This window comes from Mizuhopecten yessoensis, unplaced genomic scaffold (assembly GCF_002113885.1).
Source record: "Mizuhopecten yessoensis strain PY_sf001 unplaced genomic scaffold, ASM211388v2 scaffold7743, whole genome shotgun sequence".
NCBI classification, from domain to species: Eukaryota; Metazoa; Mollusca; class Bivalvia; order Pectinida; family Pectinidae; genus Mizuhopecten; species Mizuhopecten yessoensis.
In genome coordinates this window covers 78,713-134,346 of record NW_018407200.1, presented here as the reverse complement: position 1 = coordinate 134,346, position 55,634 = coordinate 78,713, and the positions used below count along the sequence as shown (strand labels likewise).

General features: G+C 38.7%; 1 protein-coding gene across 2 annotated transcripts; it reads right to left on the bottom strand.

The window, feature by feature from the left end:
- Positions 1-13,826: 13,826 nt before the first annotated feature.
- LOC110454266 (lysine-specific histone demethylase 1A-like) lies at positions 13,827-44,305 on the bottom strand. 2 transcript variants are annotated; one of them, XM_021503693.1, is made up of 18 exons: positions 44,089-44,305; positions 42,464-42,632; positions 41,826-41,959; positions 36,994-37,072; positions 36,548-36,640; positions 36,195-36,301; positions 35,869-35,950; positions 34,690-34,784; positions 30,977-31,119; positions 30,221-30,311; positions 27,310-27,444; positions 26,981-27,054; positions 26,431-26,579; positions 22,853-22,948; positions 19,157-19,359; positions 18,412-18,654; positions 16,376-16,457; positions 13,827-15,447 (listed from the first exon to the last, which is right to left on the bottom strand). In XM_021503693.1, exons 1-18 carry the CDS (start codon positions 44,188-44,190, stop codon positions 15,233-15,235), a joined length of 2,292 nt encoding a protein of 763 aa, XP_021359368.1. In that variant the 5' UTR covers positions 44,191-44,305; the 3' UTR covers positions 13,827-15,232. The 2 variants fall into 2 exon arrangements, with proteins under 2 accessions (XP_021359368.1, XP_021359369.1); XM_021503694.1 differs by having other exon boundaries at positions 44,095-44,305.
- Between the last annotated feature and the right edge of the window lie 11,329 nt (positions 44,306-55,634).

Here is a 55,634-nt window from a genome sequence, read left to right as displayed (position 1 = left end):
CCCCCTATAACACGGTCAACACGACAGAAACTTAAATAATCACTGTCAACATTCATCACCCCCTATAACACGGTCAACACGACAGAAACCTAAATAATCACTGTCAACATTCACCTCTCCCTATAACACGGTCAACACGACAGAAACTTAAATAATCACTGTCAACATTCACCACCCCCTATAACACGGTCAACACGACAAAAACTTAAATAATCACTGTCAACATTCATCACCCCCTATAACACGGTCAACACGACAGAAACTTAAATAATCAATATCACCTCTATATCAATGTCAACATTCATCACCTCCTATAACACGGTCAACATGACAAAAACTTAAATAACCAATGTCAACATCACTGTATATCACCTCTAAACCAGCGTCAAAATCACTGTAAATAACCTCTATATAAATGTCAACATCATTGAATATCACTTCTAAACCAGTGTCAACATCACTGTATATCACCTCTAAACCAGTGTTTACATCACTGTATATCACCTCTATATCAATGTCAACATTCATCACCCCCTATAACACGGTCAACACGACAGAAACTTAAATAATCAATATCACCATCACTGTATATCACCTCTATATCAATGTTAACATTCATCACCCCCTATAACACGGTCAACACGACAGAAACTTAAAAAATCAATGTCAACATTCATCACCCCCTATAACACGGTCAACACGACAGAAACTTAAATCATCAATGTCAACATCACTGTATATCACCTCTAAACCAGTGTCAACATCACTGTATATCACCTCTATACCAGTGTCAACGTCCCTGTATATCCCCTCTGAACCAGTGTCAACATCACTGTATATTACCTCTATATCAATGTCAATATCACTATAAATCACGTCTAAACAAGTGTCAACATTACTGTATATCACCTCTGAACAAGTGTCAACATTACTGTATATCACGTCTGAACCAGTGTCAACATCACTGTATATCACCTATATATCAGTGTCAACGTCACTGTATATCACCTCTGAGCCAGTGTCAACATCACTGTATATCACCTCTATACCAATGTCAATATCACTATAAATCACCTCTAAACAAGTGTCAACATTACTGTATATCACCTCTAAACAAGTGTCAACATTACTGTATATCACCTCTGAACAAGTGTCAACATTACTGTATATCACCTCTGAACCAGTGTCAACATCACTGTATATCACCTCTATATCAATGTCAATATCACTATAAATCACCTCTAAACCAGTGTCAACATCACTGTATATCACCTCTATATCAATGTCAATATCACAGTAAATCACCTCTAAACAAGTGTCAACATCACTGTATATCACCTCTATATCAGTGTCAACGTCACTGTATATCACCTCTAAACAAGTGTCAGCATCACTGTATATCACCTCTAAATCAGTGTCAACATCACTGTATATCGCCTCTGAACCAGTGTCAACATCACTGTATACCACCTCTATATCAATGTCAATATCACTATAAATCACCTCTAAACCAGGGTCAACATCACTGTATATCACCTCTATATCAATGTCAATATCACGGTAAATCAGCTCTAAACAAGTGTCAACATCACTGTATATCACCTCTAAACCAGTGTCAACATCACAGTAAATCACCTCTAAACAAGTGTCAACATCACTGTATATCACCTCTATAACAGTGTCAACATCACAGTATATCATCTCTGATTCAGTGTCAACATCACTGTATATCACCTCTATATCAGTGTCAACATCACAGTAAATCACCTCTGAACCAATGTCAACATCACAATAAATCACCTCTAAACAAGTGTCAACACCACTGTATATCACCTCTATATCAGTGTCAACATCACTATATATCACCTCTATATCAGTGTCAACATCACAGTAAATCACCTCTGAACCAATGTCAACATCACAATAAATCACCTCGAAACAAGTGTCAACACCCCTGTATATCACCTCTATATCAGTGTCAACATCACTGTAAATCACCTATATATCAATATCAACATCACTGTATATCACCTCTAAACCAGTTTCAACATCACTGTATATCACCTCTAAACCAGTGTCAACATCTCTGTATATCACCTCTATACCAGAGTCAACATCACAGTAAATCACCTCTAAACCAGTGTCAACATCACAATATATCCCCTCTAAACCAGTGTCAACATCACTGTATATCACCTCTATACCAGTGTCAACATCACTGTATATCACCTCTATATCAGTGTCAACATCACTGTAAATCACCTCTATATCAATATCAACATCACTGTATATCACCTCTATATCAATATCAACATCACTGTATATCACCTCTAAACCAGTTTCAACATCACTGTATATCACCTCTAAACCAGTGTCAACATCTCTGTATATCACCTCTATACCAGAGTCAACATCACAGTAAATCACCTCTAAACCAGTGTCAACATCACAGTATGTCACTCTTAATCTGTCTCGGCTTGCATCTCCGTTTTTATATCAGTGTCAACATCAAAGTTGTTATCAAAACATTATTAGTAATTTCTAATGAAGCACGAATATAGCGTTTCACTAGTTAGGTATGCTGGGTTTCTGAATGATCAATACCTGCTTCATACATGTATGTTTCAGTTTGTAGGGTCCACATATGATTGTGATTACACCGACTTACGTATAGCCCACCGACCTAGATCTATTAATAAAATACTTCACACAAAAAAACTAAACCCAAACACCATTAATGCCATGTTCGTTTGAAGTCTCTCATCAATGTTTACAAACAAAATCTATTATGTCCAACATCAACGTCACATTAACTGCCGATACCTCGTTAATTACTTTATCTGAAAACGATGGGTAAAACGCAGAACTTAAAGGATTTTGAATGTTATATCTTGGATTCCTTGACAGCGCATCAATCTAATTTTCTCAGAAATAAGCCTGGACATCGCAGTTAAGTTGTGTGATCTCGGACTGGCCAATAACTTGGTGTCAACTAGGAGCGACGTGATATTTGTGATATGTTCCACCTAGCTACAGTCCAGATATCATATATATAACCTGATGGTTCTATGTTCCTGCTAGCTACAGGCCAAATGTCATAGACCTACGCTGAATGGGTCTATGTTCCATCTAGCTACAGGCCAGATATCATATATCTAACCTGATGGTTCTATGTTCCACCTAGCTACAGGTCAGATATCATGGACATTCACTGAATGGGTCTATGTTCCACCTAGCTACAGGCCAGATATCATATGTCTAACCTGATGGTTCTATGTTCAACCTAGCTACGGGCCAGATATCATAGACCTAAACTGATGGTTCTATGTTCCACCTAGCTACAGGCCAGATAGCATAGACCTAAACTGATGGTTCTATGTTCCACCTAGCTACAGGCCAGATATTCATAGACCTACACTGATGGTTCTATGTTCCACCTAGTTACAGGCCAGATATCATATACCTAAACTGATGGTTCTATGTTCCATATAGCTACATGCCAGATATCATAGACCTTCACTGAATGGTTCTATTTTTCACCTAGCTACAGGCCAGATAGCATAGACCTAAACTGATAGTTCTATGTTTCCTCTAGCTACAGGCCAGATACCATAGACCTAAACTGCATGGTTCCATGTTCCACCTAGCTACAGGTCAGATAGCATAGATCTAAACTGATGGTTCTATGTTCCACCTAGCTATAGGCCAGATATCATAGACCTAAATTGATGATTCTATGTTCCAGATAGCTACAGGCCAGATATCAAATACTTACACTGAATGGGTCTATGTTCCACCTAGCTACAGGCCAGATATCATAGATCTACACTGAATGGATCTATGTTCCTGCTAGCTACAGGCCAGATATCATAGACCTACACTGATGGTTCTATGTTCCACCTAGCTACAGGCCAGATATCATATACCTTAATTGATGGTTCTATGTTCCACCTTACTACAGGCCCGATATCATGGACCTTAACTGATGGTTCTATGTTCCAGCTAGCTACAGGTCAGATATCATAGACCTAAACTGATAGTTTTATGTACCACCTAGCTATAGGTCAGATATCATAGACCTAAATTGATGATTCTATGTTCCAGCCAGCTGATGGTTCTATGTTCCACCTAGCTAAAGGCCAGATATCATATACCTAAACTGATGTTTCTATGTTCCATCTAGCTATAGGTCAGATATCATAGACCAACACTGAAAAGATCTATGTTCCACCTAGCTACAGGCCAGATATCATAGACCTGAACTGATGGTTCTGTGTTTCACCTAGCTACGAGCCAGATATCATATACCTTAACTGATGGGTTTATGTTCCACCTAGCTACAGACCAGATATCAAAGACCTAAACTGATGGTTCTATGTTTCACCTAACTACAGGCCAGATATCATAGACCTAAACTGAATGGTTCAATGTTCCACCTAGCTACAGGCCAGATATCATAGACCTGAACTGATGGTTCTATGTTCCACCTAGCTACAGGACAGATATCATAGACCTGAACCAATGGTTCTATGTTTCACCTAGCTACAGGCAAGATATCATAGACCTGAACTGATGGTTCTATGTTTTACCTAGCTACAGGTCAGATACCATAGACCTAAATTGATGGTTCTATGTTCCAACTAGCTACAGGCCAGATATCATAGACCTACACTTATGGTTCTATGTTCCACCTAGCTACAGCTAGATATCATAGACCTAAACTGATGGTTCTATGTTCCACCTAGCTACAGGCCAGATACCATAGAACTAAACTGAATGGATCTATGTTCCTGCTAGCTACAGTTCAGATATCATAGACCTACACTGAATGGTTCTATGTTTAACCTAGCTACAGGTCAGATACCATAGACCTAAACTGATGGTTCTATGTTCCACCTAGCTACAGGCCAGATATCATAGACCTACACTGATGGTTATATGTTCCACCTAGCTACAGGCCAGATATCATAGACCTAAACTGATGGTTCTATGTTCCACCTAGCTACAGGCCAGATACCATAGAACTAAACTGAATGGATCTATGTTCCTGCTAGCAACAGGTCAGATAGCATACACCTAAACTGATGGTTCTATGTTCCACCTAGCTCAGGCCAAATATCATAGACCTAAACTGATGGTACTATGTTCCACCTAGCTACAGGCCAGATATCATACACCTGAACTGATGGTTACATGTTCCACCTAGCTACAGACCAGATATCATAGACCTAAGCTGAATGGTTCTATGTTCCACCTAGCTACAGGCCAGATATCATAGACCTAAACTGAATGGGTCTTTGTTCCACCTAGCTACAGGCCAGATATCATATACCTTAATTGATGGTTCTATGTTCCACCTTACTACAGGCCCGATATCATGGACCTTAACTGATGGTTCTATGTTCCAGCTAGCTACAGGTCAGATATCATAGACCTAAACTGATAGTTGTATGTTCCACCTAGCTATAGGTCAGATATCATAGACCTAAATTGATGATTCTATGTTCCAGCCAGCTGATGGTTCTATGTTCCACCTAGCTAAAGGCCAGATATCATATACCTAAACTGATGTTTCTATGTTCCATCTAGCTACAGGTCAGATATCATAGACCAACACTGAAAAGATCTATGTTCCACCTAGCTACAGGCCAGATATCATAGACCTGAACTGATGGTTCTGTGTTTCACCTAGCTACGAGCCAGATATCATATACCTTAACTGATGGGTTTATGTTCCACCTAGCTACAGACCAGATATCAAAGACCTAAACTGATGGTTCTATGTTTCACCTAACTACAGGCCAGATATCATAGACCTAAACTGAATGGTTCAATGTTCCACCTAGCTACAGGCCAGATATCATAGACCTGAACTGATGGTTCTATGTTCCACCTAGCTACAGGACAGATATCATAGACCTGAACCAATGGTTCTATGTTTCACCTAGCTACAGGCAAGATATCATAGACCTGAACTGATGGTTCTATGTTTTACCTAGCTACAGGTCAGATACCATAGACCTAAATTGATGGTTCTATGTTCCAACTAGCTACAGGCCAGATATCATAGACCTACACTTATGGTTCTATGTTCCACCTAGCTACAGCTAGATATCATAGACCTAAACTGATGGTTCTATGTTCCACCTAGCTACAGGCCAGATACCATAGAACTAAACTGAATGGATCTATGTTCCTGCTAGCTACAGTTCAGATATCATAGACCTACACTGAATGGTTCTATGTTTAACCTAGCTACAGGTCAGATACCATAGACCTAAACTGATGGTTCTATGTTCCACCTAGCTACAGGCCAGATATCATAGACCTACACTGATGGTTATATGTTCCACCTAGCTACAGGCCAGATATCATAGACCTAAACTGATGGTTCTATGTTCCACCTAGCTACAGGCCAGATACCATAGAACTAAACTGAATGGATCTATGTTCCTGCTAGCAACAGGTCAGATAGCATACACCTAAACTGATGGTTCTATGTTCCACCTAGCTCAGGCCAAATATCATAGACCTAAACTGATGGTACTATGTTCCACCTAGCTACAGGCCAGATATCATACACCTGAACTGATGGTTACATGTTCCACCTAGCTACAGACCAGATATCATAGACCTAAGCTGAATGGTTCTATGTTCCACCTAGCTACAGGCCAGATATCATAGACCTAAACTGAATGGGTCTTTGTTCCACCTAGCTACAGGCCAGATATCATATACCTTAATTGATGGTTCTATGTTCCACCTTACTACAGGCCCGATATCATGGACCTTAACTGATGGTTCTATGTTCCAGCTAGCTACAGGTCAGATATCATAGACCTAAACTGATAGTTGTATGTTCCACCTAGCTATAGGTCAGATATCATAGACCTAAATTGATGATTCTATGTTCCAGCCAGCTGATGGTTCTATGTTCCACCTAGCTAAAGGCCAGATATCATATACCTAAACTGATGTTTCTATGTTCCATCTAGCTACAGGTCAGATATCATAGACCAACACTGAAAAGATCTATGTTCCACCTAGCTACAGGCCAGATATCATAGACCTGAACTGATGGTTCTGTGTTTCACCTAGCTACGAGCCAGATATCATATACCTTAACTGATGGGTTTATGTTCCACCTAGCTACAGACCAGATATCAAAGACCTAAACTGATGGTTCTATGTTTCACCTAACTACAGGCCAGATATCATAGACCTGAACTGATGGTTCTATGTTCCACCTAGCTACAGGACAGATATCATAGACCTGAACCAATGTTTCTATGTTTCACCTAGCTACAGGCAAGATATCATAGACCTGAACTGATGGTTCTATGTTTCACCTAGCTACAGGCCAGATATCATAGACCTGAACTGATGGTTCTATGTTCCACCTAGCTACAGGACAGATATCATAGACCTGAACCAATGGTTTTATGTTTCACCTAGCTACAAGCCAGATGTCATAGACCTACACTGAATGGTTCGATGTTCCACCTAGCTACAGGCCAGATATCATATACCTTAACTGATGGTTCTATGTTCCAGCTAGCTACAGGTCAGATATCATAGACCTAAACTGATGGTTTTATGTTCCACCTAGCTATAGGCCAGATATCATAGACCTAAATTGATGATTCTATGTTCCTGCTAGCTGATGGTTCTATGTTCCACCTAGCTAAAGGCCAGATATCATATACCTAAACTGATGTTTCTATGTTCCATCTAGCTACATACCAGATATCATAGACCTAAACTGATGGTTCTATGTTTCACCTAGCTACAGGCCAGATACCATAGAACTAAACTGAAAAAGTCTATGTTCCACCTAGCTACAGGCCAGATATCATAGACCTGAACTGATGGTTCTATGTTTCAACTAGCTACGGGCCAGATATCATATACCTAAACTGATGGTTGTATGTTCCACCTAGCTACAGATCAGATATCAAATGCCTACACTGATGGTTCTATGTTTCACCTAACTACAGGCCAGATATCATAGACCTAAACTGATAGTTCTATGTTCCACCTAGCTACAGGCCGGATATCATATACCTACACTGATGTTTCTATCTTCCACCTATCTACAGGCCAGATATCATAGACCTACACTTATGGTTTTATGTTCCACCTAGCTTCAGCCAGATATCACAGACCTAAACTGATGGTTCTATGTTCCAACTAGCTACAGGCCAGATATCATAGACCTACACTTATGGTTTTATGTTCCACCTAGCTACAGCCAGATATCATAGACCTAAACTGATGGTTCTATGTTCCACTTAGCTACAGGCCAGATACCATAGAACTAAACTGAATGGATCTATGTTCCTGCTAGCTACAGGTCAGATATCATAGACCTACACTTATGGTTTTATGTTTTACCTAGCTACAGGTCAGATACCATAGACCTAAACTGATGGTTCTATGTTCCACCTAACTACAGGCCAGATATCATAGACCTAAATTGATGGTTCTATTTTTTACCTAACTACAGGCCAGATATCATAGACCTAAACTGAATGGGTCTTTGTTCCACCTACCTACAGGCCAAATATCATAGACCAACACTGAATGGTTCTATGTTCCACCTAGCTACAGGCCAGATATCATATACCTACACTGATGTTTCTATGTTCCACCTATCTACAGGCCAGATATCATAGACCTAAATTGATGGTTCTTTTTTTCAACTTACTACAGGCCAGATATCAAAGACCTGAACTGATAGTTCTATGTTTCACCTAACTACAGGCCAGATATCATAGACCTGAACTTATGGTTCTATGTTCCACCTAGCTACAGGCCAGATATCATAGAACTGAACTGATGGTTCTATGTTTCACCTAACTACAGGCCCGATATCATAGACCTGAACTGATGGTTCTATGTTCCACCTAGCTACAGGTCAAATATCATGGACATTCACTGAATGGTTCTATGTTCCAGATAGCTACAGGCCATATATCATAGACCTACACTGATGTTTTTATGTTCCACCTATCTACAGGCCAGATATCATAGACCTGAACTGATGGTTCTATGTTCCACCTAGCTACAGGCCAGATATCATAGACCTAAACTGGTGGTTCTATGTTTCACCTAGCTACAGGCAAGATATCATAGACCTGAACGGATGGTTCTATGTTCCACCTAGCTACAGGACAGATATCATAGACCTAAATTGATGGTTCTTTTTTTCAACTTACTACAGGCCAGATATCAAAGACCTGAACTGATGGTTCTATGTTTCACATAGCTACAGGCCAGATATCATAGACCTGAACTGATGGTTCTATGTTCCACCTAGCTACAGGCCAGATATCATAGACCTAAACTGATGGTTCTATGTTTCACCTAGCTACAGGTCAGATATCATATACCTTAATTGATGGTTCTTTTTTTCAACTTACTACAGGCCAGATAACATAGACCTAAACTGATGGTTCTATGTTTCACCTAGCTACGGGCCAGATATCATATACCTAAACTGATGGTTTTATGTTCCACCTAGCTACAGACCAGATATCAAAGACCTAAACTGATGGTTGTATGTTTCACCTAACTAGAGGCCAGATATCATAGACCTGAACTGATGGTTGTATGTTCCACCTAGCTACAGGCCAGATATCAAGGACCTAAACTGATGGTTCTATGTTCAAGCTAGCTACAGGCCAGATATCATAGACCTAAACTGATGGTTCTATGTTCCACCTAGATACAGGCCAGATAGGGTAGACCTCAACTGATGGTTCTATGTTCCACCTAGATACAGGCCAGATAGGGAAGACCTAAACTGATGGTTCTATGTTCCACCTAGCTACAGGCCAGATATCAAGGACCTAAACTGATGGTTCTATGTTCAAGCTAGCTACAGGCCAGATATCAAGGACCTAAACTGAATGGGTCTATTTTCCACCTAGCTACAGGTCAGATATCATGGACCTTCACTGAATGGTTCTATGTTCCAGATAACTACAGGCCAGATTTCATAGACCTAAACTGAATGGATCTATGTTCAACCTACCTACAGGCCAAATATCATAGACCTACACTGAATGGTTCTATGTTCCACCTAGCTACAGGCCGGATATCATATACCTACACTGATGTTTCTATGTTCCACCTATCTACAGGCCAGATATCATAGACCTAAACTGATGGTTCTATGTTTTACCTAACTACAGGCCAGATATCATAGACCTGAACTGATAGTTCTATGTTTCACATAGCTACAGGGCAGATATCATAGACCTGAACTGATGGTACTATGTTCCACCTAGCTACAGGCCAGATATCATAGACCTACACTTATGGTTCTATGTTCCACCTAGCTACAGCCAGATATCATAGACCTAAACTGATAGTTCTATGTTCCACCTAGCTACAGGCCAGATACCATAGAACTAAACTGAATGGATCTATGTTCCTGCTAGCTACAGGTCTGATATCATATACCTGAACTGATGGTTCTATGTTTTACCTAGCTACAAGTCAGATACCATAGGCCTAAACTGATGGTTCTATGTTCCACCTAGCTACTGACCAGATATCATAGACCTAAACTGTATGGTTCAATGTTCCACCTAGCTACAGGCCATATATCATATACCTGAACTGGTGGTTCTATGTTCCACCTAGCTACAGGCCAGATATCATAAACCTAAACTGATGGTTTTATGTTCCACCTAGCTACAGGCCAGATATCATAGAACTAAACTGAATGGATCTATGTTCCTGCTAGCTACAGGGCAAATATCATAGACCTAAACTGATGGTTCTATGTTCCACCTAGCTACAGGCCAGATATCATAGACCTACACTGAATGGATCTATGTTCCACCCAGCTATAGGCTAGATATCATAGATCTAAACTGAATGGTTCTATGTTCCACTTAGCTACAGGCCAGATATCATATACCTGAACTGATGGTTCTATGTTCCACCTAGCTACAGGCCAGATATCATAGGCCTACACTGATGGTTCTATGTTCCACCTAGCTACGGGCCAGATATCATAGACCTAAACTGATGGTTTTATGTTCCACCTAGCTACAGACCAGATATCATAGACCTAAACAGATGGTTCTATGTTTCACCTAGCTACAGGCCAGATATCATACACCTGAACTGATGGTTCTATGTTCCACCTAGCTACCGGACAGATATCATAGACCTGAACTGATGGTTCTATGTTCCACCTAGCTACAGGCCAGATATCATAGATCTACACTAAATGAGTTTATATTCCACATAGCTAGAGGTCAGATATCTCAGACCTACATTGATGGTTCTTTAAAAGTGGAAAATGTCAACTGCTAACGGAGGACAGTTTCAAGGAAATGTGAGCTATTCTAGATATACAGAGAGACGGCACAGTACTGTTAGCTAATGATGTAATATTAACTAATACAAGCTATAGAAAGATACCATGTCAAATGGAACATAAAATGTACAGGGATATGTCGGCTAGTACCAGCTATAGAGACGCAAGGTCAAAGGGTTATGCGAGTTAATTCTTGCTAAATGTACAGGGATATGTCGGCTAGTACCAGCTACAGAGACGCAAGGTCAAAGGGTTATGTGAGTTAATTCTTGCTAAATGTACAGGGATATGTCGGCTAGTACCAGCTATAGAGACGCAAGGTCAAAGGGTTATGCGAGTTAATTCTTGCTAAATGTACAGGGATATGTCGGCTAGTACCAGCTATAGAGACGCAAGGTCAAAGGGTTATGCGAGTTAATTCTTGCTAAATGTACAGGGATATGTCGGCTAGTACCAGCTATAGAGACGCAAGGTCAAAGGGTTATGCGAGTTAATTCTTGCTAAATGTACAGGGATATGTCGGCTAGTACCAGCTATAGAGACGCAAGGTCAAAGGGTTATGCGAGTTAATTCTTGCTAAATGTACAGGGATATGTCGGCTAGTACCAGCTATAGAGACGCAAGGTCAAAGGGTTATGCGAGTTAATTCTTGCTAAATGTACAGGGATATGTCGGCTAGTACCAGCTATAGAGACGCAAGGTCAAAGGGTTATGCGAGTTAATTCTTGCTAAATGTACAGGGATATGTCGGCTAGTACCAGCTATAGAGACGCAAGGTCAAAGGGTTATGCGAGTTAATTCTTGCTAAATGTACAGGGATATGTCGGCTAGTACCAGCTATAGAGACGCAAGGTCAAAGGGTTATGCGAGTTAATTCTTGCTAAATGTACAGGGATATGTCGGCTAGTACCAGCTATAGAGACGCAAGGTCAAAGGGTTATGCGAGTTAATTCTTGCTAAATGTACAGGGATATGTCGGCTAGTACCAGCTATAGAGACGCAAGGTCAAAGGGTTATGCGAGTTAATTCTTGCTAAATGTACAGGGATATGTCGGCTAGTACCAGCTATAGAGACGCAAGGTCAAAGGGTTATGCGAGTTAATTCTTGCTAAATGTACAGGGATATGTCGGCTAGTACCAGCTATAGAGACGCAAGGTCAAAGGGTTATGCGAGTTAATTCTTGCTAAATGTACAGGGATATGTCGGCTAGTACCAGCTATAGAGACGCAAGGTCAAGGGGTTATGGGAGTTAATTCTTGCTAAATGTACAGGGATATGTCGGCTAGTACCTGCTATAGAGACGCAAGGTCAAGGGGTTATGGGAGTTAATTCTTACTAAATGTACAGGGATATGTCGGCTAGTACCAGCTACAGGGACGCAAGGTCAAAGGGTTATGGGAGTTAATTCTTGCTCAATATACAGGGATATGTCGGCTAGTACCAGCTATAGAGACGCAAGGTCAAAGTGTTATGTGAGTTGATTCTTGCTAAATGTACAGGGATATGTCAGCTAGGACCAGCTATAGAGACGCAAGGTCAAAGTGTTATGGGAGTTAATTCTTGCTAAATGTACAGGGATATGTCAGCTAGTACCAGCTATACAGACGCAAGGTCAAAGTGTTATGCGAGTTAATTTTTGCTAAATGTACAGGGATATGTCAGCTAGGACCAGCTATAGAGACGCAAGGTCAAAGTGTTATGGGAGTTAATTCTTGCTAAATGTACAGGGATATGTCAGCTAGTACCAGCTATAGAGGCGCAAGGTCAAAGTGTTATGCGAGTTAATTTTTGCTAAATGTACAGGGATATGTCAGCTAGTACCAGCTATAGAGACGCAAGGTCAAAGGGTTACGCGAGTTAATTCTTGCTAAATGTACAGGGATATGACGGCTAGTACCAGCTATAGAGACGCAAGGTCTAAGGGTTATGTGAGTTAATTCTTGCTAAATGTACAGGGATATGTCAGCTAGTACCAGCTATAGAGACGCAAGGTCAAAGTGTTATGCGAGTTAATTTTTACTAAATGTACAGGGATATGTCAGCTAGTACCAGCTATAGAGGCGCAAGGTCAAAGTGGTATGTGAGTTAATTCTTACTAAATGTACAGGGATATGTCGGCTAGTAACAGCTACAGAGGCGCAAGGTCAAAGTGGTATGCGAGTTAATTCTTACTAAATGTACAGGGATATGTCAGCTAGTACCAGCTATAGAGGCGCAAGATCAAAGGGTTATGTGAGTAATTCTTACTAAATGTACAGGGATATGTCGGCTAGTACCAGCTATAGAGGCGCAAGGTCAAAGTGTTATGTGAGTTAATTCTTGCTAAAAGGACAGGGTTATGTGAGTTAATTCTTGCTAAAAGGACACAATTTCACAGGGATCTGGAGGCTATTACTAGCTATGGAGGCACTCACAAGGCCATAAGGCTTTTTGATTTAACAGTTACCTTAGGAACACACAGTATCAAACATAATCAACAATAGCATTTGCCACAAAAATATTTATTTTTATGTAAGACAAACACTACAAGTCACAATACATGTATGTGTTACTACTTGTGCTGGTATCTTAAAAGTCAACAATTACTGTAAGTGGTCAAAAGATGAATGTAAATGGCTTCATTAAAGTAAATGTGTACTGTAAGCACACTCATTTTAGCACACTTCAATTTCAGCACATCATCAAATGTTTAACAGAAGCACATTGATGAATTAGTGCACTTACACTATATCTGATAAGAAATGATGTAAAGAAGCTTAGTCTCAATCAGTGCTATCACAATTTAACTCAATATAAAGTGAAAAATGGGCTGAGATAAGATCATTGCTAAATTATGTACATTTACGGTTAATATTGATGAATGACAGGTGACAAGTGCCCAGTATTTTAATTTGAGGAATGATAACCAGGTGTCCAATACTCCAGCGTTTTACAATCATACTTCTCTGTATTGTGATAAATGATGGGGATATTTAAGGTCTCGTGCAGCTTTTCTTCATCCAGTTGACTAGCTTTCAAAGGATAGATTTTCTTTTGCTATTTAACTGTCTAAGTACCCCAGCTATTTCGTAAAGAAGTCACTTTAAATTTGAACGAATCTGCATTAAAGAGACTTCTCTGTAAACACTTGGTATGTAATTGGTCTATATACTTTTATTAGGGCATGGTGAGATCCATGTTTCCATTGCAATTTTACATTGAGTAAATACCAAGACGGATAAATCTAAACTGAAAACTTCAGAAAAATGATGGAAAAAAGGTTATTTGATAAAACACTTGCAATAAATAAGATAACAGCTCTAAGTAGGGAAGTTGTAAGGGTCTGACACAACACTGTTATATAACAACCCAGGTGCCTGTATCAGCTGTAGCTCCGCCAATCTAGCACTCTTTGGTCCACTCTAGATATCAGCTGTAGCTCTGCCAATCTAGCACTCTTTGGTCCACTCTAGATATCAGCTGTGCTATGATACTAGTAAAACCATTGTAGTATTGATACGTGGTAAGAATGACTTGGATCAGGACAGTATAACCCATCTATGTCAGATAAAGTTCCATCAACCACAGTACACTGAAGTAACCTTGAATGTTGGAATTACTGACACAAACCACAAACACAAAGTACTGATGCCATCCTTTGTCACTTCCATCATGTGAGCACTACCTGTCCATGTTACAGTACTGATGACATCCTTTGTCACTTCCATCATGTGAGCACTATCTGTCCATGTTACAGTACTGATGACATCCTTTGCCACTTCCATCATGTGAGCACTATCTGTCCATGTTACAGCGAGCACCAGTCACTATCATTGTACAATCAATTCTCATATGATTCAGGTAAAAAGTCTGCCAGCTTGTGTGAGTGGTCCTTAACACCACCTTTATAATGATGGTCATGTCTTGGGCTCTGATTTGGAATGAGTAGGAAGGGCATAGGGAGCTCCAAGGAACTGGTCAGCAATGCGCTCTGCCTCCCTCAGGCCACTCAGCAGTGCACCATGGACAGTGGCAGGATAGTTACGGATTGTGTGTTCACCAGCAAAGAACATGCGTGGCTGGGTCCCGGGCTGTAGGGATACAGGCGTGGCCATCAGGTCATAGTCATTTCCTGTTCATAAAACACACAGTATATAAAAAGTAGTAATTTCTTCAATAACATTCATCAGTTTGGAAATATGTGATATCAAAGTTTTACTTTCTACACAAACAATGTACGCATTAAATGTGTCGCAACCTTTGAAGACCCACTGGTCAAGCTATGAGTGACTGAGTGAATTGCTCACTCAGTCATAGACCAGACAGTCTTGAAACGTTGCGACACATTAAATACGAACATTGTTTGTGTAGAAAGTAAAACTTTAATATCATTATAAAGTAGTATTTAACTACAGGATGAGGGACAACTACCATATTTTCACAAAACACCAGGACATAGTATTATTCTGTACACAAAACACATGGTACAGACCTTATGTGTGTACTGTAAAAGGGGAGACAACCACATGTCCTCTATGTTAAAAACATGGGGCGTTTTAATGTAAACTAGTAATAAAGAATTAATATTGTAAAAATGACAGACTCTAATACAAATAATGTGAATTAAGGACCTACCATAAATCAGGTTATTTACACTGGCTTAGAGTTTTACAACCCTAACCCTAAGTTATGTAATTAAACTTACAAGAATTTTAAAATCGCAATCTAGACAAGAGAAGGAACTTAATTTTTGTGAATGTCTTCAGTTGACTTTCGTATAAAAATCCAAATATTTACTTATACTCCCTAACTTCTGTTCAACTAGACAATAATTCCAGTCTATTTTAAAATAATTCTTATCTTTTATATGAATCACTTTCTCTCTATTATGGTTATGAAGTTTATTTTCGTGCCTGTTTTAAACTCGTCCTATTATTCTGCAGATCACATTTTCGCAATGATAATAATAACCTGCGTAATTGTGAAAAATATCACTCCCACAAAACTATCCTGCTATATGGTATCTATACATAGGGGGACTGCATGTAACCTATAATTACCTGATGAGCCAGCTGCAACATAGGAGTAGGATCCGCGTGCCCAAGGATCAGCCCTCCATCGTGTAACGAGCGTCTCCTTAGGCTGTCAACATAGAGAATTGTGTTGAGTCTAAATTGTACAGGTTTATCCAAGTGTTAAATTGTCACAAGGGTGTCTTTAGGCTGTACAGACATAAATGATTCTAAACACGGTTTACATTTCATGTGTGTTTCTCCTGCTGTTGTATTGGAAAGCTATAAACTCGTTAGGCACAGCAGCTGTTGCATTGGAAAGATATAAACTCGTTAGGCACAGCTGCTGTTGTATTAGAAAGATATAAACTCGTTAGTCACAGCTGCTGTTGTATTGGAAAGCTATCTATAAACTACTCGTTAGGCACAGCTGCTGTTGCATTGGAAAGCTATAAACTTGTTAGGCACAGCTGCTGTTGTATTGGAAAGCTATCTATAAACTCGTTAGGCATAGCTGCTGTTGTATTGGGAAGCTATCTATAAACTCGTTAGGCACAGCTGCTGTTGTATTGGGAAGCTATCTATAAACTCGTTAGTCACAGCTGCTGTTGTATTGGAAAGCTATCTATAAACTCGTTAGGCACAGCTGCTGTTGTATTGGGAAGCTATAAACTTGTTATGCACAGCTGCTGTTGTATTGGGAAGCTATCTATAAACTTGTTAGTCACAGCTGCTGTTGTATTGGAAAGCTATCTACAAACTCGTTAGTCACAGCTGCTGTTGTATTGGGAAGCTATAAACTCGTTAGGCACAGCTGGTGTTGTATTGGAAAGCTATCTATAAACTTGTTAGGCACAGCTGGTGTTGTATTGGAAAGCTATCTATAAACTTGTTAGTCACAGCTGCTGTTGTATTGGGAAGCTATAAACTCGTTAGGCACACCTAGTGTTGTATTGGAAAGCTATCTATAAACTTGTTAGGCACAGCTGGTGTTGTATTGGGAAGCTATAAACTCGTTAGGCACAGCTGCTGTTGTATTGGGAAGCTATCTACAAACTCGTTAGGCACAGCTGCTGTTGTATTGGGAAGCTATAAACTCGTTAGGCACAGCTGCTGTTGTATTGGGAAGCTATAAACTTGTTAGTCACAGCTGCTGTTGTATTGGGAAGCTATCTATAAACTTGTTAGGCACAGCTGCTGTTGTATTGGGAAGCTATCTACAAACTCGTTAGGCACAGCTGCTGTTGTATTGGAAAGCTATAAACTTGTTAGTCACAGCTGCTGTTGTATTGGAAAGCTATCTACAAACTCGTTAGTCACAGCTGCTGCTGTATTGGGAAGCTATAAACTCATTAGGCACAGCTGCTGTTGTATTGGGAAGCTATAAACTTGTTAGTCACAGCTGGTGTTCTATTGGGAAGCTATCTATAAACTTGTTAGGCACAGCTGCTGTTGTATTGGGAAGCTATAAACTCGTTAGTCACAGCTGCTGTTGCATTGGAAAGCTATAAACTCGTTAGGCACAGCTGCTGACAGCTACTTTAGTATAAGTCAACATTCTCTTTTACTTGGAGACTTTCCATTGAGACAAAGAAAACATGAAGCCAACTTATCAAGGACAAGTCGCGAGCATGAAACTACGCAATGATGGACAAGGGAACTCTTACACACACACACTTAAGAGTATGGGAATACGAAGCGTAGTAACTTGAACCAAATATAGTTCGGAACTTTCACCGATTAAAAACGCCAATGTTGAAGATCTTTACATATTTTCTTTGATTTTTTTGTCTTATACAGATATATTGTACCAAATTATTCGGTCCAAAAAGCGCAGTAATCTGAGATTGATATAGTTCATGATGCTCACTGAAAAAACTTTGGCCTTTTTGTAAAATTTTACCTTTTTTTTTTTGATTTATTGATCGTTTTCATATGTGTTTTATCATTTTGTAGCATTAATCATACCATGAAATAATCAACACAGTATTTTAAAGATATTCCGCAGAAGAAGAAATTATGTTGTTTGGTTTTGATTTGCCCAGGCAGTGCATAGAAAGTATAACAATATTTCTGCCTCTCACCTGTGGCACAGCATTGTTTCCAAAGATCCCTTTAAGGACAGCAATGGAGCGCCCAACAATGACATCATCACTGACATTCTCCATGATAGCAGCAGCTTCTCCTGCCACTAGAGCCAGGAGGACAGGAGCCTTGTACAGGTTCCAGAACAAGAACAGTTCTCCCCGGCTGGCTGTAGTACTGCCCACATGGCCAAACAGGTTTGCATTTGGATCCCAGAATACACGGTCAAAGCAAAGTACGACCTTGGGAAAATGTGGGAAAATCCATTACAACAATTATCAAAATATATCTTAACAGCATTTCAGATATCATTTCAATAATGCCAGACCTAAACATCTGAAATCTGTTACTCCGTTGCTATAAAAGTAACACGTTATGAGCATCAACTAAAATCACCTTCCCTAATCTAAAAGGCAGAGATCATTCTGGTTAAGGAATATAATGCTCACACTTAGGCTGAATTCCAGCAGATTGACATTTTAGCAGGCTTTCAATGACAAATCATATGACCAATCAATACAAAAAATGATGGGTCATTTAGAAATTTGATGGACAAATTATCCCCGGGCCCCTTCCAATATGACCACTGGACATGTTATTATAACAATTCATATAGCTTATAAACTTGTTCAACAAATGACCTTGTGTAAATATAAAAAGAACACCACCCTAAATTTCCAATGTTAAGTTCTCTCTGTTATAAACTGGTTCCTGTGTTGGAATTCATTGGTAAAATAGACCTACCTTATTCAGATTGCCAAAGCCCATCCTCTGTATGGCTGCCGACTTCCAGTCTGGGAGGGGTGGCACAAACTGGACACTGTTAAGGCCATTGCCACGGATACACTCCTTCATAACGCCAAGGGGCAGTGTGCACAACACTGCATCCCCCTTCAGTGTCTGGGGCCCTGTGTTGTTTTTGGCATTACTCACCACGACCTCCACACCTTAAAGTCAATAACACCATAACATTTTATTTAGGTTTATGAAAGTCTTCTTCAACCAAAGATGCATTACACTACCGTAACAAGCAAACTATGATCAACACAATGCTTTCTTTATGATAAATCCCATGTGAGAGACTCAATGGTGCAGTACTCGCTCACCCGTGAGAGACTCGTTGGTGCAGTACTCGCCCACCCGTGAGAGACTTGTTGGTGCAGTACTCGCCCACCCGTGAGAGACTTGTTGGTGCAGTACTCGCCCACCCGTGAGAGACTCGTTGGTGCAGTACTCGCCCACCCGTGAGAGACTCGTTGGTGCAGTACTCGCCCACCCGTGAGAGACTCGTTGGTGCAGTACTCGCCCACCCGTGAGAGACTCGTTGGTGCAGTACTCGCCCACCCGTGAGAGACTCGTTGGTGCAGTACTCGCCCACCCGTGAGAGACTCGTTGGTGCAGTACTCGCCCACCCGTGAGAGACTCGTTGGTGCAGTACTCGCCCACCCGTGAGAGACTCGTTGGTGCAGTACTCGCCCACCCGTGAGAGACTCGTTGGTGCAGTACTCGCCCACCCGTGAGAGACTCGTTGGTGCAGTACTCGCCCACCCGTGAGAGACTCGTTGGTGCAGTACTCGCCCACCCGTGAGAGACTCGTTGGTGCAGTACTCGCCCACCCGTGAGAGACTCGTTGGTGCAGTACTCGCCCACCCGTGAGAGACTCGTTGGTGCAGTACTCGCCCACCCGTGAGAGACTCGTTGGTGCAGTACTCGCCCACCCGTGAGAGACTCGTTGGTGCAGTACTCGCCCACCCGTGAGAGACTCGTTGGTGCAGTACTCGCCCACCCGTGAGAGACTCGTTGGTGCAGTACTCGCCCACCCGTGAGAGACTCGTTGGTGCAGTACTCGCCCACCCGTGAGAGACTCGTTGGTGCAGTACTCGCCCACCCGTGAGAGACTCGTTGGTGCAGTACTCGCCCACCCGTGAGAGACTCGTTGGTGCAGTACTCGCCCACCCGTGAGAGACTCGTTGGTGCAGTACTCGCCCACCCGTGAGAGACTCGTTGGTGCAGTACTCGCCCACCCGTGAGAGACTCGTTGGTGCAGTACTCGCCCACCCGTGAGAGACTCGTTGGTGCAGTACTCGCCCACCCGTGAGAGACTCGTTGGTGCAGTACTCGCCCACCCGTGAGAGACTCGTTGGTGCAGTACTCGCCCACCCGTGAGAGACTCGTTGGTGCAGTACTCGCCCACCCGTGAGAGACTCGTTGGTGCAGTACTCGCCCACCCGTGAGAGACTCGTTGGTGCAGTACTCGCCCACCCGTGAGAGACTCGTTGGTGCAGTACTCGCCCACCCGTGAGAGACTCGTTGGTGCAGTACTCGCCCACCCGTGAGAGACTCGTTGGTGCAGTACTCGCCCACCCGTGAGAGACTCGTTGGTGCAGTACTCGCCCACCCGTGAGAGACTCGTTGGTGCAGTACTCGCCCACCCGTGAGAGACTCGTTGGTGCAGTACTCGCCCACCCGTGAGAGACTCGTTGGTGCAGTACTCGCCCACCCGTGAGAGACTCGTTGGTGCAGTACTCGCCCACCCGTGAGAGACTCGTTGGTGCAGTACTCGCCCACCCGTGAGAGACTCGTTGGTGCAGTACTCGCCCACCCGTGAGAGACTCGTTGGTGCAGTACTCGCCCACCCGTGAGAGACTCGTTGGTGCAGTACTCGCCCACCCGTGAGAGACTCGTTGGTGCAGTACTCGCCCACCCGTGAGAGACTCGTTGGTGCAGTACTCGCCCACCCGTGAGAGACTCGTTGGTGCAGTACTCGCCCACCCGTGAGAGACTCGTTGGTGCAGTACTCGCCCACCCGTGAGAGACTCGTTGGTGCAGTACTCGCCCACCCGTGAGAGACTCGTTGGTGCAGTACTCGCCCACCCGTGAGAGACTCGTTGGTGCAGTACTCGCCCACCCGTGAGAGACTCGTTGGTGCAGTACTCGCCCACCCGTGAGAGACTCGTTGGTGCAGTACTCGCCCACCCGTGAGAGACTCGTTGGTGCAGTACTCGCCCACCCGTGAGAGACTCGTTGGTGCAGTACTCGCCCACCCGTGAGAGACTCGTTGGTGCAGTACTCGCCCACCCGTGAGAGACTCGTTGGTGCAGTACTCGCCCACCCGTGAGAGACTCGTTGGTGCAGTACTCGCCCACCCGTGAGAGACTCATTGGTGCAGTACTCGCCCACCCGTGAGAGACTCGTTGGTGCAGTACTCGCCCACACCTGCATGTCAGGGATCGAGAAAAAAAGGCGGCAAATGTGGGAACCCCCTGTAGAAGTAATTCTCTCTACTTCTAACTATCTTCTGTTTCCGAGTGGCTTGCTTGGCTTTATGCTGAACCCAGGTAATTTATAAGGAAGGCAATGGCTTCTGTCCTGATGCTGCGGCATACCAAAGTCCTTAACAAGCCATTTGGATTGATATGTCTAGCCTGTGCCCCACTTTAACCATCAATGCACTTATCAGAGAAACTAACTTAAACGCAAAAACTTAATGTTGATGGAGATGCTAACAAAGTCAATGGACCATGAAAGGTAGGTTGCCTCTAGCATTTGATACAATGGGCTGAGATGTACTTCCTAAGATGCATCTATGGTCGAAGTTTGGTTGGTCTAGCACTTAACCTTTCAGTGATACTAACTTAAACACAAAAACTTAATGTTGACGCCGCAGCCGGATAGCAACACCTCAGTCAGATAGCAACACCTCAGTCAGATCCCCAAGTCAGATAGCAACACCTCAGTCAGATAGCAACACCTCAGTCAGATCCTCAGTCAGATAGCAACACCTCAGTCAGATAGACCTCAGCCGGATAGCAACACCTCAGTCAGATAGCAACACCTCAGTCAGATCCTCAGTCAGATAGCAACACCTCAGTCAGATAGACCTCAGCCGGATAGCAACACCTCAGTCAGATAGCAACACCTCAGTCAGATCCTCAGTCAGATAGCAACACCTCAGTCAGATAGACCTCAGCCGGATAGCAACACCTCAGTCAGATAGCAACACCTCAGTCAGATCCTCAGTCAGATAGCAACACCTCAGTCAGATAGACCTCAGCCGGATAGCAACACCTCAGTCAGATAGCAACACCTTAGTCTCGCTTTGGCTTCTTTGTGGTGGTGAGACAAAAATAGTAGTTGATATTCCCTGTTTAATGTTCTAAATTATGGAAATAGCAACAACTGGTTCACCTGTTATCAGTATAATGTGACCGGGCTGAATGCTATGCTGGGTGCTCTCGGCTTGGTATTTCAGTGAGATAGCCTACAAAGTCAGCATCAGATCTATTCTCTGCCAAGGAGGCAATTACACCAACATACCCTGCCTCCAGCACACATACACACATGCATGCATACATTACACACATGGAGGCACACCCTTAAATGACCTTAGCTGTTGATAGGCATTTAACACTTTTTAACAAAAAGAACAAAAGCACTCACCATTTGGGTTACAAGTGACCTTGCGTACAGCAGTATTAAGTTTGATGTCCACCCCTTCAGACAAAGCCACAGGAACACAGGAGTATCCATTTCTCACTAGTAACAACACAAACGGTTGGTAGCATATTCTTTTTTAAATTAAATGTTAACATTATTAGCTGAAAATTGTACAGAAAAGTGCCTCACATAATTCCAGTTACTCTATCATTGCAAAGGGACATGTATCTGAATCCAGTTACTCTATCATTACAAAGGGACTTGTATCTGAATCGAGTTACTCTATCATTACAAAGGGACATGTATCTGAATCCAGTTACTCTATCATTACAAAGGGACATGTATCTGAATCAAGTTACTCAATCATTACAAAGGGATGTCTCTGAATCTAGTTACTCTATCATTACAAAGGGATGTCTCTGAATCCAGTTACTCTATCATTACAAAGGGATGTATTTGAATCCAGTTACTCAATCATTACAAAGGGACATGTATCTGAATCCAGTTACTCTATCATTACAAAGGGACATGTATCTGAATCAAGTTACTCAATCATTACAAAGGGATGTATCTAAATCTAGTTACTCTATCATTACAAAGGGATGTATCTGAATCCAGTTACTCAATCATTACAAAGGGAGGTATCTGAATCTAGTTACTCTATCATTACAAAGGGAGGTATCTGAATCGTCATCAGAAGGAGAATACAGTCACTACTTTAATTAGTGATGTTAAAATACAATTATTAACATGGAGCCCTTCTTTCATGTATTCTAATTAAAATAGTCTGACTTAATAAGCAAAGCTTGACATGTATAGTTTTTGAGTTTTGTGAGAAATAAACAACAATAAATCAACATTTATTTGAGCTTCTTCCAACCATGTATTAAACTTTAAAACATATGATAATACTCGATCTTTACTGAAGGATATAACCAAATCATTACCATGGATAGGTATTTACTTCATTCTTAACAACAAGCTAAAAGAACAAGACGAAGCAAATGTTGCTCTGCTGGATATCCATAGAGATCAAGATTGTTCCATGAGAAAGAGTGACAAGTTACCAGCTGCCCTCGTTTAGTACCGAGACGACAGGTGACTTAACTTAGGCAGAGACGACAGGTGACTTTATTTAGGCAGAGACGACAGGTGACTTTACTTAGGCAGAGACGACAGGTGACTTTACTTAGGCGAAGCCGAAAGGTGACTTGCAAAGACGACAGGTGACTCTACTTAGGCAGAGACGACAGGTGACTTTACTGAAGCAGGGACGACAGGTGACTTTACTAAGGCAGAGACGACAGGTGACTTTACTTAGGCAAAGCCGAAAGATGACTTTACTTAGGCAGAGACGACAGGTGACTTTACTTAGGCAGAGACGACAGGTGACTTAACTTAGGCAAAGCCGAAAGGTGACTTTACTTAGGTAGAGACGACAGGTGACTTTACTTAGGCAGAGATGACAGGTGACTTTACTTAGGCAAAGCCGAAAGGTGACTTTACTTAGGCAGAGACGACAGGTGACTTTACTTAGGCAGAGACGACAGGTGACTTTACTTAGGCAGAGACGACAGGTGACTTTACTTAGGCAGAGACGACAGGTGACTTTACTTAGGCAGAGACGACAGGTGACTTTACTTAGGCAGAGACGACAGGTGACTTTACTTAGGCAGAGACGACAGGTGACTTTACTTAGGCAGAGACGACAGGTGACTTTACTTAGGCAGAGACGACAGGTGACTTTACTTAGGCAAAGCCGAAAGGTGACTTTACTTAGGCAGAGACGACAGGTGACTTTACTTAGGCAGAGACGACAGGTGACTTTACTTAGGCAGAGACGACAGGTGACTTTACTTAGGCAGAGACGACAGGTGACTTTACTTAGGCAGAGACGACAGGTGACTTTACTTAGGCAGAGACGACAGGTGACTTTACTTAGGCAGAGACGACAGGTGACTTTACTTAGGCAGAGACGACAGGTGACTTTACTTAGGCAGAGACGACAGGTGACTTTACTTAGGCAGAGACGACAGGTGACTTTACTTAGGCAGAGACGACAGGTGACTTTACTTAGGCAGAGACGACAGGTGACTTTACTTAGGCAGAGACGACAGGTGACTTTACTTAGGCAGAGACGACAGGTGACTTTACTTAGGCAGAGACGACAGGTGACTTTACTTAGGCAGAGACGACAGGTGACTTTACTTAGGCAGAGACGACAGGTGACTTTACTTAGGCAGAGACGACAGGTGACTTTACTTAGGCAGAGACGACAGGTGACTTTACTTAGGCAGAGACGACAGGTGACTTTACTTAGGCAGAGACGACAGGTGACTTTACTTAGGCAGAGACGACAGGTGACTTTACTTAGGCAGAGACGACAGGTGACTTTACTTAGGCAGAGACGACAGGTGACTTTACTTAGGCAGAGACGACAGGTGACTTTACTTAGGCAGAGACGACAGGTGACTTTACTTAGGCAGAGACGACAGGTGACTTTACTTAGGCAGAGACGACAGGTGACTTTACTTAGGCAGAGACGACAGGTGACTTTACTTAGGCAGAGACGACAGGTGACTTTACTAAGGCAGACACAACAGGTGACTTTACTTAGGCAAAGCTGAAAGGTGACTTTACTTAGGCAGAGACGACAGGTGACTTTACTTAGGCAGAGACGACAGGTGACTTTACTTAGGCAGAGACGACAGGTGACTTTACTTAGGCAGAGACGACAGGTGACTTTACTTAGGCAGAGACGACAGGTGACTTTACTAAGGCAGAGACGACAGGTGACTTTACTTAGGCAGAGATGACAGGTGACTTTACTTAGGCAAAGCCGAAAGATGACTTTACTTAGGCAGAGACGATAGGTGACTTTACTTAGGCAGAGACGACAGGTGACTTTGCTTAGGCAGAGACGACAGGTGACTTTACTTAGGCAGAGACGACAGGTGACTTTACTTAGGCAGAGACAACAGGTGACTTTACTTAGGCAGAGAGGACAGGTGACTTTACTTAGGCAGAGATGAGAGGTGACTTTACTTAGGCAAAGCCGAAAGGAGACTTTACTTAGGCAGAGACAACAGGTGAGTTTACTTAGGCAGAGACGACAGGTGCCTTTACTTAGGCAAAGCCAAAAGGTGACTTTTCCTAGGCACAGATGACAGGTGACTTTACTTAGGCAAAGCCAAAAGGTGACTTTTCCTAGGCAGAGACGACAGGTGACTTTACTCAGGCAGAGACGACAGGTGACTTTACTTAGGCGGAGACGACAGGTGACTTTACTTAGGAAGAGACGACAGGTGACTTTACTTAGGCAAAGCCAAAAGGTGACTTTTCCTAGGCAGAGATGACAGGTGACTTTACTTAGGCAGAGACGACAGGTGACTTTACTTAGGCAGAGACGACAGGTGACTTTACTTAGGCAGAGTTGACAGGTGACTCTTCTTAGGCAGAGACGACAGGTGACTCTACTTAGGCAGAGACAACAGGTGACTTTACTTAGGCAGAGACACGGGTGACTTTATTTAGGCATGCACAGGCAGGTATTAAGACATTTAAAACAGGTGCTGCTTTACCTGTGATGTGACTTCCTGAGAACTCAAAGTCATCATCTTGATCCCAGTGTTTGAGTGAAAGCAGAGAAAGGGGTGTGGCATTGGCAAACTCAAGATTGGCAAAATGCCAATCAAGGATTTGCCTGTCCCGGGATGAGAGGTATACGTCACTAAGAAAAAAAAGGAAAAACAACAATTACGATTTCATCCTTAAAATTCTAATACCATCCACAGCCTTAACATTCTTAATACCATCCACAGCCTTAACATTCTTAATACCATCCACAGCCTAAACATTCTTAATACCATTCACAGCCTTAACATTCTAAATACCATCCACAGCCTTAACATTCTTAATGCCATCCACAGCCTTAACATTCTTAATACCATCCACAGCCTTAACATTCTAAATACTGATTCATAGAAGTTAAGTAACATCAAATCAAGTACATCTCAATCCAGAGCTTCTGATGTTAATACAATTATGACTTTAATCTTGGATTTGTTTTTATAATACAAGAATGGTTGGGTATCATAACCATGGAATGAAATCTTGTATAAAATACATTACCTAGGAGGAGTACTCTCTATTTCTTGTAGCTTTTCTTCCATCTCTTTCTGCTGTGCTTGCAATTGTTCATATTCCTATAAAAAGCAAATTACGTGTAATACTTATTATCATGTAACAAGATCATAATATAGGAACACACTCAAACTTGGCCTGACATCTAGAAGTTGTACTATCAAAACAATAGGTACTTGAAAATGTGGTATAAATAGGTTTTTAACCCTGTATGACTTTGGTTTTCTATTCAAAATTTTGTCTTTTTGACAGGCAAATTTTACACCCCTTATCTGTTATTTAAGTGTGAATATAACTGTGTTAGGTAATAAACTTACTTTACAAGCAGAATTAAGGTCCCGTAGTTTACTTTTGACTAGAAACTCTGCAGTGATGTCTCGCGGTGGTTTGACTTCCGATGCCTCCTTCCACTGTCTATGTAACTCTTCAACCCTGTCCTTCACAGACAACATCTGCAAACAAAAAAGGTCTGGGTTCAGTGTCCTATTAACAGAGGTTTGGTTATATTGGGTTCAGTGTTCTATTAACCGAGGTTTGGTTATATTGGGTTCAGTGTCCTATTAACAGAGGTTTGGTTATATTAGGTGCAGTGTCCTATTAACAGAGGTTTGGGTTTGGTTATATTGGGTTCAGTGTCCTATTAACAGAGGTTTGGTTATATTGGGTTCAGTGTCCTATTAACAGCGGTTTGGTTATATTGGGTTCAGTGTCCTATTAACAAAGGTTTGGTTATATTAGGTTCAGTGTCCTATTAACACAGGTTTGGTTATATTAGGTTCAGTGTCCTATTAACAAAGGTTTGGTTATATTGGGTTCAGTGTCCTATTAACAGAGGTTTGGTTATATTAGGTTCAGTGTCCTATTAACAAAGGTTTGGTTATATTGGGTTCAGTGTCCTATTAACAGCTGTTTGGGTTAGTACTGTAACCCTAACCCTAACTTACAGTACTGTAACCCTAACCTACAGTACTGTATGTAACCCTAACCTACAGTACTGTAACCCTAACCCTAACCTACAGTACTGTAACCCTAACCCTAGCCTACAATACTGTAACCCTAACCCAAACCTACAGTACTGTAACCCTAACCTACAGTACTGTAACCCTAACCCTAGCCTACAATACTGTAACCCTAACCCAAACCTACAGTACTGTAACCCTAACCTACAGCACTGTAACCCTAACCTACAGTACTGTAACCCTACCCTACAGTACTGTAACACTAACCCTAACCTACAGTAATGTAACCCTAACCCTAACCTACAGTACTGTAACCCTAACCCTAACCTACAGTACTGTAACCCTAACCCTAACCTATAGTACTGTAACACTTACCCTTACCTACAGTAATGTAACCCTAACCCTAACCTACAGTACTGTAACCCTAACCCTAACCTACAGTACTATAACCCTAACCTACACTACTGTAACCCTAACCTACAGTACTGTAACCCTAACCCTAACCTACAGTACTGTTACCCTAACCCTAACCTACAGTACTGTAACACTAACCCTAACCTACAGTAATGTAACCCTAACCTACAGCACTGTAACCCTAACCTACAGCACTGTAACCCTAACCTACAATACTGTAACCCTTACCCTAACCTACAGTACTGTAACCCTAACCTACAGCACTGTAACCCTAACCCTAACCTACAGTACTGTAACCCTAACCCTAACCTACAGTACTGTTACACTAACCCTAACCTACAGTAATGTAGCCCTAACCCTAACCTACAGTACTGTAACCCTAACCCTAACCTACAGTACTGCAACCCTAACCCTAACCCTAACCTACAGTACTGTAACCCTAACCCTAACCTACAGAACTGTAACCCTAACCTCCAGTAGTGTAACCCTAACCCTAACCTACAGTACTATCACCCTAACCCTAACCTACAGTACTGTAACCCTAACCCTAACCTAAAGTACTGTAACCCTAACCTCCAGTAGTGTAACCCTAATCCTAACCTACAGTACTGTAACCCTAACCCTAACCTACAGTACTGTAACCCTTACCCTAACCTACAGTACTGTAACCCTAACTCCACCTGGTCATACTGGTAATTGTCCTGACAACAGCTCAACAAATTGTTGAGATTATCCTAAATGCTGAATGTACAACTATGATTTTTAAGGACTTCAGTATGTCTGGGCCTGAGGAGAGAACCCATAGCCTTCCCCACCTTGGCAAACATTCAACACTAAGGCCAAAAGAGCAACTGCCTAATGAAGGCCCAAGGAAACAGAAAGTGAGAAAATATAAGATCCCAATTATAGCAATCAGTACAGCAGATTAATTGTTGTTGCTTGTAGGATGTATAACTTACTGTGGTTTGATTTTTCTTCAGTTTCTCCTGTAGACTAATAATGGTCCTCTGATGTATAACTTACTGTGGTTTGATTTTTCTTCAGTTTCTCCTGTAGACTAATAATGGCCCTCTGATGTATAACTTACTGTGGTTTGATTTTTCTACAGTTTCTCCTGTAGACTAATAATGGTCCTCTGTTGTATAACTTACTATGGTTTGATTTTTCTTCAGTTTCTCCTGAAGACTAATAATGGTCCTCTGTTGTATAACTTACTGTGGTTTGATTTTTCTTCAGTTTCTCCTGTAGACTAATAATGGCCCTCTGATGTATAACTTACTGCGGTTTGATTTTTCTACAGTTTCTCCTGTAGACTGATAATGATCCTCTGTTGTATAACTTACTGTGGTTTGATTTTTCTTCAGTTTCTCCTGTAGACTAATAATGGTCCTCTGTTGTATAACTTACTATGGTTTGATTTTTCTTCAGTTTCTCCTGTAGACTAATAATGGCCCTCTGATGTATAACTTACTGCGGTTTGATTTTTCTACAGTTTCTCCTGTAGACTGATAATGATCCTCTGTTGTATAACTTACTGTGGTTTGATTTTTCTTCAGTTTCTCCTGTAGACTAATAATGGTCCTCTGTTGTATAACTTACTATGGTTTGATTTTTCTTCAGTTTCTCCTGTAGACTAATAATGGCCCTCTGATGTATAACTTACTGCGGTTTGATTTTTCTACAGTTTCTCCTGTAGACTGATAATGATCCTCTGTTGTATAACTTACTGTGGTTTGATTTTTCTTCAGTTTCTCCTGTAGACTAATAATGGTCCTCTGTTGTATAACTTACTATGGTTTGATTTTTCTTCAGTTTCTCCTGTAGACTAATTATGGCCCTCTGATGTATAACTTACTATGGTTTGATTTTTCTTCAGTTTCTCCTGTAGACTGATAATGGTCCTCTGTTGTTCACACTGCTTCTCCTTCACATGTTTCTCCTGCATTCTGAAAAAGGACAAACAATTCAACAAGCAGTTTTTAAGATTAAAACATCAATTACCACTTTTGTGCTCCAACCTTTCGACTTATTTACATTAAGTTTAATTTCTAACCTTTTCAACAGCCAGCATGGCCCCTCAACTGAGAGCTTCTACTACAGATCATCTTGTCATTGATAAATAATGAGGAGGCCATTATAAATGTTTTATGTCCCGTTTCTTCACTTAAATTGTTTTCTGACCCACCTGGGGGCTGAGGGATGGAGTCCAAAGGGGTTGAATGGGTTGATTGATTTTAAATTACATAAGTCTACAACAATATAGGTTGATACCAGCAGTTTAAGTGTCTTAAGTCATACCATGTACGCTTCCTTTGTATTTTAACTAGGTCAATGGTCACTAAAATTGAATGGTTTTAATATTTTTGCTCACAATCTGTGATCAAAAAAGGTTTATGTACATCTGTAAACACTTTTCCACCTGACACCTTGGTCCAAATATGAAGCCTCATTATCACTTAAGAAAGCTGGATATTTTAACTTAAGCCATGATTTAATAGTTAAGTGGCCTAAGCCTTACTACTGAGAAGAAACCCCTCTTGCACCCAACAACATTACAATAGCCTAACTTGAATAGGACTGACTGCTTTAATGCAGTAAGCTATGGACTTACTTGATGACCGCCTCCAGAGCCTGACCCAAGGATGCAGGTTTGCCATTGACAGAATTGAAGTCTAGCTGATGAGAGAGATAAGAAGTGGATTCCAACAACCTGTTAAACTCACGCTCCACCATTTCATCCTTGTCTTTGGGCACCTGTAAAATAGAGGAGTCAAAAATAGTAAACATTTGTATGGCAAACTTCAGTAAAATCATAATGTGGTTGATGAGGGTCACAAAAAAATGTCCTTACTTAATGCTTACCCCAATATCTGTTTCATAAATAACCCTTACGGTTCCTCCGATGATCTTATACATTATATAGTGGGTAAGTATTGTAACATATCAAAAATCAAATTGCATATTTACAAAAATTTAATTAACCTAATAAGCAGGACCAAGCTTTCAGAGTTTTATGTTATGAAATGGAAATATGAAATAAACTTTAATTGAATAGTTTTTTTTCAGAAATAGTTTAATAATACATAGACAACATTATACAAAGCTATTCTATGTCTATATAACACAATGCTGACTAGATATAAACTATGGAGATCAAAGGCATGACATGTGACTAGCAATGATGATTTGAAGAAAACCTCAAAGGTTCACATACTAGTATGTGGATGTTGTCAACAAATAACTGTTGAATGTGGAATGTTACAACATTATCTTGGAACTCCCCTCTCAGGAACCAATCCTTGTAAAGTTGCTAGTTAACCATTTCAGCACCATGACAAAGTCTCTTTTAGGGACGGAAATGTGTGGTATTTTCTTCATCACACAGCATTTACATTTCTTTGTAAATATATCCTTTGGGGAATTTCCATTTTCCTATTTACAACCTGCTATAAGGTAGCCTGGGCTACCTCTGGAGCGCACAACAGACATGTCTGATGAAAATAATGTTTTCACTCTGGTGTGGCAGCCAACTTACTGACAGTATAGTGTTCACTGTCATAATAGCTGGATTGCTGTAATCTAAAGTCATGGGAATCACATATTGTGTTCGTCTTTATTAATCGATGGCTAGATTCGAAACTATACAGTTACAAATATGTGTTTGTTAATTCACTGTTATTACAACAGGGGCAGCTAAATGATCCACATCAAATACAATGACACATTAGTACAAGGTAAGCTTCTATTACAAGCATTCTCACCAACGACAAATATTTTCATTGAATCAAATTTCTGCATAAAATATGTTTACTACAAATGTGCAGTGAAAATTAGAATCAGCAACAAGTAGAAAGTTTACAGTAGGAAGAGACACTGACTGATCAGCCACAAGTAGAAAGTTTACAGTAGGAAGAGACACTGACAGATCAGCAACAAGTAGAAAGTTTACAGTAGAAAGAGACACTGACCGATCAGCAACAAATAGAAAGTTTACAGTAGTAAGAGACACTGACTGATCAGCAACAAGTACAAAGTTTACAGTAGGAAGAGACACTGACTTATCAGCAGCAAGTAGAAAGTTTACAGTAGGAAGTGACACTGACCGATCAGCAACAAATAGAAAGTTTACAGTAGTAAGAGACACTGACTGATCAGCAACAAGGAGAAAGATTACAGTAGGAAGAGACACTGACTGATCATCAACAAGTAGAAAGTTTACAGTAGGAAGTGACACTGACCGATCAGCAACAAATAGAAAGTTTACAGTAGTAAGAGACACTGACTGATCAGCAACAAGTACAAAGTTTACAGTAGGAAGAGACACTGACTTATCAGCAGCAAGTAGAAAGTTTACAGTAGGAAGAAACACTGACTGATCAGCAACAAGTACAAAGTTTACAGTAGGAAGAGACACTGACTTATCAGCAGCAAGTAGAAAGTTTACAGTAGGAAGAAACACTGACTGATCAGCAACAAGTACAAAGTTTACAGTAGGAAGAGACACTGACTTATCAGCAGCAAGTAGAAAGTTTACAGTAGGAAGAGTTCATTGAATCAAATTTCTGCATAAAATATGTTTACTACAAATGTGCAGGGAAAATTAGAATCAGCAACAAGTAGAAAGTTTACATTAGGAAGAGACACTGACTGATCAGCAACAAGGAGAAAGATTACAGTAGGAAGAGACACTGACTGATCATCAACAAGTAGAAAGTTTACAGTAGGAAGAGAACCTGACTGATCAGCAACAAGTAGAAAGTTTGCAGTAGGAAGAGACACTGACTGATCAGCCACAAGTAGAAAGTTTACAGTAGGAAGAGAGACTGACTGATCAGCAACAAGTAGAAAGGTTACAGTAGGAAGAGACACAGACCGATCAGGAACAAGTAAAAAGTTTACAGTAGGAAGAGACACTGACTGATATTACAAGCATTCTCACCAACGACAAATATTTTCATTGAATCAAATTTCTGCATAAAATATGTTTACTACAAATGTGCAGGGAAAATTAGAATCAGCAACAAGTAGAAAGTTTACAGTAGTAAGTGACACTGACCGATCAGCAACAAGTAGAAAGCTTACAGTAGGAAGAGACACTGACTGATCAGCCACAAGTAGAAAGTTTACAGTAGGAAGCGTCACTGACCGATCAGCAACAAGTAGAAAGATTACAGTAGGATGAGACACTGACCGATCAGCAACAAGAAGAAAGTTTACAGTAGGAAGAGAAACTGACTGATCAGCAACAAGTAGAAAGTTTACATTAGGAAGAGACACTGACTGATCAGCAACAAGTAAAAAGTTTACAGTAGGAAGAGACACTCACTGATCAGCAACAAGTAGAAAGTTTACAGTACGAAGAGACACTGACTGATCAGCAACAAGTAAAAAGTTTACAGTAGGAAGAGACACTGACTTATCAGCAGCAAGTAGAAAGTTTACAGTAGGAAGTGACACTGACCGATCAGCAACAAATAGAAAGTTTACAGTAGTAAGAGACACTGACTGATCAGCAACAAGTACAAAGTTTACAGTAGGAAGAGACACTGACTTATCAGCAGCAAGTAGAAAGTTTACAGTAGGAAGAGTTCATTGAATCAAATTTCTGCATAAAATATGTTTACTACAAATGTGCAGTGAAAATTATAATCAGCAACAAGTAGAAAGTTTACAGTAGGAAGAGAAACTGACTGATCAGCAACAAGTAGAAAGGTTACAGTAGGAAGAGACACAGACCGATCAGGAACAAGTAAAAAGTTTACAGTAGGAAGAGACACTGACAGATCAGCAACAAGTAGAAAGTTTACATTAGGAAGAGACACTGACTGATCAGCCACAAGTAGAAAGTTTACAGTAGGAAGAGAACCTGACTGATCAGCAACAAGTAGAAAGTTTACATTAGGAAGAGACACTGACTGATCAGCCACAAGTAGAAAGTTTACAGTAGGAAGTGACACTGACCGATCAGCAACAAATAGAAAGTTTTCAGTAGGAAGAGACCCTGACTGATCAGCAACAAGTAGAAAGATTACAGTAGGAAGAGACACTGACTGATATTACAAGCATTCTCACCAACGACAAATATTTTCATTGAATCAAATTTCTGCATAAAATATGTTTACTACAAATGTGCAGTGAAAATTATAATCAGCAACAAGTAGAAAGTTTACATTAGGAAGAGACACTGACTGATCAGCCACAAGTAGAAAGTTTACAGTAGGAAGAGAACCTGACTGATCAGCAACAAGTAGAAAGGTTACAGTAGGAAGAGACACAGACCGATCAGCAACAAGTAGAAAGTTTACAGTAGGAAGAGACACTGACCGTTCCTCCATTGGTTTCATACAGAGGACATTTCTGTTTAATCTTGTGAAGTTCCATGTTGATTTGTCGGCTCATTACAGTGATGGGGTTCCCACCTGAAAAATCAATAAGCATTCTAAAACAAGACGTTGCGAGGACAGACAAACCTCTATATAATATCCTATTAAAAAGAGGGTACACCTTTTGATATACTGATTTTGATGTTCAAGTAGTGGGTGAATTCCTGGCAAGGGGATACATGAACCTGGTTGTCTTTATGGGTTGAAGACTTATAAAAGAAAGGAGAAATGAAGTGGAACTGAACTGGGTTGATCGCCAGAGACCAGATAGCTCAATTGGTAGAGCATCTGTCTAGAGTTCAAAAGGTCCCGAATGACATTGTCTTGACCCTCAACCGCTGAGGGGCGGAATTGGCAAACATATTACCCATCCCTCTGACTGCCTGCAGCATAAGAGTGCTATTTAGATGAGCTGTCTTGATATTTACTGACAAAGGAAGCAGATGTTTTCAAAAGCTCTCAGGGAAAGTTTTCAATTATTTTTTGTGTTCAAAACAATTAAACTAAGCATTTAAAGCAATCACAGAACAGGGTTTAGCACAAACAAAATACTATTGGCTTTGTCAATGATGGGATCCCATATAGCCCTGACATTTTCTTGTTGTTATATACATTTCAAGTGCAAGATAAATATCTATTCAAGGAAGCTGCCATGTCTTCATTGAACAACACGATTAACAGAATAGTCTTGGTCACTTAATGAATACTACCAGGTACTCAGTTTTCCTTTTAAAAATCCTTCAGTGTTATGAACACTTTTTGATATTTTTTCACAAGTGCATAGGGTTAGGGCTAGAGTAACGAGTAAAAATATCAAAACAGTCATCCTATTCATGAACTATATTAAATGAGTCTCATCAAGCAACCAAGAATGCTTGACACCACAGCCAGAGCAATGAACAATAGACTTAATCAAGATCAAAGATGTTCCGGTCTAAGGTCAAGCTTTTACAAATGATGTTGGCATGCACTACTGATAGCGATACATAAGCATGTGAAGTTTTATGATCCTACCTGTTGTACTTTGTCCATAATGAACTGTTCATAATGGCAGGGCATACAAATAATTTAGTCAGTACTATCAATTCATTATAAACATAAATAAATACTTAATACTTACCGAGGCCAGTGACAACCATGGCCCCAAGATCTGCCACATAGTTGCCCTTACGGAAGGTGGCCACCCTCCCTCCTACCCGGTCCTGTACAGAAAATATATACAGGTCAAGTGTCGGTTCCTTGTACACATCAGTCATCAATGTAAACAAAGCATATGGACATTATCTCATTTTGTTTTGTTTCTCGGCTTTTGTTTTATAAGGTTCCATTTTTTTTATCCCACAAGCACGATGTATGTATTGACTGTAAAGATCCATTAGTTTCTGAGCATTGTTTTGCTTTTGCAGACTTTAAAAGCATTATCTAGATCTGTTGACTTAAAATTACCCGGGCCTCCAGCACAATGACCTCCATCCCAAAGGACATGAGCTGGCGAGCAGCTGTGAGCCCAGCAATACCAGCCCCGATGATTATAACTCTTCCATGCTTCTTTACTATAGAAAAGTTGGGATATAAAAAGTCTGAATTACAAGCTGAAAGACCTGAGGACATTTGCAAAAATACATCTAAATATATTCAGGATGAATCACAAGTTAATTACCATGGAAAGTAAATGGTTAAACTTATGGTTGAGGTCAAAAGTTTGCAAGATATGTGAATGACTTTGTTAAGAATACATTGAAAAACATTTTCCCAAGGAGAAAGCCATATGATATTTTGGAAGTGTCGGAGATACATACCTGGTAATGGTTTCAGACGCTTGTACACCCCAAAGTTAATGTAACCAAACCGTTCAAGGTAGGCATGTACTCTCATCACCAAGGGCCCATCACCTACACAGCAAATTCAAACACAAAAACAATTGGCGGCAAATAAACTCTACACCATCTCAGAAGATTTCATTTCATGTACAGATTCGAAAAAAGCTTTCACTGATTAGGAAGTTTGAAATGCACTTTGTGAATCGAACTACATGCCTTTTCCCATTTTTTAAATCTATTTTAACGAACTGCTTCTTTTAAATCCGTACTGAATTTCTCAAGTGGTATGCCTTATTAGCATTTCAATTGTGTACATGCATATGGTCCATGCACTTCCTAAGATCTGATCTGTGTAAGGCATTTGGATTTTTTTTTTAATTAAAATGTGTATATGATACAGACATATCTTTTAGTCATGTACATACTGTTGTAAGGAGCCTCAATCTGAGGTAAGGCATTCTCAAATGTCAGCTGCTGTTTGGGATTCTCCAACCAAAGCTGAATCTGTGGGACAAACAGGTGAAAATTATATAACTTCTTCTCACATAATATATATCTAGTCTGTGTGGCCTGTATCTAATCTGTGTGACATATATCTAATCTGTGTGGCCTGTATCTAATATGTGTGACATATATCTAATCTGTGTGACATATATCTAGTCTCTATGATATATATCTAGTCTCTATGATATATCTAGTCTATGTGACCTATATATCTAGTCTGTGTGACATATATCTAGTCTCTATGATATATATATAGTCTGTGTGGAATATATTTAGTCTGTGTGATACATATATATCTAGTCTGTGTGGCCTGTATCTAATCTGTGTGACATATATCTAGTCTGTGTGGCCTGTATCTAATCTGTGTGACATATATCTAGTCTGTGTGGCCTGTATCTAATCTGTGTGACATATATCTAGTCTCTATAATATATATCTAGTCTCTATGATATATCTAGTCTATGTGACCTATATATCTAGTCTGTGGGACATATAGCTAGTCTGTGTGATACACATATATCTAGTCTGTGTGACATATATCTAGTCTGTGTGATACATATATATCTAGTCTGTGTGGCCTGTATCTAATATGTGTGACATATATCTAGTCTGTGTGGCCTGTATCTAATCTGTGTGACATACATCTAGTCTGTGTGGCCTGTATCTAATCTGTGTGACATATATCTAGTCTGTGTGGCCTGTATCTAGTCTCTATGATATATCTAGTCTGTGTGACATATATCTAGTCTCTATGATATATATATAGTCTGTGTGGAATATATTTAGTCTGTGTGATACATATATATCTAGTCTGTGTGACATATATCTAATCTCTATGATATATATATATTCTGTGTGGAATATATCTAGTATCTATGATATATCTAGTCTGTGTGAAATATATCTAGTCTCTATGATATATATATAGTATGTGTGGAATATATCTAGTCTGTGTGACATATATCTAGTCTCTATGATATATCTAGTCTGTGTGACATATATCTAGTATCTATGATATATCTAGTCTGTGTGACATATATCTAGTCTCTATGATATATATATAGTCTGTGTGGAATATATCTAGTCTGTGTGATACATATATATCTAGTCTGTGTGACATATATCTAATCTCTATGATATATATATAGTCTGTGTGGAATATATCACTCGTCTGTGTGGAATATATCACTCGTCTGTGTGATACATAAATCTAGTCTGAGATATATATCTTGTTTGTGTGACACACATCTTGTCTACTGTGTGCCACACATAGGCACATTGAATCGTAAATATGACATATAATCATCTTTGTCACCCTTCTGATTTGTAACACTATTTCTGATTGGATATCTTGCCGGGGTCTATATTTCTATAGACCCCGCTCTGCTGGGGTCTATAAAAGAATGTGCGAGGGGAGATAACTCAAAATTGAATCTTTCTTCATAGCAACAATGATGGCGTCCGACACACACAAGCGTTCGAGGTTTACAAATCATTCACAGGATGAAATAGCCTATACTACAGGCAATCTAAAACGACAGCATATTCAACTAAACAGACACTGATGGGGCCTCTAGGGTGCTTATTGCAAAGTTGGTTCTCTTTTGCTGAAAAGATGTCCGGTAGGGGCTACTTTATATTTGGTAGCAGTCAAGTAATTATATATAAGGTGACAGTACCAGAATCAGTTTTTAAGTTCAAATAGCACCAGAAAACGTAATTCAAACTCAAATGTCCGTGTTTTGATAACGTTTTTAAAAAAGTGCACATGCGACAACTATGCATTCTGCTTTGGACTATAGGAATATATTCACACAATAGAAACACTTTTTGTCCTATAAATTAATTCAAGCCTTGATCGGATTTGGGTCTTGAGTCTATGTGACACTGTGACCTCACCAGACAGTCCAATGAGATCTAGTCTATCTATCTGACATTGTGACCTCACCAGACATTCCAATGAGATCTAGTTTATCCATGGGACACTGTGATCCTAACTCAACAGTCCAATAAGATCTAGTCTATCTATGTGACACTGTGGTCCTACCTCAACAGTTCTATGAGATCTAGTTTATCCATGGGACACTGTGATCCTGTCTCGACAGCTCAATGAGATCTAGTCTATCTATGTGACACTGTGGCCCTACCTCAATAGTTCAATGAGATCTAGTCTATCTATGTGTCACTGTGATCCTAACTCAACAGTCCAATAAGATCTAGTCTATCTATGTGACACTGTGGTCCTACCTCAACAGTCCAATGATATTTAGTCTATCTATGTGACACTGTGATCCTAACTCAACGGTTCAATGAGATCTAGTCTATCTATGTGCTAGTCTATCTATGTGACACTGTGGTCCTAAGTCAACAGTTCAATGATCTCTAGTCTATATGTGTGACACTGTGGCCCTATCTCAACAGTTCAATGAGATCTTGGCTATCTATGTGACACTGTGGTCCTACCTCAACAGTTCTATGAGATCTAGTTTATCCATGGGACACTGTGATCCTGTCTCGACAGCTCAATGAGATCTAGTCTATCTATGTGACACTGTGGCCCTACATCAACAGTTCAATGAGATCTAGTCTATCTATGTGCTAGTCTATCTATGTGACACTGTGGTCTTACCTCAACAGTCCAATGATATTTAGTCTATCTATGTGACACTGTGATCCTAACTCAACGGTTCAATGAGATCTAGTCTATCTATGTGTCACTGTGGTCCTATCTCAACAGTTCAATGAGATCTAGTCTATCTATGTGCTAGTCTATCTATGTGACACTGTGGTCTTACCTCAACAGTCCAATGATATTTAGTCTATCTATGTGACACTGTGATCCTAACTCAACGGTTCAATGAGATCTAGTCTATCTATGTGTCACTGTGATCCTAACTCAACAGTCCAATAAGATCTAGTCTATCTATGTGACACTGTGGTCCTACCTCAACAGTCCAATGATATTTAGTCTATCTATGTGACACTGTGATCCTACCTCACCAGTCCAATGAGATCTAGTCTATCTATATGACACTGTGATCCTAACTCAACAGGCAAAGGAGATCTAGTCTATCTATGTGACACTGTGGTCCTAAGTCAACAGTTCAATGATCTCTAGTCTATATATGGGGCACTGTGGCCCTATCTCAACAGTTCAATGAGATCTTGGCTATCTATGTGACACTGTGGTCCTAACTCAACAGTTCAATGATCTCTAGTCTATATATGTGACACTGTGGCCCTATCTCAACAGTTCAATGAGATCTAGGCTATCTATGTGACACTGTGGCCCTACCTCAACAGTTCAATTAGATCTAGTCTATCTATGTGACACTGTGGTCCTAACTCAACAGTTCAATGAGATCTAGTCTATGTATGTGACACTGTGGTCCTACCTCAACAGTTCAATGATCTCTAGTCTATATGTGTGACACTGTGGCCCTATCTCAACAGTTCAATGGTCCAATGAGATCTAGTCTATCTATGTGATACTGTGGTCCTAACTCAACAGTTCAATGATCTCTAGTCTATATATGGGACACTGTGGCCCTATCTCAACAGTTCAATGGTCCAATGAGATCTAGTCTATCTATGTGATACTGTGGTCCTAACTCAACAGTTCAATGAGATCTAGTCTATCTATGGGACACTGTGATCCTAACTCAACAGTCCAATGAGATCTAGTCTATGTATGTGACACTGTGGTCCTACCTCAACAGTTCAATGATATTTAGTCTATCTATGTGACACTGTGATCCTAACTCAACAGTTCAATGAGATCTAGTCTATCTATGGGACACTGTGATCCTAACTCAACAGTTCAATGAGATCTCGTCTATCTATGTGACACTGTGGCCCTACCTCAACGGTCCAATGAGATCTAGTCTATCTATGTGACACTGAGGCCCTACCTCAATAGTTCAATGAGATCTAGGCTATCTATGTGACACTGTGGTCCTAACTCAACAGTCCAATGAGATCTAGTCTATCTATGTGACACTGAGGCCCTACCTCAATAGTTCAATGAGATCTAGGCTATCTATGTGACACTGTGGTCCTAACTCAACGGTTCAATGAGATCTAGTCTATCTATGTGACACTGTGATCCTAACTCAACAGTTCAATGAGATCTAGTCTATCTATGTGACGCTGTGGCCCTACCTCAATAGTTCAATGAGATCTAGGCTATCTATGTGACACTGTGGTCCTAACTCAACAGTCCCATAAGATCTAGTCTATCTATGTGACACTGTGGTCCTAACTCAACAGTTCAATGAGATCTCGTCTATCTATGTGACACTGTGGCCCTACCTCAACAGTTCAATGAGATCTAGTCTATATATATGACACTGTGATCCTAACTCAACAGTCCAATGGGATCTAGTCTATGTATGTGACACTGTGGTCCTAACTCAACAGTTCAATGAGATCTAGTGGATCTTTGTGACACTGTGGCTTCACCAGACAGTTCAATGACCTTTATTATATGTTGATATCTATATACACTGTCACATATCAATTACTCCTTGTCTGAAAAGGCCAAAGCAATCAAGATTGTAATCTTACAACTGTTTTGTTCTATTTTTTCAAGCAACTTACTCTTTAGAGAGGTAAAACTTTTCTTATTTTATTGATAAAAAATAGAACGCTATCTCTGTGAGGATACAGAGACATTGACCTGCGTTGTGTTACAATATGGTACAATATATTCTCAGGTTAATTAGAACATTATTGAACTTAGGGGAACAATTACCTGTCTGTTTCTCAGGTATAGGAACACCTTCTGTGACTGAGGGGGACCTTGAATAATATCAGGGAAACATGCTGCTTCTTGGGACGTCATCTTATCAAAAGGCAGACGACTCTGAAAAGCTGCTCCTTCAAGACCTGGAAATTATATATCAATATAAGTGTGTTCAGTTTTAAAATATAAATAAAGTACTCTGATGAGTGATTACTATCAGAAAGTTTTGAACAAATTAAAAAATGTTTTGTTTTGAGTGGCAAGATCAACTTAGCAGGATATAAAACAATTACTGAGCATGTATACACACATTTATGTCACTTATTAATATATTTTTTCTATGGTAGCCTGTCATTGACAGGCATATATTCATGAAGTTAATCACACATAAAGATTTTGCATTACACATCAACTGTTCATTTTGCATATATCTGTTTTTATAAAAGCCTTTTAAAGTATAACCATATACAGTAAGGAATGATTCTTTGGAAATATAATCAAACTGTGTTAGAAGCTGTGAATTGTATAAGGTGAATCATGCTGATGTAAAATGTGCCAAAATTTCCCAAATAACATTTTAAAATGGATTTGTCCTTGTGTGCTATTTAATTAATAAGTATAGCATAGTTTAAAGTTAATCTTGTTACCAGTAGGATCATCATTTTCACTTTCATCAGCAGGTTCTGGTTCTGCCTCTACTTTGGGGGGTGGTGGTGGCGGTGCAGCTTTTTCAGGCTTGTCTTTCTTCTCCTCCTCAGAATAGTACTCGTCCTCCGAAATGTTGGCCAGCTGTTCATCCATCTCCTTGTACTCAACCTGTCCTCAAATAAAACTTACATTAATATATGCGTCTTAATTGTATTCAATGCACACAACGTCACAATGGAAGAAGACGTTGCAAAGTATTGCTACTTGAGGTCATAAATAGAAGATTGAACAATAAAATAATGTCCAGGGATTTACTCACTAGTGACTATAAACCTAAAGATGTTTACAAACTCCTAGCAGGCTTATCCAACGAGTCGGTAGTAGGGAAACCTATTTTGTGTGAAAATGTATTTTCAAACATCTTGTATTACTCTTCTGTATATGAATCATTACAACCACATGTTCGCTATTTCATGACGTCATTACAACCACATGTTCGCTATTTCATGACGTCATTACAGAAATTTATTATCATGGCAGTGGCAAAATTGTACATTTGTTATATTATTCTGGGGATCATATTGGCAGTGATGATCACAAAGTTGACACTACATGTGGAAAAGCCAAAGATCTTTTTTTTTTCAATGAAACTTTCATTTTTACAAACTGTTATGTAAATTTGGATTTTTTAGAACTGAAATTAACATATCATTGGACATCATATTTCCAATATTCACAGTTGACTATAGCTTCAGTATACAAGTTTTACCTCCTTGAAATATATATTATAGATCATTTCTAACTTATTATGGATTTTTAAGATTTCATAATAAGAAAATCATTATTGAAATTGTAGATTGAAAAAAAAAATAGTTTCACCGTTGAGATATAAAAACATGTATATATATATAGATCAGGTTTATGGTCTTGGTGTGGGGCCAGCATTTATATTCTTTTACTAGATTACCAGTATTATATAAGAATATACCAGTAGTGTAATTTCTTTTAATTTTATTATTTATAAAGTTATAATAACATGTACAATTAAAATATGACAATTCTGCTCAAATGCTGAAGAAAATGACGTTACAGAAGATTTTGAAAGTGAACAAAACACTGACAGTTGTGGTAAAATTGACAATTATTTGATTTTCATATAAATTAATTATTAATATATATTCTAAATTGTGTAGTTTACTATTCTGTATTCACAGATATCGCTACACATTAGTGTTTTATTTGCCTACTTTTACTGCCTGATACAGGCTGCTTCACCCTAAAAAAGTGGTTATTTTTTTCTGATAATCAGAAATATTTGACTTATTTCAATAAAAAAAAAAATCCCAATTTCCTTTAGGAACAGGCTTCAAATTAAGGATGAAAGAAAACACCATCAACATGGTTCAATCAATTAAGGACTCTTGCGTAATTATCTCCACTGACTTCAGCTCACCGACTCCTGCACAGGAAGCGCTAACAAGGTGGTGCAAATATCATTGAACTGTTAAGAGGTCTCTTAATATTGAACTCGAAAAAGATCAAAATAAATACAGATATATTCAGTTACGTCAAAAGACAACACCGATACACGACAACAGTCAAGTAAATAAATTCTGTAACGTGCTTTTACCCTGGCCCGTTTCCGTCTGCTTGTTCGCCTAGCTTCGCTGTCTTCGCCTTCATCTTCAACTCCTTGGCGTTTCTTTTCTTTGTCTTTCTCTTCCATTTCTTAATTATCTTAATAGAGGACGAAAAATTGGAAATATTGCAACGTTTTAGTCAGAAGACAATGCTGCTTCTGACGCCGACAACACAAAAGGCACACAAGCGGAAGTACCAAACCGTTGATAATAAGGAAACCGGCTACAGTGCGGACAAATACGGAATACATACTACCAAGTACCACAGGTAACCAGAGACATATAAAGCCAATGTAGTATATACGTCTCTGAGGCAACTAAAAAAACTATTAGAAATAACTTCTTAAAAGATTAATGACACAGTTTCAATTTTAACAGCAATAAATCCGGTTGTGTACCTTCAGTAATTTAACTGATTTTAAATACCTAAAAGGTTTTAAGACTCAATAGTCACTTTCACTTTTTTTGTGTCTTAAAAAACGAATCAGAATGAGAAATAACAAACAAGCGACACAGAAAGACAAACGTGACACTTCTTTTATTAATGTGACAGATTTTAATTGAACTAGCTTCGCGCTATAGGGATTTCCCTTTAGCTCAGCGGTAGAGCACCGACTGGGAAACTAGGATTCGCGGCTTCGATCCCAGGTGGAAGCACAATACGTCTACGTCGTGAGAGTGTGTGCATGGCTAAGAAGGATGTGTAGTCGTGTGTATGAAATACCACGGACTTAGATAACAAATCTAATTCCGTGGAAACACTAATGATTTTGGGGTAGTTCTAGGAAAGAAATGTACGCCAGTCAGCTTTATAGAGAGGAATCTGATAGGAGAGATGATTGGATTGTCTGGATTGTCGTAACTGTGGTGTCACGTGGAGGTCTTTATTGATGGTAATTTTATTGTGCTGATATTTTATACATCATAGTAAGACGGGCGTCCTTACGTCTATCAGCGAGGCTGGGCCAGTTTAGAGGTTGTAATGGTAGCGGTTAGTGACAAATCTTGCAGCTCTACGCTGTACCATACCAAGCTTGTTTATATCACCTTTTTGGTAAGGATCCCACACACAGCTAGCATATTCTAAAGATAAGAATACCATTTTCCGCCTGTTTTCCCAATCTGCCTATTTGTTCAGGTTGTCTTGTAAGGTATTAGATGTTACACTGGAGGAGACAGACGTATACACAATAGTGTACTCTTTTCCCTGTTACAAACGGTGTCCCTGGCCCTCCCTGTAGTGATAGGAAGTTATAACCTGTGGTGTTCGAGGGCGAACACGTTTAAAAATGGGGGAGTAGTACTAGTGTGGCAGACTTTAATTGTACATATCGGTGTTACACCGTAGATCGCCTTCTAGCTTCGCACTAGAGGGAATTTCCCTTTAGCTCAGTGGTAGGGTGACCTAGGAAGCCTATTATTATAGAAGAAACTCGTTTTAAACTTGTTGGGATGATTTTTCCAGTATTTGTTTAACCTGGTTTTAAATGAAAAAAACAGGGATGGGACATACACCACTTGGTCAGACAGACCATTCCAGTTATTTACAACTCTAAGCTTAAACGAGTGATCACAGTTTGCTTGTACACATCACCTTGTCTAGTATCTCTTTGTCCTCTGGTTGTTCTTGTTTCATTTTTAGGAAGTTTTCTTAGAAACCTTGGATATGTATACTTTCTTTTTCTGTGTAGATTATTACTGTTTTATTATTAATATATGTGATTATCTCCCTTTACTTGTAATATAATATGTTTTTGTTATTTTTACATATGTTTGTCGCAATAATAGCTCTCAAGAGCTAGTGTTCCTTGTTTACCTGTATGCGACGTTAAATAAAGTTTCTTGTATCTTATATGTTATCTATCCTATTTACTATTTTGAAAGCTTGCGCCATGTCTGACCTTAGTCTCATGTACTCCATAGTGGGTAGCCCCAGATCCTCAGGTCTCTCAGCATATGTTCGTAGTTTTATACCAGGGACCAGTTTAGTTGCCCTCCTCGGGACATTTTCTATAGATACTTGATTCTTTTTTAAGCATGGGTGCCCAGACCACTACGGAGGTCTCTAGGTATGGCATAACAAGATATTTATGAAGAGTTATGAACATGGCCTTACTTTTAGATCTGGAAGTCCTAAATATCATTCCTACTTTTCTGTTTGCTTTGGATACTGAAGGGTTAATATGTTCACAAAACTTTAGATTAGTGTCTGTAGTCACGCCAAGGTCCCTGTCCCTGTTGACAGTTTGTAGTTTATGTATTTCTTCCTGTTTGGTGATGTTGTAAGAAGTATCGCATTTAGCAGCTCATTGATGTAATTTCAAATGCTTGCACTTGTCAGAGTTTATCTCCATCCTCTATGTGCTCGTCCAGTTGTTCAATCGATGTCGATCTGCCTGTAGATGTTAGACCCTTTCTCCTGGACAGCACGATAGAACTTGGTATCATCAGCAAACATTTTTGTCAGGTTTTGAATGTAAGTCGTTTACATAGATTTACAATACTGGTCCCAGTACAGTACCCTGGGGTATTCCACTTATGACTTGACACGGGCTGTATGCACATTCGTTTATGATCACTTTCTGCCCTATCTCACTAAGAAATATGTTATTCATCCCAATATGGCACCGTTGATACAGTTTCCCGTTACTTTGTGCAACAATTTTCTGTGTACAATAGTGACAATAGTTACAATAGTTACAATAGTGACAATAGTTACAAAAGTTACGTTACAATAGTTACGTTACAATAGTTACAAATAGTAACTATTGTAACTATTGTAACTATTTGTAACTATTGTCACTATTGTAAATATTGTAACTATTGTCACTATTGTAACTATTATAACTATTTGTAACTATTGTGACTATTGTAACTATTGTCACTATTGAAACTATTGTAACTATTGTAACTATTATAACTATTATAACTATTTGTAACTATTGTGACTATTGTAACTATTGTCACTATTGTAAGTATTGTAACTATTTGTAACTATTGTAAAGTAACTATTGTAACGTAACTATTGTGACGTAACTTTTGTAACTATTGTAACTATAGTGACAATAGTTCCAATAGTTACAAATAGTTACAATAGTTACGATAGTTACAAATAGTTATAATAGTTACAATAGTTACAATAGTTACAATAGTTACAATAGTTACGTTACAATAGTTACAAATAGTTACAATAGTTACAAATAGTTATAATAGTTACAATAGTGACAATAGTTACAAATAGTTACAATAGTTACAATAGTTACAAATAGTTATAATAGTTACAATAGTTACAATAGTTACAAATAGTTACAATAGTTACAAAAGTTACGTTACAATAGTTACGTTACAATAGTTACAAATAGTTCCAATAGTTCCAATAGTTACATATAGTTACAATAGTTACAATAGTGACCATAGTTACAATAGTTACAAATAGTTATAATAGTTATAATAGTTACAATAGTTACAATAGTTACAAATAGTTACAATAGTTACAATAGTGTATGCTGAGTACGAGTGAAGACACCGACATACCTTGTATTTTTAAGTTGTATAGCGTTAGGGTTAGGGTATATTATACATTAGTAGTATAGCTATCTGCACAGTGGCTTCTCTGTTGGTTTGAGTAATTCTCATTATTCTATTTAGTTCCTGTAAATGATAATTATGGCACATCATGATATTTTTATGTTAATAATATACACAGTAATGCATAACGAGAATAGGTATATAAGCATGGACACGGAACTAAATATTTTACCATATCCAATAATAGTATCATTTATTTGTAATTAGTGATGATATATGTGTAATATGAACATAAATATGCATTAAAGTATATACACACTAGTTTTTTGTACCTAGAAAAAGATACTTTTAAAAAGTTGGATTTGATACTTATAATAATGATATGCACACAATATCACGACTATATCGTCATAATGCTATAGTTTATACAAATGAAAGTGTCATTATTTTTTACACAAAGAAAGAAAATGATATCATAAACATAACGGAGGCTTAGAATCCTGTCTAGATTAGCTTGCTGATCATAAAGTTTCCCTTCATTTGAGGAAGACAGGACGTACCGTAGTTGATCCCACCTGGAAATAAGATAATCTGTCAATTGGTTGTTTTAACATTTACTGTACCAAACATAGCACTGATGATTGAACCACACTCATAGATAAGATATTAGAAACATACAGAACGTATACAGAATGTAAATCAGACTGAAATGTTTGTATAGAAACAGAAAATAGCTTTTAATGAAGAAAGACAATCTGCTTAATTGATTTACGTTAATTTATATCACATGTTGGTATATAAGGTGAATGAGTCTTTTGTGTGCATTATACCTTTTTATCATATCAAAAGGACGGATAAAGATAACGCACGGACTCGTGCATTGGAATATCTTATTGAAAGGAAAGTCTAAAAATACATAGAACTTGATCACCAACTCGTGAAGTAAAAACTACAGGTAGTGTCAGCGTTTAGAAATATATTTGTCATTTTTCATAATGTTGTTTTTGAGCATTTACCAGATGTCAGCAGCATATTTAATGACAGCAACGTATGTTGTATAGGTACGGATGATGTATACAGGAATATGTATGTTGTATAGGTACGGATGATGTATACAGGAATATGTATGTTGTATAGGTACGGATGATGTATACAGGAATATGTATGTTGTATAGGTAAGGATGATGTATACAGGAATATGTATGTTGTATAGGTAAGGATGATGTATACAGGAATATGTATGTTGTATAGGTAAGGATGATGTATACAGGAATATGTATGTTGTATAGGTAAGGATGATGTATACAGGAATATGTATGTTGTATAGGTAAGGATGATGTATACAGGAATATGTATGTTGTATAGGTAAGGATGATGTATACAGGAATATGTATGTTGTATAGGTAAGGATGATGTATACAGGAATATGTATGTTGTATAGGTAAGGATGATGTATACAGGAATATGTATGTTGTATAGGTAAGGATGATGTATACAGGAATATGTATGTTGTATAGGTAAGGATGATGTATACAGGAATATGTATGTTGTATAGGTAAGGATGATGTATACAGGAATATGTATGTTGTATAGGTAAGGATGATGTATACAGGAATATGTATGTTGTATAGGTAAGGATGATGTATACAGGAATATGTATGTTGTATAGGTAAGGATGATGTATACAGGAATATGTATGTTGTATAGGTAAGGATGATGTATACAGGAATATGTATGTTGTATAGGTAAGGATGATGTATACAGGAATATGTATGTTGTATAGGTAAGGATGATGTATACAGGAATATGTATGTTGTATAGGTAAGGATGATGTATACAGGAATATGTATGTTGTATAGGTAAGGATGATGTATACAGGAATATGTATGTTGTATAGGTAAGGATGATGTATACAGGAATATGTATGTTGTATAGGTAAGGATGATGTATACAGGAATATGTATGTTGTATAGGTAAGGATGATGTATACAGGAATATGTATGTTGTATAGGTAAGGATGATGTATACAGGAATATGTATGTTGTATAGGTAAGGATGATGTATACAGGAATATGTATGTTGTATAGGTAAGGATGATGTATACAGGAATATGTATGTTGTATAGGTAAGGATGATGTATACAGGAATATGTATGTTGTATAGGTAAGGATGATGTATACAGGAATATGTATGTTGTATAGGTAAGGATGATGTATACAGGAATATGTATGTTGTATAGGTAAGGATGATGTATACAGGAATATGTATGTTGTATAGGTAAGGATGATGTATACAGGAATATGTATGTTGTATAGGTAAGGATGATGTATACAGGAATATGTATGTTGTATAGGTAAGGATGATGTATACAGGAATATGTATGTTGTATAGGTAAGGATGATGTATACAGGAATATGTATGTTGTATAGGTAAGGATGATGTATACAGGAATATGTATGTTGTATAGGTAAGGATGATGTATACAGGAATATGTATGTTGTATAGGTAAGGATGATGTATACAGGAATATGCGCTCTAGTATACATGTTTAGTTCTCGTGCTCTGCTGCTCTTGTAATCAATGCACTATAATACCGCTGTTAAGTATGTATTTAGTACATCTATCTCCGGCCTAATTAATAAATATGCATATTAGAAGATGTTTACCCGGTGACACTGACTATTTAACATAACCTCATCCACACATTACTATACACAGGTGTACAATGAAACAGGATCATGTAAAGCAAGATTTTCAATACAAAATGTATAGATATTAAACAAAGATGTTTAACTTTATTACAGATATAGAACGTTCTGTAATGATGTCTAATTTCCGGGCTGCAGCAGACCGAGTCTGTTTAGTTGCTGTACATGTTCGCGCTCAACAAATAACTACAAACCTTTTGAATGTTGGTAAAATTATCAGGTCACTGGATATCATGGAATAATTCAGTGATTCAATTTGATTTTGAATTAACACAAATCAATTTTACAAATGAGAATTTCCTTCCTGCATACTCACACGTGTCAGCATTTGTTTTTACTTACTTAGTCAATATGTAGAGTTTATTTGTAAATGTAAATCTCAATTGGACTCTTTACTTGACTTTTACTTTTCAAATGTTTAAATATTTGAAACTATTATTTAATTAGGGATCTCCTGGAGGGGTTCATTTACCCATCAAAATTCCAAATCACTCTTTTTCAGAGATTGGCGTTTGAACAAGTATAGACACATTCATAAAAAAAACATGCTTGAATTTCTAACCAAAAACAAAAGTTATGCTTCCTGACCTCTTTCACTTTCAATATGAATATTTATATCTATACATGAAGTGACCTCGAGCTTGTTATGCGATTCATTAGCCCTCTGGCAGCTGGTCAGGAGGACAATGTGCCTGTAGGTCTGCCTACCCACACGGTGAGTGTTCCAACTATTATGTATTTTTTCACATTAAGGGTTGCCGCAGTATAACCGTTATAATTTACATAATGGGGAGATTCACACTGAGGGTTATAACACAACTCTCATCTTGTCACGGGGTACGCATTACCCCTTTATGCAAATTAAACTTTAATTTACAAAGAGAGTTTAACGCATATCTAAATGGAATAACGTTTACATAAGGGTGTGTACTTTTTGGGTGTGTACTTTTAACATTAGGGTGTGTACTTTTTACATTAGGATGTGTACTTTTTACATTAGGGTGTTTACTTTTTACATCAGGGTGTGTACTTTTTACATTACTTTGTGTACTATTTAGTGTGTGTACTTTTTACATTAGGGTATGTACTTTTTACATTAGGATGTGTACTTTTTACGTTAGGGTGTGTACTTTTTATATTAGGGTGTTTACTTTTTAAATCAGGGTGTGTACTTTTTACACCAGGGTATATAATTTTTACATAAGGATGTGTATTTTTACATTAGGGTGTGTCCTTATTACATTAAGGGTGTGTACTTATTACATTAGGTTGTGTACTATTTAGTGTGTGTTCTTTTTACATTAGGGTATATACTTTTTAAATCAATAGTGTGTGTACTTTTTACATCAGGGGGTGTACTTTTTACATAAGGGTATATACTTTTTAAATCAAGGTGTTTACTTTTTACATTAGGATGTGTTCTTTTTACGTTAGGGTGTGTACTTTTTATATTAGGGTGTTTACTTTTTACATCAGGGTATGTACTTTTTACATTACTTTGTGTACTATTTGGTGTGTGTACTTTTTACATCAGGCTGTGTACTTTTTACATTACTTTGTGTACTATTTAGTGTGTGTGCTTTTTACATTAGGGTATGTACTTTTTACATTAGGATGAGTACTTTTTACATAAGGGTATGTACTTTTTACATTACTTTGTGTACTATTTAGTGTGTGTACTCTTTACATTAGGGTGTGTACGTTTTACACCAGGGTATATAATTTTTACATAAGGATGTGTATTTCTACATTAGGGTGTGTACTTATTACCATAGGGTGTGCACTTTTTACATAAGGGTGTGTACTGTTTAGTGTGTGTACTTTTTACATCAGGGGGTGTACTTTTTACATTACTTTGTGTACTATTTAGTGCGTGTACTTTTTACATCAGGCTGTGTACTTTTTACATTACTTTGTGTAATATTTAGTGTGTGTACTTTTTACATTAGGGTGTGTACTTTTTACACCAGGGTATATACTTTTTACATAAGGATGTGTATTTTTACATTAGGGTGTGTACTTATTACATTAAGGGTGTGTACTTATTACATTAGTGTGTGCTCTTTTTACATTAGGGTGTGTACTTCTACATTAGGGTGTGTACTTTTTACACCAGGGTATATAATTTTTACATAAGGATGTGTATTTTTGCATTAGGGTGTGTACTTATTACATTAAGGGTGTGTTCTTATTACATTAGGGTGTGCACTTTTACATTAAGGTGTGTACTTATTACCATAGGGTGTGTACTTATTACCATAGGGTGTGTACTTATTACCATAGGGTTTGCACTTTTTACATTAGGGTGTGTGCTTATTACAAAAGGGTGTGCACTTTTTACATTAGGGAGTTTACTTTTTACATTAGGGTGTTTACTTATTATAATAGGGTGTGTACTTTTTACATTAGGGGGGTATATACTTTTTAAATCAAGGTGTGTACTTTTTACATTAGGATGTGTACTTTTTACATTAGGGGGGTATATACTTTTTAAATCAAGGAGTGTACTTTTTACATTAGGATGTGTACTTTTTACATTAGGGGGGTATATACTTTTTAAATCAAGGAGTGTACTTTTTACATTAGGATGTGTACTTTTTACATTAGGGGGGTATATACTTTTTAAATCAAGGAGTGTACTTTTTACATTAGGATGTGTACTTTTTACATTAGGGGGGTATATACTTTTTAAATCAAGGAGTGTACTTTTTACATTAGGATGTGTACTTTTTACGTTAGGGTGTGTACTTTTTACATTTGGGTGTTTACTTTTTAAATCAGGGTGTGTACTTTTTACATAAGGTTGTGTATTATTTAGTGTGTGTACTTTTTACATCAGGGTGTGTACTTTTTACATTAGGGGGGTATATACTTTTTAAATCAAGGTGTGTACTTTTTACATTAGTATGTATAATTTTTACATTAGGGTATATACTCCCCCCATTAGGGTAAACTTTTTACATTAGGGTATATACTTTTTACATAAGGGTATATACTTTTTACATAAGGGTATATACTTTTTACATTAGGGTAAACTTTTTACATTAGGGTATATACTTTGTACATTAGGGTGAGTACTTTTTACATTAACGTGTGTACTTTTTACATGAGAGTGTGCACTTTTTACAAAAGGGTGTGTACGTTGTACATGAGAGTGTGTACTTTTTACATGAGAGTGTGCACTTTTTACGAAGGGTGTTTACTTTTTACATTAGGGAATATACTTTTTACAATAGGGTGTGAATTTTTTAAATTAGGGTGTGCGCTTTTTACATTTAGATGTGTATTTTTACATAAGGGTATATACTTTTTAAATAAGGGTATATACTTTTTAAATCAAGGTGTGTACTTTTTACATTAGGATGTGTACTTTTTACATAAGGGTGTGTACTTTTTACATTAGGGGGGTATATACTTTTTAAATCAAGGTGTGTACTTTTTATATTAGGATGTATACTTTTTACATTGGAGTTTGTACTTTTTACATAAGGGTATATACTTTTTACATTAGGGTAAACTTTTTACATTAGGGTATATACTTTTTCATTAGGGTGTGTACTTCTACATTAGGGTGTGTACTTTTTACACCAGGGTATATACTTTTTACGTAAGGATGTGTATTTTTACATTAGGGTGTGTACTTATTACATTAAGGGTGTGTACTTATTACATTAGGTTGTGTACTATTTAGTGTGTGTACTTTTTACATCAGGGTGTGTACTTTTTAAATAAGGTTGTGTACTATTTAGTGTGTGTACTTTTTAGGGTATATACTTTTTACATTAGGGTAAACTTTTTACATTAGGGTATATACTTATTAAATCAAGGTGTTTACTTTTTACATTAGGATGAGTACTTTTTACATTAGGGTATATACTTTTTCATTAGGGTGTGTACTTCTACATTAGGGTGTGTACTTTTTACACCAGGGTATATACTTTTTACGTAAGGATGTGTATTTTTACATTAGGGTGTGTACTTATTACAATAGGGTGTTCACTTTTTACATTAGGGTGTGTACGTTTTACACCAGGGTATATACTTTTTACGTAAGGATGTGTATTTTTACATTAGGGTGTGTACTTTTTACACCAGGGTATATAATTTTTACATAAGGATGTGTATTTTTACATTAGGGTGTGTACTTTTTACACCAGGGTATATCCTTTTTACATAAGGATGTGTATTTCTACATTAGGGTGTGTACTTATTACTATAGGGTGTGCACTTTTTACATAAGTGTGTGTACTTTTTACATTAGGATGAATACTTTTTACATTAGGGTATATACTTTTTCATTAGGGTGTGTACTTCTACATTAGGGTGTGTACTTTTTACACCAGGGTATATGCTTTTTACATAAGGATGTGTATTTTTGCATTAGGGTGTGTACTTATTACAAAAGGTTGTGCACTTTTTACATTAGGGTGCGTACTTATTACCATAGGGTGTGCACTTTTTACCTTAGGGTGTTTACTTTTTACATTAGGGTATATACTTTTTACATTAGGGTGATTATTTTTTACATTAACGTGTGTACTTTTTACATGAGAGTGTGCACTTTTTACGAAGGGTGTTTACTTGTTACATTAGGGTGTGTACTTATTACATTAGGGTGTGCACTTTTACATTAAGGTGTGTACTTATTACATTAAGGGTGTGTACTTATTACGTTAGGGTGTGCACTTTTACATTAAGGTGTGTACTTATTACCATAGGGTGCGCACTTTTTACATAAGGGTGTGTACTTTTTACATTACGTGGCGTACTCTCTAGTGTGTGTACTTTTTATATTAGGGTGTGTTCTTTTTACATTAGGGTGTTTACTTTTTACATTAGGGTATATACTCCCCCCATTAGGGTAAACTTTTTACATTAGGGTAAGGGTGTGTACTTATTACATTAGGGGGTGCACTTTTACATTAGGGTGTGTACTTATTACATTAGGGTGTGCACTTTTTACATTAGGGTGTGTACTTATTACAAAAGGGTGTGCACTTTTTACATTAGGGTGTGTACTTATTACCATAGGGTGTGCACTTTTTACATAAGGGTGTGTACTTTTTACATTAGGTTGCGTACTATCTAGTGTGTGTACTTTTTATATTAGGGTGTGTTCTTTTTACATTAGGGTGTGTACTTTTTACATTAGGATGTGTACTTTTTACGTTAGGGTGTGTACTTTTTACATTAGGATGTGTACTTTTTACATTAGGGTGTTTACTTTTTACATTAGGATGTGTACTTTTTACATTAGGGTGTTTACTTTTTACATTAGGATGTGTACTTTTTAC

What these genes read in the sequence shown, in the direction of transcription:
- LOC110454266 (XM_021503693.1), bottom strand. Translation starts at nt 44,190, where the DNA reads ATGGAAGAGAAAGACAAAGAAAAGAAACGCCAAGGAGTTGAAGATGAA. An exon ending in GGAAACGGGCCAGGGTAAAA is followed by an intron (nt 42,633 to 44,088) that starts GCACGTTACAGA and finishes ATTTGAGGACAG; the next exon opens with GTTGAGTACAAGGAGATGGA. An exon ending in GAAACAATGCTGTGCCACAG is followed by an intron (nt 16,458 to 18,411) that starts GTGAGAGGCAGA and finishes CTATGTTGACAG; the next exon opens with CCTAAGGAGACGCTCGTTAC.